Source organism: Eublepharis macularius, chromosome 12 (genome assembly GCF_028583425.1).
Source record: "Eublepharis macularius isolate TG4126 chromosome 12, MPM_Emac_v1.0, whole genome shotgun sequence".
In the NCBI taxonomy this organism is placed as follows: domain Eukaryota; kingdom Metazoa; phylum Chordata; class Lepidosauria; order Squamata; family Eublepharidae; genus Eublepharis; species Eublepharis macularius.
The window spans coordinates 72,716,482-72,787,791 of NC_072801.1; the positions used below are offsets into that span (position 1 = coordinate 72,716,482).

Genomic DNA, 71,310 nt, shown 5'->3' on the forward strand with positions numbered 1-71,310 from the left:
AAAAGCCACGAACAGCCCAATCTGCTGTTCGTGAACAAGCTGTTCATGAGGCCCAATTCTAAACAAACAGGTGATTGTTGCAAGCCTCCTTCATTGCTGTTCGTTGCTGTTTGTCAAGCCAGACAGTCTGGTACCTGCAATCAATTCCCTTGGCAACTTAGGCAGGTCTGTCTGAACTCCTGCTGTTGCCCTGGAAACCCCAATCTAAGCCCAATTTAGCTTGATAGGCAGGTCTTCCTTCCAAGTGTGGAGCTCCAAATTTGTTACAAGGGAGCAAAGGGGGGAGGGGGGCTCCTACCTCTGACTTTGCAGACAGTGGAGAGGGAGAGAGTTCCTGTTGGCATTTTGACAGAGAGAGTGCATTGGAGCTTGAATTTTCTTTGTGTGTGGTGGGATAGGGATCTACCCCTTCAAGTTTCAAGGCTGCTGCCAGGTTCTGGGCCAAGCTATTATTTATTATTGGTACCTTTCCTGATGCCTGCTCAGGTAAGGTTTCTGGGAGTGGTGCAGTAGGGATCTTAACCTGGATGATGGCTGGAGGAGAGCCTGCTGGCTCCCATGAACAGCCAACCACCAACATGTTCATGAACAGGGCCATGTTCGTGGTTGTTCATGAGTCCCTGTTCGTAGATGGCAACAAACATCGTCTTCGGGGTTTTTTCCTGTTCATGCCCATCTCTACTCTTGAGTACCCAGTACTTAAAGCTTGGTTATGAAGTCAAAGGGCTGTAACACTCTCTGGCAGGAATGTGACACATAGGAGGTGACAGTGACTTGAGGATGCTAAATGCAAGAATGTGACACTTCCTGGGAAACAAAGGAGAGACCCAAAGGGGGTGGGGGGCAGAAAGAGGTAATAAATCGATTAATCGATTAAATCGAGGTAATTATCGATTTTAACTGTTCACCGCCCAGAGCCCCTGGGATGGGCGGTATATAAATCGAATAAATAAATAAATAAATAAATAAAATTCCATTGAATTTTAAAATTCATTTTCTTCATTTATACCCCACCTTTCTCTCTAATGGGAGCCCAGGGTAGGTTACATTGTTCTCCTCTTCTGCATTTTATCCTCACACTAACCCTATGAAGTAGGTTAGGTTGAGAGTCACCCACCAAGCTTCAATGGCAGGGCATGGATTTGAACCCAGGTCTTAGTGTGATGCTCTAACCACTAGACTACACCACACATGAGAGGAATGAGGTTCATTTTAGTTGATTTCATCTGGAGACAACTTGCAGGAAGGAACTTTCATGCCTGGGTTCTATCTTGATTGCCACCATTACAGTGCTGAGCTAACCATGGGCTGGCAGCCCAAAAACTCAAAGTAATGGACAACTGATAGAATGCTGTAACTTTATGAGTAAACAGCCCCCTAGAATAACAACAGCCAAGTTATGTTTATAGAAGGGACAGGGTTTGGTGAGTATGCACTTCCATGCTGATGGATCCATTGCTGGGCAGAGTATGAGTGTGGACATTTTCTTTAACAGATTTCTTACTATTTTGAATGCTGAAGGTTTGTTCTCCATAACCACTTGAACACATTGATTCTCGCTGCACAAGACATCTTACATGGGGACGCTCAAGTGACTTAGGGCCAAGCTACACATGACGAATGACACTTGAACAGCAAGTGTATTTCTCCCTGTTCACTTGCCCTCCACTCAATCCACTTGCCGTTCAAGTGTCATTCGTCATGTGTAGCTTGGCCCTTACTTTCTGTATGGTCTTATATTCAAGTGCACTCTGTCTCTTTAGCAGTGCATGTGTATTCACAATGGGAGAACAAGTGTAAAATCTTCCACTTGAGCATCCCTGTGTAAAATGTCTTATGTAGAGAGACTCATTATTAAAAGGGCACCAGAGGAACAGAGGTAGTTGGGCAATAGATCATTGGATTCCCAGCATGCGCAAGTGCCATAAGCTGTCTCTGCTATTGCTAATTGGAGCAAGTGGGAGGCAAAGGCAGTAGGTGCAAACATAGTCTTGGAATGAGCACTAGGAGTGATGACTGCTTAGCAGGCAATACTCTCAATGGCCAGTTGGTGGCAGTGCAGGTACCCAGTATCCTTGAGAAAATGGAAGTTGGACAGCAATTCATCATTGATTTTGTGAGCTGCTCCAAACAATCGTGGAATGTCAGGGCCTATGTGATGGACTCAGCTTCAGATGCTGAGATTTCCAGAAGTGAAAGTATGATTGACATGTTTCCCCCCCCCCCCCCACACACACACACAAAATGTGGCTAGCCTGAAATGGCAGTTGGGGATGGAATGTTGGCGAAGCCCTCAGTTGGGCTTGGAGGGTAAACAAGAGAGTGAAAGGGAGTTGGAGCCTGGCTTTGGACCAGAGAGGGTCAGCCAGAGAATCCTGTGTGAGAGGAAATAATGTTTGTGAAACACTTTTAGTCCTAGGACTAAAGTGGGGGAAACCAGCACTAACTCCTACTTAGACTCAAGAGATCTGGGAATTATAGAGGGCCAAGGAAGTGGGTAGAGAGGAGTCTCCCCTTCAGTGCCAGGAACAGGGCTATAGCTTATAACTATAATGCCTGCCCAGTATCTAGGAAGGGTTTGTCTCAGTGGAGCACCCTTAAGTCTGGAGAAGAGGGAAAGTCGTGCTGTGTTTGTGTTTGAGTATATAAAGTGAAGCAGTGTCAACCTCTGAAAGAAGCCAGCAACCTCATGTTAAACCAAGTGTTTTGTGCCTCACACCAGTGAAATTAATGTATAAAAACCTTTCTGTTACTTAAGTTCAAATATCTGCCTACCTGCCTTTTGACATTAACCTACTGTAAATAAACCTTCTGTTACCTTTTGATCCTCCCCAAGCCTTGTGTGCCAGTCTCTGCTAAAGGGAAGCACAAACCCCTGTTCTGTCCCCTACTAAGACTTGGCTGGGTAACCATTTTTAATCATCCTTAAGGGTGGAACAAGAAGGAAAGTTGAAGCTTAACATCAACCATGCTACCAGAGGCTTCCCAGCCCAGTATACAGCTTCACAGGCTTAAAGAGGAGAAGTTTTACCTCAGGGTAGGGGAAGGTCAGCCTAAGCCTGAGTTGAATGTGGGTTTGTGGCAGCCTACATTATTTAAATTTACAATAAGTGGAGAATGGAATCTTTCTCCAAGTTGTGTTAACAGCTTTCTCTTATGGCCACACTAGGTGGGATACCTTCCTCAGTTTCACTCAGAGACATGACTCCAAATGAGTCAAGAAAAGACCGTTTAAGAGCACTGCAGGGCCAATTTTGGCCAGGACAGGTTTATTTTTCAGTCTTCCATTTTCCACTACCAGCTTCCATAATGCAGCTGGTAGCCATTAAACAGTAAGAGAGACAGGCAGCACTGCTTGGAAACACACGCTCTTAGGAACAACTTCTCTGTCCTTCTTCACAACCCAAAGCCAATCCATTCAAAGCTGACAAGGCTTGCTGTTAGCAGGAATAAACTCGTAATCGGGTCTTTCCATGTACATCATGCCTCCGCCTCCTGTCAGTTCCACACATTTATATCCTGACCTTTTGTCAAAGAACTCAGGACATCATATATGGTCCCCCATTCTATGCTTGCAACCACCTTGTGAGGTAAGTTATGCTGAGCTACTGACTGGCCTAAGGTCAGACTTTCAGAGGCCATTGAATGTTTTGCCATAGACAATCCATATCTCAGCCAGTGGACAGCCCTTGCTTGTATAGAACCCTTTGAATTGTTTCTTTCTTCCCCCTCACATCATCTTTGAAAATTAATATTAAGCACTCAGTCAGTGCAGTCCTTAGCATAATTATACCCTTGTAAGCCCGCTGCTGTCAATGGGCTTAGAAGAGTCTTGCTTTGTTTGTGATTATGCTGCAAAGTTCCATGTAAAGTAATGTTGCATATCACAATTGTGTCACACTTACAACATTTCTGTTCTGCTTTGTTGCAACAGCTTTGTACAGCAGTGACTTTATTAGACATATTTCAAAATGTGAAATATAATTCTCATCACCCTTTTTCTTCTCCCTAAGCTCATGTACACTGTTCCACCAGAAACTACATGCCTCTCATCAATCCTCTCTCCTTCTTCAGCCAACATGTGTAATCTTGACCATATAGATAAGACAAGGTCACAGCTGGTAGCTCATGTTGGCCCCGTTCTTCTCACAGGGCTAACTTCTTCTTCCTTATACAGTCTCTGAAGGCCTCTTTGACCTTCTCATTTCTCAGGGAATATATAAAAGGATTCAGTAATGGGGTCACCACAGCTGTGAGGACTGCTACCGCCTTCTGGACATCCCGAGAGCGTCCCTGGCTGGGCAAAGAGTACATAAAGATTGCACTGCCATAGAAGATGGAGGCTACAGTAAGGTGGGATGCACACGTGGAAAATGTTTTTAGCCGGCCTTTGGCAGAGCGCATACGCAAGATGGTAGCTACAATATAGAGGTAAGAGATACCAGTGACAGACATGGAGCTGAGTAGCACAATCGCGGACAGGATGGACTCCAAAGTCAGAGGTAAATGAACATCACTGCAAGAAAGCTTTACCATTGGGGCATAGTCACAGAAGAAATGGTCAATGACATTAGGGCCACAGAAAGATAGCCGAGTCAACAAAACCATGGGAACAAAGTTGTTAAGGAAACCACCCATCCAGCAGGCCAGGACCAAGGAGATGCAGACATGTCCATTCATGATGACAGGATAGCGAAGTGGGTGGCAGATGGCAACATAGCGGTCAAAGGCCATCACAGCTATGAGGATGATCTCACAGGTCCCAAGGAAGAAGTAGAAATAGCATTGGGCAGCACAACCAAAGAATGAGATTGAATTGTTCATGGAAACAAGGTTGCCCAACATCTTTGGAGTGACTGTCAAGACAAAGAGTATCTCTAGGAGGGAGAGATTGCAGAGGAAGAAATACATGGGGGTTTGGAGTTGCTGGGCAAGGCAGACCAGTGCGATGATGGTGATGTTCCCAGCTAGCGTTAGCAGGAAAACTACAAGAAGCACCACAAAGAGGAGGACCTCCATGGGCCAAGAAAGCTGGAAGCCTATTAAGATAAACTCTGTCACCTGCTCTGTGCTGCTCTGATTCCTCAGTTTCATGGTGACTCAGATTCTAGAACGATCACGCAAGCTGAAAACTATTCATTTTAGACATCATAATGTTCCTGCAAGGTCATCATTCCAGGTTTCCAAAGTTCAATGCACCGATTAAATATGCATGTGATGAAGAGAGCTGTGGTTCTTGAAAGCCTATGCTACAATAAAGTTGGTTAACCTTAAAGGTGCTACTGGCCAAGTTGGTGCTCCAGAGAGGCAATGGAGAGAGGATAGGCTACAGTCCTAAAAACACTATCTTGGAAGTAAGTCCTATTGAATATAATTGGACATCTCTAAGTAGATCTGCTTAGGATTGCTCTCCTAGAGGCCAAAATCCTCCCCTGGAGTTACTTTCTAGCCCTGGTATTCAAAGCTTTACTGCCTCTGTATATGGAGGTTTCCTTTAGTCATCTTGGTTAGTAGCTGATGAGGGCCTCCCTTCCATGAATCTGTCTAATTCCTTTTAAAGTCATCTATAATGGTGACCATCATGACATCCACAATTAAATTACTTATTCAGTAAAGGAGCACTCCTTGAATTTATGGCCATCAACTTCACTGGAGCATTATGGGACGGGAAGAAAAGGTTCTATTGGCTTTCTCCAATGAGTGCATTTTATAGTCCCTTTCTCAGAAAGACACAATAACCATTTAATCTACTACTCCCAAAATTCAGAGCACATTTTTTTTCCAAGTCGGCTTTGTTTCACAACATGTCTGTACAAGTGGGAGTAAAAAAAAAAAAGTGTATCAATACACAATTTCAAATTCTATGCTTGGAACTGTTTTTATACTACAAGAGCATCAAATCTGGTATAAACACTGTTTTTTAAAAAATAGGCTCTATTTTGGGAGGTTAAAAATTAATCATGTAACTAAACAGGTAACCATTTATTGTCAAGCATCTCCCTAAACATTTTCCTCCATTCTGTATCATCATATCAAGATGGTTTTATTTCAAAAAGTACTCCAAGACAGGCAACCAAATTCTATCTCTGGGTTTGGGGTTTTTTTTAAGCAATGGGTTTTCTCAGACATCTTGTTATGCTTTATGGTTGTTATGCCTTCTGTCCAGTCTTTCCTCGGCCGTTTCCACACATGTTGACTAATGCACTTTCAATGCATTTTTGTTATCCTTTAGAAGTGGATTTTGTGTTTCACACGTGAAAACCCAGAGTGATTCCGCACACGTTGGATAACGCACTTCCAATCCTCTTTATAGATCATTTGGAATGGATTTTTTCGTGTGTGGAACAAAAAATCCACCTCAAACGATTGGTAAAGTGCATTGAAAGTGCATTATCCAATGTGTGCGGAATCAGCCCCAGTTCCAAATGATCACTAAAGAGCATTGAAAGTGCATTATCCAATGTGTGTGGAAGCAGCCCTGGTCTTCTTGCTATTGCACAGAATATGCTTTCATTTTTGGTTTTGTTCGTAGATTGGAAGTCACTATATATTTTTTTTTAAAAAAACAGCAAACACATTACTATGCAGTATAAAGGCCTAGTCCACCTACACCTCATTAGCACTAGAGACAAAATTTAGAACAATGAGGAAGAATTTGTTTGAGTCCCTTTGTCTTACCATGGCCAGATATCTTGTCTTGATCCTCTCTAAATAATCAGGCATTGGCAAGGCAAGGTTTATATAAGTTCCTCCTTTAGATTAATGAACTGTCTCCTGCATACATATTGTCAAGGGACACAGTGTCTCAAACCAGGATGCTCCAGCCTCATTGGTAAATTCAAGCTGAATGAGCCCCCAAAAGCCAGCTTGACAAGGCAGATGACAGCGTGGACCAGTCTTCCGGCATTCAATGAAACAAGACTGAGGGTCAGTCACGGAAGACCTCTAAAATACAAGAGCTGTCCAATGAACCAAGACAAAAGATTGGCAACATTTGGAGAGGTCTTTAGCAGAGTGTTAACCCCCCAAAGCTGTACACTTATTAGGATTTCCAACCTCAAGGTGGGGTCTCGAGGTATATGAGAATTACAACTGATATCCAGAGTACAGAGATCAATATCCCTGGGAAAGATGGCTTCTTGGAGGGCTAATTTTACAGCTTGGCCCCAACACAGTGAAATTAGTCATGCAAATTGTGCAGCAGTGAGTTCTCTAGGCAAGTTTTATGCTAGCCATCACTAGCCTGCCAAGTTGTGCAAGTTGCACAGTAGCAATTCACCCAGAGAGTAATGCTGTGATAGCTGCCAAATCAAAGTGAGTTGTGTGGCAGTGAGTTGCTCAGTGGCTGCCACCAGGCCTGGCTTATTAGGAATTAGTTGTATTTTGGTTTTGGTAGCAGAATTACCTTCTTTAACTTCAATCCCCTTCAAAAATCTGGCCATCGTCTGGTTCCACCCACAAATCTCCAGGAATTTCCCAACTTGGAGTTGGCAACTCTAGCACTGATATGCTCTGTATGCTTAGTCTGGAACCCAAGTGGACCTGGACCAAGTTGGGGATGTGGCCAGCAGACACACTTCTATTTAAATTTGTTTTAAAACGTTTTTTAAAATTGGTGCATTTTATTATTGCAGTTTTTAACGTTTGCCAGACTTCACTGGCCATCTTGATGGCACAGAATAGAGGCATAAATGTGCTATTTTAATCAGTTCCAGTTTTGTTCCAAATTGAAGTAGCAAGAGGTGGCAAATTACAGATATGGAACATCTCTGGGTGGTTCTTTCATGGGTGTTGAAAAAACAGCAGGGGAGGATGGATTGGGAACATCTTTGGAGAGGAGAACTGTCTTCTTCATCTACCATAGCTAACTGCTGCTGGGTGGGGCATAGTGATCAGAAAAAAGGCATGATGGGAAATGTTAATCCCATTCCCTGCTTTATACTGCAGCCACCATCTAAATCCTTCTCCCATGGCTGCTTTCTAGGTTCAAAAAACAAGTTGAGGGAATCTAATCACAGATCATGGCACCATAGTGCAGTGATTGGTATGCTAGACTAGGATCTGGGAAACCCAGGTTGGATTCCTCACTCTACCATGGAAGCTCATTGGGTGGCCTTGGACCAACCCACTCTCCCTGCCGAAACTAATTCACAGGGTATATTTATTTATGTATTTATTTATTTAACTTATATACTGCCTCTCCGCCATATTTAGTACTTAAGGTGGTTTACAGCATAGAGGGTTGTTCTGGGAGGATAAAATGGAGAAGAGGAGAATGTAGATTACTTCAGGTCCCCATGGAGAGAAAAGTGGGGTATAGTAATCTAAATTAATAAATATCTCCAATGAAACATGGACTTTAGCCCTTCAGCACTAGGGAATCTGCCACGGCATCAAAGAAGTTGCTGCTTCTAATCTCAGATTTTCCATCCATTTCCATTAAACCCCAGCTGGAAATGTGGAAGTCCCACCAGATAATGCAAGAGTGCCTACATCAAACAAAGGAAGCTCTGTACACCCTTTGAAGGGAAATAATCATCTCCCAAGAAGCTGTGTGAGTCTGACTCCTGCAGGGGGCGATGGGGAACTGGTTGTGTTCTGGTTAGTGCAGAAAATGCCAAAAGGTATAATGTCACTGGCACCCTACAGTTTTCTTACTCTACCCTCCTGATGTCTCACTGAGCTGGAACGTACTTTAGGGAGTGTGTGTTCCCTTAGGGTAGGATGGGGGACAAGAGTGGTGGCCTTAGGCAGCATCCCATGTTGAGCCACTTCTGATGGCACCAAATTAGCTGCTCTGTTTGTAATGCTTGCAACAGACGGCTGAAGTGTTCCTGTAGCAGACAGGCCTTGAGACTCACAGAGTTGTCAGCTCTAGGTGGGAAATTTCTGGAAGATTTGGGGAAGCAATCTGAGGAGGATGGGCTTTGGATAGGATTGCCAGGTCCCCTTACCCTCCTAGTAGGAAGGGAGGACCCGACACTCATCTTTTTCTTTGTCTTTGCACATGTGCTGGAAGTGCAAGCTTGTTCCCAGGGTGGGGGGGTGCCTCGATGACATCACTTCCTGGACGTGATGTCATCCTGGTGTGAAGTGCGAGAGAGCACCCAGGAAGCCTATTTCCTCACCTTTCCCCCCCCTCTGGCCAGGTGAGCAGTGTGGGAGTGGGTGATTCCCCACCCCCACCAGGGGAACTGGCAGCCCTAGCTTTGGGGAGGAGGGCATCATCAGTGGGGTATAAAGCTATAGACTCTACCCTCCCAAGCAGCCATTTTCTACAGAGTAACTGGTCTCTGTTGCCTGAATATCAGTTGCAACACTAGAAGGTCTCCAGGTAACACCTAATAGTTGGCACCTCTAGACTCACATCTTTATGGTAGCAATAACAACGGACTCCTTGCACTGACCCCTGTTGCCTCTGTGATTGTTTGATCATCCTGGCCCACTTGGAGAGGCATGTCTTTTAAACATCAGGACTGTATGTAGTCATGGAAGTGCCACATGGTTAAATGACAGAATTTTAGAGGTAGGTAGGTTTAATTGTATGTTACTGTGACACTGAGAGATCCCTGTCTTTCGGTGCTACACCTCTGAAGATGCCAGTCACAGCTGCTGGCGAAACGTCAGGAACTACAATGCCAAGACCATGGCTATACCACAACAACCATCATTCTCCAGCCGTGAAAGCCTTCGACAAACTATCACAATGTCCCTCATGGGTGGGAAACTGCAGTGTGTGTGCAGACACTTTGCTCTCCCCTTGGGAACCCTCCAGAGAATGAACGAGGATGGCTGGTTTTGTCTTCACTATTTCCATAGTATTGTTTTAAACAGAAGCGTTAGTGGTTTTTTGGGATGGTGGATATTTCAGTATCCTGCAATACTTTTTTGCTCCTCTTTGCCAATGCTCCATGACTCCAACCCTTTCATCTCACTCCCCGCCCCAGCAGCACATACCCTCTATTATTCCATTCTGCGAATGATTGTAAAAAATACAAACTGGAAATTGATGTAAATAATCTTTCATATGTCTAATTCACGTGTCACTTAAGGCAATCAGGGCAATTGAGAGTGAGGAGATGTGATAATAAGCAAACTTAAGCGAATTAAGAGATAAAATAGTTGCCTTAAAATAAGATATTGTATTTGGACTCACTTTTAAAAATGAGTAGGTATGTTACAATCTACAAAATAAAATCAACATTGTCATTATCATCAACATCACTGAAAGATGACCACTTACAAAATACGTTCATTTCAAGTTAAAGTCTCTTTTAATCAACATTAAAATTGGAACACTTACAACTGTTAGCAATTTATTTCATTATAGTGTTTGCATAGAGAATATCGCAAGAAACTTTACCGAATAATTAACTTCAAACATTTAAAGTTACTGATTAGTTTCAAAGCTCCAGATCAATTCATTAACTTTCAAAATAAAATCTAAGTTGAGAGGTCTCCAAAGGCGAGAACTAGCATTGGATTAATTATCTACTTGGTAATTAATTTTCCAGGGAATAAAGTTAAAGCACAAACCTACTAAAGTTTTCCATTAGTTTTACTGATGCAATCTGACCTCTAGTAACCTTGCTTGACAGAAGGAGACTGGAAACTGGTCGAAGGATAAACTAAGATGAAGCCAAACTAATTCTAAAGTTCCTCTTTCTGTCAGACTGAGGGCCAAGCTACACATGACGAATGACACTTGAACGGCAAGTGGATTGAGTGGAGGGCAAGTGAACAGGGAGAAATACACTTGCTGTTCAAGTGTCATTCGTCATGTGTAGCTTGGCCCTCAATCCACTTGCCATTCAAGTGTCATTCGTCACTTGTAGCTTGGCCCTATGTCTGCCACTGCCCCAATTTCATATAGCATTCCGGTATATGGCAGCCGCATGCCAACACTACATTATATCAGTTTAATTCCAACCCTAAACTTAGCTGTGTTTGACAATTTGATTGGCTCGTATAGATGTATTATATGGACGTGCACATGTGCCTCAAAGGGCACGCTGAAGATGTAAAGATTAGTTATCAACTCCTTTGATTAAACCACATGGACATACGACCGCATGAAGTTTCCCTGAACTTAATGAGACCCTTGGTCCATCCAAGTCAGTATTGTCTTCTCAGACTAGCAGCTGCTCTCCAGGGTCTCAGGTAGAGCTCTTTCACATCACCTGATACCTGATCCTTTAAATTGGAGATATCGAGAATTGAACCTGAGAACTTCTGCATACTAAGCAGATGCTCAATCACCGAGCCACAATCTTTCCCAGTGACACTTTTAATCAGGGTAGCTAAAGAAAGGCACAAAGTTAAGATTTCCCACTGGTTTGATATCGGTATATGGGTAAGACGAGAGGCTGTGCAGATAGGTTGTGGTCAGGTTAGACTGGATCTGCATCAGATTAAAGCTACCACCAATCGGCATTGCCTTCTTTTCAGAGGGGTGCACATCTGGATAGACCATCTGCTCTAGTATGGGTGCCTATCCTTATCCAAGCAAATGTTACTTGTGAATTTGCACTGGTTCTGTTTAACATATTTCCAGAGGTTCAGTAAAATATTGAATGTGGACGGCAGGTAGGCATGCTGATGGTGGTCTTAGTAGGACTTTTTGTAAACTACCTTATTATTGGGGGTGTTTACCTCTGTTTGTCATGCTCTTGTATCTCCATTCACCCGTGCATCCACTTGCAAACTGATAATCAAATTGACTAGAATTCCATTTGCCTGTCTCTGAGCTTTTTCAGCAGTGGCTTCTGTGTAATGGAATAGCATTTCTGTGCAGGGCAGTAGAAGAATTATTAGCATTTCAACAGCTGGTAGAGGACAATCTATGACTAATTGGATCCAAAGTGAATTGGATAAATTTTAGATTAAACAAACTGAACTGGAAGTGAACTGGAACTGAACTGAACTGAACTGGAAATGTCTCCATTGGAACCAGCAAGCTGGTGCAGAACGCTGCAGCATGTTTACTTTCGGGAGCACGATGGAACGTACATCACTCCCATTCTATAATCACTCCATTGGCTTACCCTCAATTACCACGCTCCATTCAAAGTCATCATGACTATCACATTCAAAGCCCTTTATGGCCCCGTCCCCTTAATTAAGATCCTAGGAGTTATAATAGACCCAGCACTGCTGCTAGAGAACCAAGAAAAGGCAGCTGCAAAAAGGCCTTCCCAGAATTCAAACTAGCCTGGAAGATGGCCTCCTACCTTGACACAGCAGATCTGGCCACCTTGATTCATGCCACAATAATACTGAGATTAGACTATTGTTATGCACTCTACATAGGTCTCCCCTCTAAGTCAACTCGGAGACTCCACCTGGTGAAGAATGCTGCAGCTCATTTATTCTCAGGAACTAGATGGAGCATGCACATCACTCCCATTCTGCAGTCGCTCTGTTGACTTCCCATCAGTTCCTGGGCTCAATTCAGGGTCATGACTATCACATTCAAAGCTCTTCATGGCCTTGGCTGCTCATATCTGTGCAACTGCCCCCTCCCCCATGTTCTGACATGGTAGCTTCATTCAGTTGATAAGAGATTTCCATAGATACTGACTTGCAGCTGGGCAAAATCAACAGCTTCCTGCAGATGTGCTTTCTCTGTGGTGGCCCCCACCTTAAGGAATGGTTTGCCTGCAGAAAAGCTCCCACCATCATGGCTTTCTGTAAACTGGGCAAAACTGAATTATTCAGGAGGGCTTTCCACCCAGATTACAGGGCTACGTCACTGGAAGTAGCTTAGAGTGGTGCCTTGGTAGGGACAGGGACTATAGACTGGGCCATTGGGTACAGTCTGCTGATGTAGGTATGCTCCTACTAGAGCCTCTGCATTGATAAATATGCCATGTTAACTAAGTATGCTTTGATTCAGAAAAGTTTTATCTTTGTCCTTGGCTTCATGGTTGTTTCAATTTTTTTTGCTAACGTTTCCTCCTGTTTCTGCTCACTGAATGTCCTGTTGTTCCTTATTGTATTTTGCTCCTTGAATATTCTAGCTGCAGCTTATATTGCATTTCACTTGCACTGTGCAATCCTCTGTGAGTCTGAGTGGGAAAGGTGGACTACACACACACACACAAACACACAATTATAATAGAGGTGTGCCTGTACCCACTACTAGACAACCCTGTAGCTGTGTTTGTAATAATTAACAAAAGTTGAATAATTAACAATAGCTTTAATACTGGGGAAGGTTGAGGAGTTCTGCCCTTTGCCAAAAGAGTACAGCAACACCAGATACAGCAGCAGTCAGAGAGCAGGTCATCCTTTCTAGCCAGAATTAGGTATGTAACAAGTATCATATCCTGCCTTTCTCTCCAGGGAGGACACAAAGTAGCATACATTGTTCTTCTGTCCTCCGTTTTACCCCTGCAAATCACTATGAGGTAGGATATACTAAGAATGTATGAGTGGGCCAAGGTTATAGAAACATAGAGTCTGAAGGTGTCTTAAGGGTAATCTAGTCTACCTCCCTGCAAATCTCAGGAAATTCCAAGCTTCTCCTCACCAACATGCCTTCAATGACCTCTGCTCAATGCCCAGAAGATGGCAAAAAACCTCCAGGATCCCTGGCCAATCAGGCCGGGAGAAAACTTCCTTCCTGACCCCAAAGTGGCAGTCGGCATTACCCTGGGCATATAAGAAAGGTCCACGAGAGCCAAACACCAGCTCATCCCTTCATGCACTCCCTCTCTTGGTCTGTGTCCATTCATATTTAGTTAGAGAATCATCATAGCTGTCAGATGACCAGATAGACTCTTCTTAAAGACCTTCAAGGAAGGAGAGCCCTCAGCTCCAGCGAAGGACCAGCTCTATCTGAAGTTCTTCCTCATGTTTAGCTGAAAACTCTTTTGCTATAATTTTAACTCATTTTTAAGTCTGACCTCTCTAACAGATCTTTAGTATGTCACAGTCTCCCACTTCTATCTACCTGAAATCCTGATCTTCTGTTAAGGCCCCGCTCATCTTCAGAAGCGAAGGAGCTATCAGACAAAGTTACTTTCCAAAGTATCTTTAACTCTTATCTCTATATACGTCCTGTATCATTCCAAAGAGCTAGTGTGTTGCATAGTGGTGGACTAGGATGTGGGAGAACCAGGTTCAAATCCCCACATGGCCATCGAAGCTTGCTGAATAATGCTGGCCCAACCATATACTAGCAGCCTAACCTACTTCACAGGTTTATCACAAGATTAAAATTGAGGAGAGGAGAACGATGAAGCCTCTTTAGGTCTCCATCGGGAAAACAGGTGCAGTATAATTGAAGTAAATAAAAAAATACGTATCTTGTTTTTATCAATAACTTGCTGCTATTTTCACACAATAACATTGTTATATATGGAAACGCATATATGTTATATATGTTATATATGGAAATGTAGGGTATAAATCAGCAGGAGAAGTTGCTGGCAGGGGCTTTCCACCTCTTGTTCACCCCATGAGTCTCCCCTTCCACTGGCTGAGGACAGAAGCGCTGAACATGATTTTCAAAAGTTAAGCGGGGTGTGTGTGTGTGTGTTTAAATCTCGTGATCTCAGTCGCCTCAAGAGCATCTGGAAAACCTCACTGTGTCACATGACTTTCTTTTAGAGCACTGCGGAGGCCCAATTCTGTTGAGGACCACCATGAAGAGTGGAGAGATGGAGCTCTGGCCTTCCCCTCACATCATTTTTCCAACCTGAAAGGTCACTAGGGAGACATGTTGGCAAATAACCTGGTTTAGGTCAGAAAAGGTCAGAGGAAGGCAGAATCATTCCTAAATGGAATCATCCCCTCATGGCACTCTTAAACAATGTTCCTCAACTCTTCAAAATGTAGATGCATCCCCATGGTAAAACTGAAGATGGTGGGTCATCAAGTTTGGCCCTTAGAGCCCCCCTCCTCCTCCTCGCTCCCAGAGGGGAGCAGCGCCTCCCTCTCCCCTCCCTCCTCTCGCCCCCACTCAAGCCTGGAGCGGGGCGGGGGGAGTGGCGGGAGCCCCCCCCACCCACGGCGGGTTCCTTGGATGTCAGGATGGCAGCGTCGAACTTGGAGAATCAGCTGCACAGTGCCCAGAAGAATCTTCTTTTTCTCCCACAGGAGCATGCCAATACGCTCAAGGGGCTGCATGCTGAAATCCGACGGCTGCAGCAGCACTGCACAGATCTAACATACGAGTTGAACTCCCATTCTCTATCAAGTCTGAACTTTTGAGAGTCAAGGAGTGAAGAACTCAAGAGAAAGTGTGAAGAGCTTGAGGCTCAGCTCAGAGCAAAAGAGGCTGAAAATAATGAGTTGCTAAAAGAACTGGAGCAAAAGAATGCAATGATAATGGTGCTTGAGAACACCATCAAGGAGAGAGAGAAGAAGGATCTGGAAGAGTTAAAAATGAAAAGCCATAAGCTGAACATGCCGTCGAGTGAACTGGAGCAGTGAGCAAGCACCATCGCATACCTCACCTTGCAGCTGCACGCAACCAAGAAAATGCTTATGAGCTCAAGTGGGATTTCTGACAGTTCCCCCTCTGGAAGCCCAGTGCTGTCCAGCTATAAGCCAGCCCCTCCCAAAGATAAGCTCCCGGTGACTCCAAGGCACAGAATGAAGAAGAGTCTGTCCACTCCACTGAATCCTGAATTTGAAGAGGCCTACAGGTTAGGATTGGATAGCCGGAAGCTGCTGCTGCGGGAGCCTCTCGATGCTATGCCTGATCCCACACCCTTTCTGCTGGCCAGGGAAACTGCCAACATCCACCTGCTCAAAGAGGGGCCTTCAATCATCCCACCTATTCCTTCAGAGCGCCTGTGTGCAGAGCCCCACAGCCCGGCACGGGAGAAGCAGCACAAGGCTCATGTGGGCGTGGCTCACCGTATCCATCATGTCACGCCTCCCCAGGTTCCACCAGAGGTTGAGATGCTGGCAGTGGATCAGGTGAATGGGAGCAAAGTGGTCCGTAAGTATTCGGGGACCGACAGAACTGTTCAAGCAAACTGTTTGGAGGTGACTCTCCTAGGCGCTGTGATCACAAATAGGGTTAATTGCATCTGCGGTAAATTTTGTTTCTCCCTCTCGAATGCCCCCCTGCATGCCAAATTTTTTCCATCACTAGAATAACCTCCTTCAGCGGAACCCCACTATGACTGTGTCCCTATTGCACAGTCTCTGCTTAATGAAACGCTGTGGCCAAACTCAGGTGCCTGCCTGACTGCTTGCTTCTGATGCTCCTTCATTTATCCTAAGCGCACCTGTGGGCAAGTGCCCAGGCAACAGTCTGCATTATTAATCCATAGTAATGACAGAACCAGCCTCCTCCTGCTAGCCTTGCAGCGCTGTGCATTGGCTGCTGATGGTTCAAGCCTCTCCTGTGTGTATCTCTTTGTACGTGGTCATGACAAATCCTTTGCAGGGGAGGGAGCAGGGGAGGGGAGCAAGTGGACCACAATGCAGATGCTTGCGTGTGAAGAACAAGACCAGCTGAGCCAGCCCACCCCACATGCCTCACGCGGTCCTGATCACAGTGCTCATATTTTCTGTTATGTTTTTATCTAGAGCTGCTACATCCCAACAAACTCTATTTTATTAACCCTTGCCGATCTCATTTTGTGTCCTTTTGTTCACAACTGGCTCTTCCCTTGGAGGAAAGAGAGAGGGAACAGTTGATAAGAGGCCAGAAGGGGGGAATCTCTAAAACACAAAGTGGGCTTCTGTGGCTTCCATCGGACCCCAAATGTAGACTGATGTGCCTCAGTAATTTTGGAGAGTTCAAAATAACTCCTTCAGTCCAGGTTGATCTTGTCTCTCTGTTTGACTGATGGCAATCTTGTGAGATAGAGTGTAAATGGGGGAGAGGGAAATCTGCCCTTTTTAGGAGGGATGCTTCCGCTTTTGGTTGACTCCAGCCGGAAGTACAGGTAGCTGCGGTGCAGACGTACCACAAGAAGCTCATTTTTAAACCTGATTGTACCTTTTGATTGCCCAAGGAAGCCCTTCATTTTAAAATCTCTAAATTACATAGCTGTACTCTTTATAACCTGTGATGGTTAAAGGCCATGCAGCCCACAGTGGTTTTGCACTGTGACTTTTCATGAAGAGGTTCTTCTCCTCTGAGGCAGAGTTAAGGCAGAGAGCAGAACCCAAATACTGGCCATGTGAGTCGCTGACAAAGTACCCAAGTCACTTCAGTCTTTCTCAGATAAACGTAGAAATGACCCCATTGCCTGGTGGAGAAGGAAAGAAACTTCTGTCTTCATGCTCAGCTCATAACCTAGCCTACAAGAAAGAGCAGTGTGCTTTACTCTAGGACTTATTGCAGCAGGTGATGTGGTTAAATCCGGATAGTGTTTGGCTCAGTGGCTGTTTTTTGGGACATGGAGCCATTTCACAAAGCCAGTTTTTCCCCTCTCTTCTATTGGCACATCTTTAAATTGTCATGGATGTGTGCTAGAAAAGTACTAACAGCAAACGGAAGACACCATTCTTTGCAATGGGAATCCTGCTGGCAGCTGTATATATTTATTTTTTATTTATTTATATTTCAATTTATATACTGCCCATCCCCAGGGGCACTGGGCGGTGAACAGTTTAAAATCGATAAAAACAAGAAAACAACAATACTAAAATCAATATACAAAACAATAGTCTTGTTCAGTAAGTCTCCTGCCACAGCAGTGCAAAAAAGGGACCCATATTTTCACAGAAAGCTGCATGTGCACCTTGGAGTGGCAGACGTCCCTTTAAGTTTACTCCTAAGTAAACTACACGACTGAAAGCCTCCTAACATTGGCCAGCCCCATTTTCTGCACTATCTTTGTGCATTGGGGGGGGGGGGGGTTGCCATTCATTTGGTTTATGAATTTGTCCCTAAATGTTGGGATTTTTCTTCTTAAGTAAGCATTGACGTCTGTCTCAGAGACTGCTGAAGAGAAAGTTTTACATTTAACCAAACACTGTTTTTAAATGTATTGCATTAACCACCATTGGTTTTGATCACTTCTCTATATCTTCTATTTATTCCCATGTCCAGTGATGAAAAGTGACCTAAGATGCTGGGAGAACTGTATTGTAAAATTAAAAATGCTCTAAACCTTTCTTAAAAAAAAAGTTTGGCCCTTAGAGTTTGACTTTCTGTATATGTTTGGATGCCATGGAAATCTGGAACTCTCACTGCCTGCTTGTTATTCCACTAAAGAGCAGAAGAGACTTGTGTAGGCACGTTTCCTACCTATAGTTATTTCCCCCAGGGAATCATTCAAATCACTATCATTTGTTCACTGGAGGGAAAGCTCAATTGCTTTTTCATAAAAAAAAAAAAAAAAACTATCAACATCACTGAGCAAAGGTAGATAAAACCCTTCTCCTGACATTCAGAGCTGGAACTAGTCTGGCCTGTCCTTCCGATTCCCCAACCGTTTCTGCTTTACATTTGATAGTCCAGACTTAGATTATTTGAATATCATCCATCTCTGCTAGTAATCAAAGAATGAGTTTTGCTCGAAGGAAGTATATTGGCCAAGTCAGCCAAGAGAGCCTGAGACAGGGCAGGCTTGTAGACAGACATAGGTGAGGTGCATCAAGAGATAAACGTGGCCAGGATGCTGAACTTAGTCTTGTTGTGGGTGCTGCTTCTAACACTCAAAATAAGTACTACGAAGCATCCCCTAAACAAACTTGTCCCTGTTCCACACGAGTGGTACCAGCCTGGTGACATCCTCATTGGTGGCATTATTTCTCATATTTTTTATTACTTTCATGAGGTAACCTTTAAGGTGAATCCTTCTCAGCAATTTCTTGAGGTCCCAATGTAAGTAATTATTACCGTTCTTCAGGTATCAGGTGAGCATGGTCAGATAACAAAACTTAAGTAGGGGTCATATCAGTGGCGTAATTTAGAGGCCCAACCAGCATTTCCATTTCAGTCAGTTTCTGAAAATTGCATCTTAGTTTGTTCATGGTATATATGGACTTCCTTTTTTGTCCCACAATGAGAGTTCTTTTTCAGGATTTGAGATCAGACACAGCTCTGTGGGCTTTCCAAGCAATCTAAAATCATATATTTATTCACACAAAGCCTACAAGTATCTGGAGATCTGAGGTAGGCACCTGATCCTGTTATTCCTCCACATGTTCATTGTAACTAGTTTCACAGTACTGTTGTATTCCTGTATAGTGAAGCCTATTCTTTGACCAGATCCCTGGAATCCATCTTAAGTATGGAAAGCACCAGAATATTATTTTTCAGGCACAAAGCTGTGTCTCATCTGGAAATATTCCAAATGACATGTTCTCTGAACGAGGAAAGGACAAGTGATGTTTGTTTTGCTGATGTTTGCATTAGCATTTGTGGACTAAGACAAAATCAATAATTGGAATGAATTTGGTCAAAAATGTCACAAAACCTAGTAGAAGAAGGGGGGGCAGAGAATTATTTTTAAAACAGACAACTTTTTTTCCTTTTTCTGACTCTTAAGATTCAAGACGTTAAAACACAGTAATTTTCACATCTACTCTTATATCTTGAGAAGGAGAACATTGTACACACATTAGCAGTTATGAGAACACAATTAAAGAGAGGAAAATGAGTAAAATCCACAGCAAGAAAAATCCTTTTAAGACCCTCTGCTGTTTTCAAGAGAAACAATGACAGTCCATCTGCAGAAGCCAGTCCAGTACATTCAGAAATGCTAGTCCAAGTCACTTAGGAACACTGCCTTGACTATAACATCTCTCTGACACTAACCACATGATTGCTTTGCTGGAAACACACATACATGCATGCATATATCCATATATTCACAGCTCAATCAATCTCACTATAACTCTACATGAAATAACTCAGCAACTACTATGCATATATCAATCACATAGGCCTTAATCATAAGGAACTCAGGATATACTGAACCAAACAAAATGGAGTCAAAATGAACCTTTGGATGGATACATGGCAATAACAATGACTGGACTGGAATGAGTGATGAAAAACAGATCCTCCTATTGCCTCAAGATCCAGAAAGAAAATGCATTTATTAGAAATAATTCTTTTTTTGACTGCTTATGCATCTGGAAGTAGGGGTGTTGAGAGTGTTGTATGGGTACATTCAATGTAATTTAACTAATATTTTAATCTTGTAGCAAAAAAGGCATTTCAAAATGAATTTTAAGGCATGTTTTATTTGATATTTAAAGATCTATGTGATGTTTAATCACCCAAAATTATATTTTCAAGACATTTTTATATTAAAGAAATAAAGGTAACGGAATGAGCAGGCACAGCAAAACAAAACAAACGTAAAACTTATGGCACCTGAACAGCTTAACAAATGAGTATATCATGGGCTATTGCAGGCCAGCTTGTTAGCTACATGAATTGGTCGTGTACATCAGTTGTACTGAGATCTCATCCTCCCCTGCTAACACACACACACACACACACACACACACACACACACACACACACACACCCTGAATACATAGAACAGCAGTGGATATCTTAAAGCACAAATGTTGGTGTTCTCATGAATGATAAATGTTGGCTGAAGAGGGAGATCCACTGAGACATGTAAATCAGTTAGAGGCATAATAAGCTGGTATTGTGGTTTGTCATCTTACACATTATAGACATCCCTGGTGACAAAACTGTTTAATTCTATGTCCAGTGTAGTGACAAAGTTCTATCAGCACGTCCTGGCCTTGGTGTTTGCAGTAAATGAGATCAATGAGAATCCCAAGATCTTACCAAATGTCACTCTTGGGTTCCACATCTATGACAGCTACTATGATACAAGGATGACTTACCGTACCACCCTAGACCTGCTCTTCAAAGCACACAGATTTGTCCCTCTCTATAAATGTCATACCCAGAAAACTGTACTAGCCATCATTGGAGGACTGAGTTCTGAGATCTCCTTCCATATGGCAGATATCTTGAGTCTCTACAAGATTCCACAGGTAGGATATCAGCATAGAGAAAGGTTAGTTGTTGTTGTTGTTGTTGTTTTAAATCTTGAACCTTCTCTTATCATTCTTGGTGGTGATTTTGTGGTCCAGAAAGTAGAAGGAAAATGAATACTAGTATTGGTAGATGTTCAAAGGACCCAGTCAAATGGACAGTGGTGTGTCACATACAAGGGGATCAGAAAGTATGGGTTTATTCATTACTTTTATCAAATTCCTTCCTCAAGGCCAACTCACAGAAAAGAGGTTATGTAAACATCTTGTGAAAATTCAGCAACAAGAATCTTTGAGTCGAATTACTGGAAGATATTCTGCATTTGGTTTAGAAGAGGAGTGGAAAATGGACATGACATGACCCATTGATTTTAACTTTTACTATAATGAAGATACTTTAGGCGGGTAGCCATAAATCAGCAGGATTTGAGTCCAGTGGCACCACAAAGACCAACAAGATTTCAGCTTGCACTCTGAAAATCTTGTTGATTTCTCAGGTGCCACTGGATTCAAATCCTACTACAGTAAAATGAAAAAAATCTTTTTATTTACATTTCATACATAGTTATGAATAGAGATGGGCACAAACAGCAATACGAACAAAAAAAGCCATGAACAGCCCAATCTGCTATTCACGAACAAGCTGTTCCTGAGGCCCCATTCTCAATGAACAGGTGGTCATTGTAAGCCTCGTTCATTGCTGTTCGTTGCTGTTGGTCAAGCCAGACAGTCTGGCACCTGCAATCAGTTCCCATGGCAACTTAGGCAGGGATTGTCTGAACTCTGTCTGAACTCCTGCTGTTGCCCTGGAAACCCCAATCTAAGCCCAATTTAGCTTGATAGGCAGGCCTTCCTTTCAAGTGTGGAGATCCAAATTTGTTTCAAGGGAGGCTCTGGTTTTGAAGACAGTGCAGAGGGAGAGACAGTTGCTGTTGGCATTTTGATAGAGAGAGTGCATTGGAACTTGAATTTTCTTTGTGTGTGGTGGGACAGGGATCTACCCTTTCAAGTTCCAGGGCTGCTCCCAGGCTCTGGGGCCAAGCTATTATTTATTATTGGTACCTTTCCTGCTGCCTGCTCAGGCCAGGTTTCTGAGAGTGGTGCAGTAGGGATCTTGACTTAGATGATGGCTGGAGGAGAGCCTGCTGGCCCCCAACGAACAGCCAACCATGAACATATTCGTGAACAGGGCCATGTTTGTGGTTGTTCGTGAGTCCCTGTTCGTGGATAGCAACAAACACCGAACATCATGTTTGTTTGTTTTTTCTGTTCATGGCCCATCTCTGGTTATGAACATAAGAAATTCCTTCCAGCTCATCACTAAAATATCTGAATATTTCCTTTTAGCTCACATACGGGTCATTTGCCCTAAAAAGAAGTGATGCAACGTGGTTCCCATCTTTTTACCTATTGGCCCCAAATGAAGTTGACCAATACATGGGGATTATTCATTTACTTCAGCATTTTGGATGGACATGGGTTGGGCTTCTTGCAGTGGATGATGATAATGGAGAACGTTTCGTGCAGACCCTGCAGACATTCCTTTCCCAGAATCAAATGTGTTTAGCTTTCATAGGAAAAATTCAAAACCGAGCCCACTGGAATACTTTGCATGAAATTAATACCATGGCATCAAATATATATCTACCATTCAAAGATAGCAAAGCCAGTATATGTATTATCTATGGAGACTCTAGAACCATCATATATCTGAGCACTTTCATGCTCTTAGGAGATCCTGGATATAAGGAAAATATATCAATGAGAAAGGTGTGGATTATGATAGGTCAAGTGGATTTCACATTGACAGGCTTCCAAAGAGAATGGGATATACAAGGGTTCCACGGTGCCCTCTCCTTCACAGTTCACTCAAAGGAACTTCTAGGTTTCAAGAAATTTCTTCAAACCCTAAAACCTTCATGGACTGAAGAAAATGGTTTTCTCAGGGACTTCTGGGAACAGGCATTTGATTGTTCACTTCCAAATGCCAGGGTATCACGGGAGTTTGATGGACCTTGTACTGGAGAGGAAACACTGGAGAGCCTACCTGGGATTTTTTTTGAAATGCACACGAGTGGTGAGAGCTACAGTATTTATAATGCTGTCTATGCTGTGGCACATGCTTTGCATGATGTATACTCAACTAAACCTGATAACAGAGCAAGACTGGAAGGAAAATATGTTGAACTTCAGGATCTCCAGCCTTGGCAGGTAATGTTTCCATAGTCTTTATTAGCACGAGCAGCTCAGAGGAAAAGAAGGCAATATTCCACTTTCACAGACATGTACAACTGGTGAAATGGTTTGTACAATATTAAGGGTGCATAGATTCTTTCAGACTTTGACCTGTAAAATGATAAAGTATAAATTCCTCACTGCTCTATAACTGCAAATTATATGCATTTTCAACCTACAACTTTTTGTAACAGTGACCTAAAACCATCAGTCGTATCAGACAAAGTGATTGTAAATCTCAGCATGAACAGCTAGGAATTGGGATGTTTAAATGGCCCAGGAGCCCTACACTGAGTAACCCTCATGGGGTGGTGAGCCAGTTGCAGGGGGTCAGAACTCAGAGACCAGCAGGACAAATAGTAGGCATTGGCTTATTCACTGCCTGTAACTTCTAGAGATGAAACCAGTCACCTTTAATAGAGATGTGCAAGTTCAGTTTGAAATTAGACAAAAATACCTAATTTTACCTGATTCGGTATAATTCGGTATTACTGAACTTAAATATGTACTACTGCATAAATTCAGTAGGATTAGGTTTAGGTTTAGGTTTAGGTTTAGGGATAGGGATAGGGATAGGGATAGGGATAGGGATAGGGATAGGGGGGTATTTTATCCTGTTGTGGGTAATTTGATTGGAGTTTTTATTCTTCCTATTAATTTTATTAAATTCACTTGATCTTCTAGGGGCAGGCTATCTTTCATGGTTGCTGGGTTTTCTTTACAAACATTTGGTTGGTGTTTTTGATGGGTTCTGCTTTCTGTTGGTATAGAAGTTTGGTTTGGTCAGCTGTTCAATTGTTGTTGGTTGTTCTTCTTAGAAGGGGTATTTGTTGGGGAGCTTGGTTCAGTTTGTTAATCTAATCTAGTGGTGTTTAGGTATAATTTTGGGGCATCCTGAGAGAGTTGTGAAATGTGAACTTTTAAAAGAGTTTTTAAGATAGGCTAGTTGTAGTTTTTCCTCTTACGGAATAATGGAGAGTAGAGGTGGCTTCAGAGCACTTTCTATGGGTGGTTATAAAATGCCCCCATGGTACAATTTTCATGAAACATGAGGGGTCATTAGAGGAATGTAAGGAGTAGGTCTCCTGCAAGTTTGGTGGAGTTTGCTTGGAGAATGCCACCCCAAGACTCTTGGATAGTCCCCATAGTTTCCCATTTATAGAATATTGGGGATTGGAGGTGGCTGGGGCCACCTTATTTGAGGGGTATAAAATGGCCACCATGGTGCAATATTCATGAAAGTTGGTGAGCCATTAGAGAACAGTTAGAGTAGGTACCCTGAATGACCACCCCCGAGGCCATCAGATATTTCTGAATTGAGTTTCTCATAGGAAATAATGCCCCAATTTTACCCAATTTTCTCTGCTTTACCAAATCAGACTGGAGAATTAATTTGGTATTCCCTGAATTCCAACTTTTATTTCCAGTTCAGTATTTCCAAACCAAATCAACCAATTTTTTTCCCGTGCACACCCCTAATCATGCCTACAGAAGAGTTTGAGCTAGGCAGTGGCAACAGTGTAGGCAGAGCTGCTGGTGATGGGTTCTGCTTGCTTCTGACTACAAGAGACTCCTTGGGATAATGCCCCATCAGGGAAAAATCCTACAAGTTAAATACTTACAGATTCTAGGATACTGTTTATTTCTTTTAGTTCTCTTTCAACTAGCTCCACCCACTGCTTCAAAATACTTTATTTAACAACTCAGCTGGAGAAAAGATTACCTTTAATCAAAACTGGGAAACTGGAGCTGGATTTGATATAACAAACCTGATCACATTCTCAAACAAGTCCTTCCTTAAAGTTAAAGTTGGACAAGTGGATCCTCATGCTCGTAGAGGAGAAGAATTCATTATCAATGAGGATATGATTGTATGGCAAAGAAGTTTTAATCAGGTATGGATTCCAGAGTCTTCTTAGGGACCACTCCATTCTCCAAACATGTGACTCAGAGCCAAGCTACAAGTGATGCCTGACACAGGTTGGAAATTTGTCAGCTTCCCTCAAGTTTTGATGGGAAATGTAGGCATCCTGGTCTTGCAGCTGTAATGGAGAGCCAAGCTGTAAAACCAGGACGCCTACATTTCCCTTCAAAACTTGAGGGAAGCTGACAAGTGTCCAACCCGTGTAAGGTGTCACTTGTAGCTTGGCTCTCAGAGAGAAGAGAGATTGTTTTGTTGCACTATTTGACCTTGCTATGGGTTACATGGCATGATCATTCTAACCATGTAATTGTCAGAATGATGGACTAGGATTTGTGCAACCCAGATTTGAACCCCTGCTCTGCCATAGAAGCTTACTGGGTGACTTTGGGTCAGTCACCCTCTTTCAGCCTAATCCATCTCACAGGGTTGTTTTGAGGATAAAATGGAGGAGAGGAGAATTATGTAAGCTGCTTTGGGGCCCCATTGGGGATAAAGGCAAAGTACAGATGACGTAAATAAATAAGTGCAACCTTTACATACAAAATAAGATGTGACATCTGAAAACCTTTTGTGTTCTCTGTATATGTTACTCACTTGAAATATATTCCATGATTCCATTAATACTGAGTTGATTTATGAATAAACCAGAGATCATGTCTTTGTGGACCTTGACAGACACCAATTTCTGGTTCTGTAGGACATGGCACTGGTTTAATTTCTTTTACCTGGTCTTGAAATCTTCCTTTGCAAAGGAAAAGTCTCTAAATAATATCTGACTTGGTCAGGAAAAAGCTAATAGATTGTTGCTTGCAAACTGTGCTATTCCATACATCAACAGATGAATAATATTTTTTTAAAAAATTAGAAACAGCTGATGATTTTTTTTCTTTTCTAAATTTCTTCTGTGGTTTTGGATAGGTGTTGCCTCTTTCTATATGTAATGACCACTGCCACCCTGGCTTTCAGAAGAAAAAGAAGGAAGGGGAGACATTTTGCTGTTATGATTGTTCTCCTTGCCCTCATGGAGAAATCTCAAACCAGAAAGGTAAGGCTGTGATCCTGAAAACACTTACAAGTAATAGAACTAGCAGATAACACAGATACAGAAGGCAAATCAAGTCACACTAGCAATAATGAAGTATACTGAAATTGAACTCAGACAGGATGGAAGGGATGCTTGTTGGGAAGGCAGAGATCTTGCAAGACATTTTGCTCCCCACTTTCAATGGAGTTCATCTGACCCTTGCAGACTGTTATGACCCTAGCAATTATAGTGGATCCAGCCCTACTGCTAGAAAAGCAAGTAGGACAGCTGCAAAAAATGCTTTTTAGAACCTCACTGTAGCCTGGAGATGGCGTCCTACCTTGACGTAGCTGATCTGGCAACCTGAATACGTGCTATGATAATATCAAGGCTTGACTTTTGCAATGCACTACTTAGCTATCCCATGGAACTTAACTACAAGAATTCAATTGATGCAGAAAGCTGAAGCTCGGCTGTTATCGGGAGCAAGCAGGAACATGCACTTTACTTCCATTCTGCAGTCTATCTTTTGACTACTTATCAGTTACTGGAATCAAATCAAGATATTGGCTACCACACATAAGGCTCTTCATAGCCTTAGGGCCAAGCTACAAGTGACAAATGACACTTGAATGGCAAGTGTATTTCTCCCTGTTCACTTGCCCTCTACTAAATCCACTTGCCAGGCAAGTGTCTTTCGTCATGTGTAGCTTGGCCCTTAGTCCACCATACCTACGAGGTGGCCTCTCTCCCTATGTCCCTCCATGGGAGTTTCGCTCCTCTGAACGGGGGCTTCTGCTGGTTCCATTCTGAACATGGGGAAAATCAACAGCTGTCCATCCACATGGATTCTCTGTGGAGCCCCCCCGCCCCACCATGGAATGGCTTGCCTGACCGATGCAAACCGATGCAAAACTGAAGTATTCAAGAGGTCTTTTTATTCAGATAGGAGGGATGTAACTGTAGGGTGGTGGTCTCAAAGGGATGGTTCACTAAAGCAACTATCTGTTGTTTTAAATATGATCCTACTGGACAGTTCTATGTGTCAGGCCTGCTAACCAAAGTACTGCCATATTGTTTTAACTGCTGTATTTCCCAGTCTTGTTTGTCTTCAGGTTCACAGAGACAGCTGTGTTCCCAGGACGGCCTTATCTAGCACGGCTAGCCACAGACCTTGGAGGAGTCTTACTTTCGCATTCCCAAACCTCTGCTTCCTCTAGACTATGGGGGAGAATTAGAAAGGAGGGTTTTGATATATTGCAACATGTAACTAACACGCCATTCTCAACAAAGCTTTGTGATCAGCCAGAAGCTTTCTTGCCTTTGGATTTATTATGGACACCTGTACTTTGAATATAATCTTTCAATAAAGACCCTTTGGATTCAAGAGACCTTGGAGTTCTTGCAGCAAGGGGTGGGAGATGAAATCAGAGTAACTTGAATTCCATAGACTGACACTATGTTGTTAAATGTGCATCCTAGAATTACTTATGCTGTTTCAGCATTTCTTCAACTATATTGGATTCTTGCTGTTATGTCTTATAACTTTGCATTTACATACCCTGTGGCATTTTTATTGAAATGTCCTTGATACTGACTGTACTAATCTCTCCAACCTCACCCCCTTCACTTTTCTTTGGGATCTGCTGTCCCTAAGCTTCAGCCCTGGAGCAGGGTTGGGCTGGAGGCCAGCAATATAAGCTCTCCTAATGGAAATCATTTCCATCATTGGACATATTCTATCGAATTCATGCCATTATAAGCAGCAGTAGTGAGAAGATCCCCTGACCTGGATAGTCAGGTGTGCTTGATCTCATCAGATCTCAGAAGCTAAGCAGGGTCAGCCTTAGTAATTGGATGGGAGACCACCAACGGAGACCAGGGTTGCAGAGGAAGTCAACGGCCAACCACCTCTGTTAGTCTCTTGCCATGAAAACCCACCAGGCATCACCATAAGTCAGCTATGACTTGAGGGCACTCTCCACCTCCGGTGAGAGGATATTAAAATGCTAGTTCAGACAACTATTTTCTTGGCTCCGAGCCATTACATCATGAATAACATTGTTGTTTGGCTCATTAGAATGGATCAAATGATAAATATAAAGCTAAGATGATGCTTCTTCCTTTTTTCCAGACATGGATGACTGCATCAAATGCCCCAAAGATCAGTATCCAAGCAAGGACCACGACCAATGCATTCTCAAGGCTATAAGTTTTCTCTCTTACGAAGATCTTCTAGGCATCATTTTAACTGCCATTGTAATTTCTTGTTCTCTGACCACACTCATAGTTCTTGGCATTTTTATCAAGCACAGAGATACTCCTATTGTCAAAGCCAACAACCGGGATATCACCTACGTTCTCCTAATCTCCCTCCATCTCTGCTTCCTATGTTCTTTGTTATTCCTTGGAAAACCAAAGAAGCTGACCTGCTTTCTTCGCCAAACTGCTTTTGGTATCATCTTTTCCGTGGCTGTTTCTTGTGTGTTGGCCAAAACCATCACTGTGGTTGTAGCTTTCATGGCCACCAGACCTGGGTCCAGCATGAGGAAGTGGGTGGGGAAAAGGATGACTAACTCCATTGTCCTTTCCTGCTCCCTCATTCAAGCAGGCATTTGTGTGGTGTGGCTGGCAACCTCACCGCCCTTCCCACATTTTAACTTTTTGTCAGTTATTGAGGAGATCATAGCAGAATGTAATGAAGGGTCTGTTACCATGTTCTACATTGTCCTGGGTTATATGGGACTTCTATCAATTGTCACCTTGACTGTGGCTTTTCTAGCCAGAAAGTTGCCTGATAGTTTTAATGAAGCCAGGTTCATCACCTTCAGCATGCTGATCTTCTGCAGTGTTTGGTTGTCTTTTGTTCCAACCTACCTGAGCACCAAAGGGAAATACATGGTAGCCGTGGAGATCTTTTCTATCTTGGCTTCCAGTGCCGGATTACTGGGCTGTATCTTTTCCCCCAAATGCTATATTATTTTAGTGAGGCCAGAGATGAACACAAGAGAGCAAATTACAAGAAAAACAAATCGATCTAAGATCTTTTTATAGACGGTCATCTCATGTAGCACTGAAATTTTATCTATCATTGAAGTCAGGCTGGTGAGGCAAATAATTCAATCCAACCCATTCTTTTGTCTGTGGTAAATATAAGTGTAAAATTTTGTCAGATCTTCTCACCTATAGTTATGTGAGTGGCTCATGTCAATTCCAAGAAGTCTTCACCATATACTTTGTGCTAGAACTGGAGAAAATAGCAGTTTTTTGAATTCATTGGAACACTTCACTGGGCTGGATGTTTAGTAGGGCAGATGTTTCAGAGCATGATATGAAGTCTACTCTTTGGAATAGTTTAAAATCGAATTCAGATGTTGCAAATAATTTGCAAAGAGGGTATTTTTTTTGTGCTCATTGCTGCAGCTTGTGATACTAGCATTAGTGATAAGATTGTGGAGGATAATGAAGACAGGTTGTTGCTTCTTTTTTTCCTACCGTGGCTGGACATCTTGCTTTCTTTCTGTCTACAAATTTCAGGTAAAGCTTTATATAAAGGTACCTGGGAACAATCCTCATTAAGCTTTGAAAAGCTCAATCTTCGTATATTATTAGGGGAACCGCTGACCTCAAGAGAGTATAGTTTAGTGTGTCATTTAGTAATTGGGGCATTGGAAGGCCTTTTCCGGACTCTGCTGGATGGGTACATTATAAGGCTGACTTTCTTAAGAGACCTTTAGTATGACATATTCTCCCACATGTACCTACCTACCTGAGATCCTCTACCCTCCTGATGCCTCACTGAGCAATCATACATAGGTCTCCCCTCAAAGTTTACTTGGAGTCTCCATCTGGTGCATAATGCTGCAGCTTATTTACTCTCAGGAGCTAGATGGAGCATGCACATCACTCCCATTCTACAGCCACTCCATTGGCTGTCTGTCAGTTACCGGCCTCAATTCAAGGTCACGAGAATCAGATTCAAGCCCTGCATGGTCTCATAACTGTCCCCTCATAACTGTGCAAAGTTCTCTCCCCTTTTTGTTCCACCACAGCATCTTTGTTCATCCAGACAGGGCCTCCTGCAGATACTGTCCTACAGTTGGGAAAACTAACAGCTGCCCACAAGAGATGCTTTCTCTGTCCTGGCCCCCACCTTAAGGAAAAGTTTGTCTGAGTAGGTCAGGAAAGCTCTCATCTTCCAGGCTTTCTGCAAACTATGCAAAATTATATTATTCGGGGGGATTTCTACCCAAATTACACGGCTGCGTCATCAGAAGTAGTTTAGAGCGGTGCCTTGCTGCAGACAAGTTTTATAGTCTAGGCTGCTAGGTACTATCTGTTGCTGTAAATATGCTCCTACTAGAGTCTCTGCATTGATAAACATGCCATGTTAACTAAGTATGCTTTGATTCAGAAAAGTATTATCTTTGTCCTTGGCTTCATGGTTGTTTCAATGTTTTTTGCTAACATTTCCTTGTGTTTCTGCTCACTGAATGTCCTGTTGTTCATTATTGTATTTTGCTCCTTGAATATTCAAGCTCCGGCTTATATTGTATTTCACTTGCATTCTGCAATCCTCTGTGAGTCTGAGTGAGGAAGGTGGACTACACACACACACACACATACACATAAACACACAAATATAATAGAGGTGTGCCTGTACCTGCTACTTGACACCAGCTCATCCCTTCATGCGCTCCCTTTCTTGGTCTGTGTTCATTCATATTTAGTTAGAGAATCATCACAGCTGTCAGATGACCATCTAGCCTCTTCTTAAAGACCTCCAAGGAAGGAGAGTCCTCAGCTCCAGCTAAGGAATGGCTCTATCAGAAGTTCTTCCTAATATATTGTCGAAGGCTTTCACGGCCGGAGAACAATGGGTGTGAATTTTCCAGCCTGTATAGCCGTGGTCTTGGAAGACCACGGCTATACAGCCCGGAAAATCCACAACAACCATAGTTCTTCCTAATGTTTAGCTGAAAACTCTTTTGCTATAATTTTAACTAATTGTTTCTGGTCCAACCCACTGGGGAAACAGAAAACAACTCTGCTCCATCCTCTATGTGACGGCCCTTCAAATACTTGAAGAGGGCTATCATATCACCTCTCAGTGTCCTCCTCTCCAGGCTAAACATACCCAGCTCCTTCAACCTTTCTTCATAAGAACTGGTCTCCAGACTCCTCACCATCTTCATTGCCCTCCCTTTGGACATGTCCCAGCTTGTCAACATCCTTCTTACTCTGTGGTGCCTAAAACTGTAGACAGTACTCCAAAGCAGAGGAAAGCAAAACCATTACTTTGCGTGATCTGGACTCTATACTCCTGTTGATACATCCTAAAATCACATTTGCCTTTTTAGTCAGAGCACCACATTGCTGACTCATATTCAGTGTATGACTTACTAAGGGCCAAGCTACACATGATGAAAGACGCTTGCCTGGCAAGTGGATTGAGTGGAGGGCAAGTGAACAGGGAGAAATACACTTGCCATTCAAGTGTCATTTGTCACTTGTAGCTTGGCCCTAAGCCCTATAGAGGGGTTTCACTTGCAAGCTTCCATGGCAAATGTTAACTAGCCAGCTTCCATGGTGAAGGAGCTTCCAGGGCAAAGGTAAGATTAAAATCTGGGCCTCCTAATTTTGTTAGTCTTATAGGTGCTACTGGACTCTTGTTCTTTTCTACAGCTACAGACAGACTAACATGGCTATATATCTTGATCTATCCCTTTGGTGTGGTTACTGAGGGGATATTTTCAACCATACTGGCCTTACTTACTGCCTTACTGGTTATTCTTGTAGCCAGTCTACTACTACACACTAATGTGCACAACTGATGGTCAATTTACTGCACTCATGGGTTATTTTGATTATTTATGTTCACATCACTCTATACACCATCACATATGTGGGAAAATAGCCAGGGGGGAGGGGAGCCTGTTGGATAAATTTAGTTGTTGCAGAGTAAAGAATTTTCACAGCAGATAAGGAATCACAGACGTGTGTTCAGTATCTAAAGTAAGTGTTTACTACATACAGGAAAAATAATAAAGGTAACATTGGAGATAAAATAAAGAAGACCTAACTTAGGGCCAAGCTACACATGACGAATGACACTTGAATGGCAAGTGTATTTCTCCCTGTTCACTTGCCCTCCACTGAGGGCCAAGCTACACATGACGAATGACACTTGAACAGCAAGTGGATCAAGTGGAGGGCAAGTGAACAGGGAGAAATACACTTGCTGTTCAAGTGTCATTCGTCATGTGTAGCTTGGCCCTCAATCCACTTGCCAGGCAAGTGTCTTTCGTCATGTGTAGCTTGGCCCCATGATGCAACTCATCTTTACCCTGGCGGAAAGAATAACTTGACATATAACTGACATTATGCTAACTAGGTGTTTCTAACTAAACACAAACAGATTAACTTTTTCATGACTGAAGAGAATGACAGTTGTAAAATCCCAACAGAGCCAATATATACCTGTGAATAGAGTACAAAGTACATGGCTGAAGGGTACAAATGCCACTCTGTTAACAACAACATAATAGTTCATATAAATAACTTGTTATGAAATAAAAAACAATATACATATATTGTCGAAGGCTTTCACGGCCGGAGAACGATGGTTGTTGGGGGTTTTCCGGGCTGTATTGCCGTGGTCTTGGCATTGTAGTTCCTACAATGCCAAGACCACGGCAATACAGCCCGGAAAACCCCCAACAACCATCAATATACATATATTTTAAACCGTCAAAATAGAAAGATTCTCCTCAAGAACAGCATATCAAGTATGGAAATGTCACATATTTCTTTCAGTGGGAGAGAATGTTAAGGCAGTAAGAATTTCAGTTCAAAACTCTTCTTTCAGCAACAACTATTCAGTATACAACTCTTCTTACAACAAGTCTTCCAGCATGATGGGTTCATGATGTGCAGCTAGCGCCGTTCCTGTTTCAAGCTGATTTTCATCAGAGAGCCAAGCTACAAGCGACGAATGACATTTGCCTGGCAAGTGAACAGACTCAGGGCCAAGCTACACATGACGAATGACACTTGAATGGCAAGTGTATTTCTCCCTGTTCACTTGCCCTCCACTCAATCCACTTGCTGTTCAAGTTTCATTCATCATGTGTAGCTTAGGGCCAAGCTACACATGACGAAAGACACTTGCCTGGCAAGTGGATTGAGTGGAGGGCAAGTGAACAGGGAGAAATACACTTGCCATTCAAGTGTCATTCGTCATGTGTAGCTTGGCCCTTAGCCCTCACATGTATTCCTCCCTGTTCACTTGCCCTCCACTTGATCAAGTGAAGGGCAAGTGAATGTCAACTGAACAGGGAGGAATACACACAAGTCTGTTCACTTGCCAGGCAAGTGTCATTCGTCACTTGTAGCTTGGCTCAGAGTTTCTCTTTTCTTCAAACAAAATATGCTGCCAAAAACAATCCCACAACTTTGGACCTTTAAAAAAAATCCATTTGACAGTATCTTAACAAGTGATTAATTACCAATAATTTCCACCAGGAAATGTGGCATCAATTCTGAATACACCAATATCTGTTGTATAGCTTTCTATGACAATCTTTCCCCCCGTCCCCAATATTTTTGTGTCAGACTTGAACATTTCTAACTCAGAAGTCAGTTCCAATGTGAACACAAAACTATAGCTTCAGCTGTTATGTACATTCTGGTTTTTTCTAACTCTCATTTTGAAATTATATGTAGGTGATACTGATATTTAAAAAGCTTCAAAGTGTCATAGATAAAGATGTTCCCCACACATTTCTCTCAAGCTCCCATAAGAAAAAAAATCTATACTCTAAATACAAGACTACCAGCATTCAGCCGTCACACTTCCACTATCAAACTGGACAGTCCTGACCAGGAAAAGGGGATGTCCAAGATGCTTATAATTTCAATGTTGACCTCTTCAGACAGTCTCTCAAGGCCTCCTTCACCTTCTCATTTCTCAGAGTATATATAAAAGGGTTGAGCAAAGGGGTCACCACAGCTGTGAGTATGGCTACCGCCTTCTGGGCATCCCGAGAACGTCCCTGGCTGGGCAAAGAGTACATGAAGATTGCACTGCCATAGAAGATGGAGGCTACAGTAAGGTGGGATGCGCAGGTAGAAAATGCCTTTAGACGGCTTTTGGCAGTCTGCATACGCACAATGGTGGTGATAATGTACAGATAAGAGACACCAGTGACAGACAATGAACTGAGAAGCACTACTGAAGATAGGATAGACTCCAAGGCTAGAATAAAATGTACGTCATTGCAAGATAGTTTTATTAATGGGGCGTAGTCACAGAAGAAATGGTCAATGACATTAGAGCCACAGAATGACAACTGGAAGAGCAGGACAATGGGGCCAATGGTCGAAAGGAAAGCACCTATCCAGCAACCTAGGACCAACCAGGTACAGACATGACCATTCACAATGACAGCATAGCGAAGTGGGTGGCAGATGGCGACATAACGGTCAAATGACATCACAGAGATGAGGATGAACTCGGCAGTGCCAAGGAAGAAGTAGAAATAGCATTGAGCAGCGCAGCCAAGGAAAGAGATGGTTTTGTTCAAGGAAACCAGATTCACCAACATCTTGGGGGTGAGTGTCAAGACATAGAGGATCTCCAAGAGGGAGAGATTGCAGAGGAAGAAGTACATGGCTGTTTGGAGTTGCTGGGCAAGGCAGACCAGTGTGATAATGGTGATGTTCCCAGCTAGTGTTAACAGGAAGACTGCAAGAAGTACCACGAAGAGGAGGTTTGCCACTGACTTGGGGACTTGGAAGCCGATTAAAATGAATTCTGTCACCTGCTCTGTGCCGCTCTGATTCCTTAGTGCCATTTCCAGTATGAGCTAGAAGACAAATAAAAGCATGTATTAAGTTTGATTCAAGGCAACCCCCTTTCTTCTCTTCCAAGCTAATTTAAAACTGAGCGTGTAGAATGATTCTCACTTGAAAACAGATCAGTTTACCCATATTATTTCAAGAGCAATTAAACAATTTATGTATACCATTAACTGCCATATATACCCACATACCATGTAATTTTAGCAGTAGTGATAATATTGTGGAGGAAAATAAAGAAACAGACAAAAGAAAAGAGGTGGGGAATATTTTCAACCCAGCAAAAACAAGGTAACCAGGAATGTTACAAAAAGAAGAAAACTTGTATACAGTAATCTCAAGATCTGGATCCAAATATTTATACTAAATGAAGGTACTTATATATGTATCCAAAACTGATTGATTTAATTAAAGATTTCATCTTTAGGCAGCAGACCTTGAGATTACCACCCAAAGTTTCTTCTTTTTCTTTTCTTTTTTAATTTTTTAATTTATTTCAAATAATAAACTCAAACATAAACACATATAACATGAATTACATCATATAATTATCTAATTCATATCTCTACAGTCATCCACTTTTTGAGTCATCAATAATCTTCTATATGAATCTAAACACAACATCTAACCCATCCAGTAAAAAAAAATAAAATAAATAAACTTATGTCGTTTAAATCATATTGTCATCAATTATATAACATATAATATAAAACTTGCTTATATGTATATTATTTTTCACTTCTATTTAAATATTTTCCCATTTATCTCCATATCTGATAATAATTGTTCTTAATTATTCTTAATCTTCAACTATATAATCAAATTGGCCTGTTATGTATGTAAGATGTCAATTTTGCCATTGATGCATATTCATATAGCTTATTCTTCTATTCCATCAAACCTGGACATCGTTCTACCTTCCATTTTGCTGCATATATTTTCCTGCTGCAGTCACTACATATTTGAATAGTTCACTATGTAATTTTGTAGAAGCTTGGGGGGTGGGAAAGAAGACAGTTTCTTCTTTTTCAAGCTCTTTGCTTATCTGGAAAATGAAGGCAGTTCATGGAATCTTTTCATCTTACCATGGCTAGGCATCTTGCTTTCATCTTCTTTGCAAAATGTGAACTCAAGCTTCGTTTAAAGATACTGGGCGGGGGGGATCTTCATTAAACTTTGCAAAGCTCCCTCTGCATATATTGTCAGGGAAGCCTCTGCCCTTGGGTGAGTATCTGGCTCAGTGTGCAATTTAGTAACTGTGGCACTGTACACGTTTCTTCCGGATCTTCCTGGAAGGGCACTTTTTAAGACTGTCCACTCTAACAGTTCTTTAGTATGGCCCAATCTCCCACTTCTATCTACCTGAGAGCCTGATCTTCTGTTAAGGCCCTGTTCATTCACGTAGGGCCCTTACATTCATGCTCATTGGCATGAATGTAAGATGTTAATTTTGCCATTGATGCAATTCAAACAGCTTATTCTTCCTTCCATTAAATCTGGACATCGTTCTGCCTTCCATTTTCATGCATGTACTGTTCTTGACGCAGTCACCGTATAGTTGAATAGTTCACTGTGTAATTTTGTATAAGCTTAAAAAAAAGAAGAAAGTTTCTTCTTTTTGAAGCTTCTTGCTTACCTGGAAAATGAAGGCCGTTCATGGAATCCTTTCATCTTAGTGTGGCTAGGCATCTTGCTTTCGTTCTCTCTGCAAAATATGAACTCAGACTTTATTTAAAGATACAAAGGTTTGTGAGTGATCTTCATTAAGCTTTGCAAAGCTCCCTCTGCATGTATTGTCAGGGGAACCTCTGCCCTTGGGTGAGTATCTGGCTCAGTGTGCAATTTAGTAACTGTATAATAGTAAAGAGTCCAGTAGCACCTTTAAGACTAACTATCTTTATTGTAGCATAAGCTTTTGAGAGACACAGCTCTCTTGGTCAGATGAGTAACTGTGGCACTGTGCATCCTCTTCAGGTTCTTCCTGGAAGGGCACTTTTGAAGACTGTCCACTCTAACAGTTCTTTCATATGTCACATTCTCCCACTTCTATCTACTTGAGAGCTCTGATTTTCTGTTAAGGCCCTGCTCATATTCAGAAGTCGAGAGAGCTATCAGACAAAGTTACTTCCCTTGGTATCTTTAACACTTATCCAAATATATACCATGTATCATTCTAAAAACCAGTGTTGCATCGTGTTTAGAGTACTGGACTAGGATCTGGAAACCCAGGTTCAAATCCCCCCTCTGCTGTGAAAGTTTGCTGAGTAACCTTGGGCTACCCACTTATTATCAGCCTAACCTACTTCATAGGTTTGTTACAAGGATAAAATTGAAGAGAGAAGAATGATGAAGCCGTCTTCAGGTCTCCATTGGGAAGAGAAGTTTGGTATAATTGAAGTAAATAGGTAAATACATATCTAATTATGAACTTGATCCACTTGATTCTGATTTTTTTTAAAAAAAACATACTAGGGCAAGGCACAGACTGGAAGGATGCTTGTCTACACCCAGGAAAGCCTCCAGGTTTGCACAAAATTCCCAAAAGAGAAAAAGAAAAAGTTGATGGGAATTCTGAAAATGATTTCAATAAGTTGTGTTAAGATAGGGGTTGAGATCTTGTGATGCCATATTATGAAATCTCAGTCGTGTCTTTGAGGTTTGCCTTGAACCCCTTTAAATAACCAAAGCTATGAGGAGCAGCTGGAGAACCTCAGTGTGTCACATATCTTTCTTTCAGTTACCAGAGTTTTTAAAAAACATAACTGACCTTTGGACTGATTTTTCATCTGTTCCCTTACCCTCATCAGCGGTGCCAGGGTTTTTGGTGCCGGCAGGCGGGCGCCCACACGTGCGCACATGCACCGGCCTGCATGATGACATCACATGTGACGTCATCATGGGCGTGAGCGCACCACCAGTCCAATTGCTGTGGCGGGTGGCTGGGAAGCCATGCGGGTGGCCTCCGAGCTCTCCTGCTTGATTTCCCTGCGCCGCCGCAGACGCCTGCCCATGGCTACTGAGCCCGGCCGGGGGTGTGTGCTGGTGGCGGCGGCGGCTCGGGGTGGGAGGGCTAGGAGGCTGCAGGTCGGTGGGGCGTGCTCCTGCCCCCCTGCACCCTGAGGCCACTGCCTACCTGGCCTCAATGGGCACGCCAGCCCTGCTTACCCTCCCCCTCCCAGTTCCCTAAAGTAGAACCTAACTCTGTTTTATTAGTTTTCAATGCAGCGGAGTTTTCTCATGCTGTGTATTCTTTCTAGGTATTGTGATTTTATTATTTTGGAGAAATGTTCTTCGCATAGGGCTATGCCACCTTATTAGGAGTGTGAGGGTGCAAAAGCACCACAATAATTGCCCCCCCCTCAAACGGCTTTTATTTTATACCGTCATTACATCATGCTGCAAAGAAGAACTCCAGTCCAGAACAGAGATGGGCACGAACAGCAAAATGAACTAAAAAAAGCCACGGACAGCCAAATCTGCTGTTTGCAAACAAGCTGTTCGTGAGGCCCCATTCTAAATGAACAGGTGGTCGTTGCAAGCCTAGTTCGTTGCTGTTCGTCAAGCCAGACAGACTGGCACCTGCAATCAATTCCCTTGGCAACTGGAGGCGGGGACTGCCTGAACTCTGTCTGAACTGCTGTTGCCCTGGAAACCCCAATCTAAGCCCAATTTAGCTTGATAAGCAGGTATTCCTTTCAAGTGTGGAGCTCCAAATTTGTTACAAGGGAACAAAGACCAGGGGGGAGGGGGGCTCCCAGCTCTGTTTTTGCAGACAGTGAGGGAGAGACAGTTGCTGCTGGCATTTTGAGAGAGACAGGGAGAGTGCATTGGAGCTTGAGTGTGGTGGGATCGGGATCTACCTCTTCAAGTTCCAGGGCTGCTGCCAGGCTCTGGGCTAGCTAAGCTATTATTTATTACTGGTACCTTTCCTGCTGCCTGCTCAGGTAAGGTTTCTGGAAGTGGTGCAGAAGGGATCTACCCCTTTAGGTTCCAAGGCTGCTGCCAGGGTCTGGGGACAAGCTATTATTTACTATTGGTACATTTCCTGCTGCCTGCTCAGGTAGGGTTTCTGGGAGTGGTGTGGTAGAGATCTTGATGACTGGAGGAGAGCCTGCTGGCCCCCACAAACAATGAACAACGAACATGTTCGTGAACAGGTCATGTTCATCAATGTTCATTGTTCGTTGTTCTTGGATGGCAATGAACAATGAACACCATGTTCATTTTTTTTCTGTTCGTGCCCATGTCTAGTTCAGAACAGTACAGATCAGGAGCACCAGCCTTTATAGATCACAGCTACTAGGCTTCAAGATGGAACCTCCTGAAGATAGGCAAGGAGTCTTCTACCGGAAACATCAAACAACAAGTATTGTCTGGAAGTCAGCTTCCCAAGCTCCACCCTTCCATGCTCTGTTCTGCAGCTTCAGTAGCACTGTAGAGATGTCTACTTGGACCTCGTCCTCATCATTCTCCTTTTGCGCTTCAGCCTGAGCATACACTTCTTCCACCATTAGCTCTCATGTCAGGGTGGCTCTTCCTGGCTTAGTCCCCCAGAATCGGGAGCAGAGCTCCAGTCAGATGACTGCAAATGAACGCACCACAACAGACACCCTTCGCAAAAAGTGGTGGTGGTGGCAACAGCAGAAAAAGCAGCACCACATTAATTCTAAGAAGTTTCTCTGTTGGTAAAAAGAGTTAATTGCTTTCAAGCATCCCCCATCCCATCAAGGGCTCTCTCAAGTTGTCACTGCTTAACACTTAATTATGCAAACACTTCAAGGAACAGAGAACAGTCAAAGGGCCATCACACTCACTGGCATGAATGGGAAGTCTAGAGGAGACAGTATCTTGGAGGTGCAAAATGCTAGACCCGGGATGGCTGCTCAGTGTCTCAATCACACAGAGAACTGGAAGTGGAACAGCAATCTCCTTGTCAGTGAAACTATGGCTGAGGAGTGGAGTAGAAATTCTTTCAGCACATAAATGCTGAATTAGATAGCCATCTCCAACCTTCAACAGCAGTCTCATATTCTGAGCATTGCTTAGGGATAAATCAAAGGCCACTTCATCTAATATCCAGAGGAGTTAGCCATGTTAGTCTGTAGTAGCAATGCATCTGACGAAGAGAACTGTGGTTCATGAAAGCTTATGCTACAGTAAAGTTGGTTAGTTTTAAAGGTGCTACTGGACTCTACTATTTTTCATCTAATATGGTTCCTTATAATTAACTGTTCTAAGATACAATAATTTATCAAAGCAAAAAGATTTTCATCCCATTTCCCTGAGAAAATGGGAGCTGGACAATGGCTATCCTTTCAGCACTGATGTTGCACGTTGCCCAAACAATTGTGGAAAGTCAGCATCTAAATAGTTTAAATATGCAAATAAGTGGAAAATAAATTGCTAAAAAATTTCATTAGGGCCAAATTAGATGAGAGACTGTCCACAGGCTCATCCTGGGGACGTCTCCACATTATAGAGTTGGATGGAGAACACTGTTTAGGAGCATGGGGGAGGGGCAGATTCAGTCAAGGACCACCATGATGTCTGGAAATGTAGGGCTCTGCCCTTCCCCTCACATCATGTTTCCAATCAGGGAGGCATGTTGAGAAATAAATTGTTTTGGGCCAGAAAAATAGCATGGGGGAGGAAGGCAGGAGCCCCTCCTGCTCCCATGATATGGTGGCCCCAACTGGAATTAGGCCTGCATGACATTCTTAAACAGTGTTCCCCAACTCTACAAAATGTCGGTACATCCACAGAGTAAATCTGAGGAAGCAAAGTCCCGCTCTCGGTAAGTCAATCTCGGCTACTTTGAAGGGGGAGTCGCTCGAAGAGTTGGTGCGCAGGGCGGTGGTGGAAGCCATAAAACCCTTTGTTGACAAGCTGAACGAAACTGATCAAAGGGTGGGCTTAATTGAAAGCGAGGTGAAAACCATTAAGGCAGCAGCGGGGGGGGCAGAAAAGTCTGCTCTGGAAAGTGAGTCACTTGTGAAGGCTACAAAAAAGGAGCTGAAGTTGGTGGAGAACCAGCTGATCGGGCTACAGGTGGAACGAACGCAGACAATTTTGCGTCTCCAAAACGTGAAAGAGGAGGAAAATGAGGATCTGTGGGATTTGGTCTCGGAACTACTGGCGACACCCGCGAGGACGACTAAAGAAGAGGTTAAAAGCGCCATTTTGGAGGTCCGTTGGGCTTCTTCAAAATATGCAACAAAGCGACAGTTGCCTCGTGAGATCATTATTGACTTTTCATCTAAAAAGATTCGGGACACCATCCTATATAACTCATACAATGCGGATTTGGACTTTATGGGTTTGAAAGTCAAGATTTTGAAGGACGTTCCATTTCTAGTCCGGAAACGGCGTTTTAAATATAAAAAGTTTGCAGCTCTTCTGAGGGACCATGGAATAAAGTACAAATGGTTATTCCCGGAAGGAATATGGTTCAGATATAAAGATCAGGCCTATAAGATATTATCAGAAGATCAACTAAAGGATTTTGAGAATAAAAACCCAGAACTCTGCTGCACCAAGAACGAAGAAAAGGAGGAGCCGGAGGGGGGGGAGGAGGAGGAGAGCATCGCAACAGCAGTTGCACAGAGAGAACTGCGTCCGGGACCTAGAAGGGGGAGGAAAGTTTAATCAGAATTTGAAATGTTTATTCTCTGTATGATTAACCACTCCATCATTACTCTATGGAGCTATTTTTGTATTATGACAGTATGAAGGGAAACATTGAAGTGTAGTGTTTAGTGTTTGTAGTTCATTCCCCCCCCTTTTCTTTCTCCACCCCCCTTTGTCCCTTCCCTCTCCCCTTTCCTTGTGATAGTCTGGTGTAGTGTCTTGTAGTTATGAAAATAAAAAAATTTATAAAAAAAAAACACAGAGTAAATCTGAGGATGCTGTGTCATTTCATTTGGCCCTTAGAGTCTGACTTTCTGTCGATGTTTGTATTCCATGGAAACCTGGAATTCCCAGCCCGCTTGTTGTTCCACTCTCTGCTCAGATCTGGGAAAAAATATTTCCTTCCTACAGTTATTTCTCCTGGGAATCATTTGAATCACTATCATTATTTCACTGGAGGGAAAGCTCAATGGCTTTTTCATTAAAAAAGTTATCGGCATCACTGAGAAAGCTAGACGGTAGATAAAACCCTTCTTCTGACATTCAGAGTTGGAACTTACCTGGCCTGTCCTTCCGATTCCCCAACCATTTCTGCTTTACATTTGATAGTCCAGACTTGAATGTTTGGAATGTCATCCATCTCTGCTGGTAATCAAAGAATGAGTTCTGCTCGAAGGAAGTATATTGACCAAGTGAGCCAAGACGGCCTGAAACAGGGCAGGCTTGTAGTCTGATATAGGTGAGGTCCATCAAGAGGTAAGCGTGGCCAGGATGCTGAAATTAGTCTTGTTGGTGCTGCTTCTAACACTCAAAATAAGTGCTACGAAGCGTCCCCTAAACAAACCCATCCCTGTTCCTCACGAGTGGTACCAGTCCGGGGACATCCTCATTGGTGGCATTACTTCTAATATTTTTTATTATTTTCATGAGGTAACCTTCAAGAGGAATCCTTCTCACGAATTTTTTGAGGTCCCAATGTAAGTAATTATTATTGTTTTCCTTCAGGTATCGAATGAGCATGGTCAGATAACAAAACTTAACTAGGAGTTATATCAGTGGTATAAATTAGAGGCCCGACCAGCACATTTACTTCTGTCACTTTCTGAAAATTGCCTCCTAGTTTGTTCATTATACTAAGATGTCATCCTCCCCTGCTGAAACATATACACGTTTCAGGCATCCCCACACCTCTGGAGTGCATAGAAAAGCAGGGGATATCTTAAAGCACAAATGTTGGTGTTCTCACGAATAATAAATGTTGGCTGAAGAGGGAGATCCACTGAGACAAGAAAATCAGTTAGAAGCATGATAAGCTAGTATTGTGGTTTGTCATCTTACACATTATAGACATCCCCTGTGACAAAACTGTTTAATTCTATGTCCAGTGTAGTGACAAAGTTCTATCAACACGTCCTGTCCTTGGTGTATGCAGTAAATGAGATCAATGAGAATCCCAAGATCTTACCCAATGTCACTCTTGGGTTCCACATCTATGACAGCTACTATGATACAAGGATGACTTACCGTACCACCCTAGACCTGCTCTTCAAAGCACACAGATTTGTCCCTCTCTATAAATGTCATACCCAGAAAACTGTACTAGCCATCATCGGAGGACTGAGTTCTGAGATCTCCTTCCATATGACAGATATCTTGAGTCTCTACAAGATTCCACAGGTAGGATATCTTGCATAGGGAAAGGGGATTTTTTTAAAAAAAAGCTTGAACCTTGTCTTAATCATTCTTGGGAGTGATTTTGTGGTCCAGAAAGCAGAAGAATAATGACTGTTAGTATTGGTAGATGTTCATAGAATACAGCTAAATGCACAGCTGTGTGTCACATACAAGGGGATCAGAAAGTACAAGATTATTAATTACTTTTATCAAATTGCTTTCCCATGGCCAACTCACAGAAAAGAGATCATGAAAACATCTTGAGAAAATTCAGCGACAAACTGCTGGAAGATGGTTCCACATTTGGTTTTGAAGAGGAGTGGAAGTTGGACATGACCCACTGATTTTAACTTTCACTAAAATGAAGATACTTTATGTGGTTAGCCATAGAGTAGCAGGATTTGAGTCCAGTGGCACCTTAGAGACCATCAAGGTTTTCAAAGTGTAAGCTTTCAAGTCAAAGCTTATTCTCTGCAAATCTTGTTGGTCTCTCAGGTGCCACTGGATTCAAATCCTGCTTCATCAAAATGAAAAATTCCTTTTCTTTACATTTTATACATAGAAATGAATACAAGAAATTCCTTCCAGCTAATCACTAAAATATTTGACTATTTCCTTTTAGCTCACATATGGGTCATTTGCCCTAAAAAGAAGTGATGCAATGAGGTCTCCATCCTTTTACTTCCTGGCCCCAAATGAAGTTGACCAATACACGGGAATTATCCATCTACTTCAGCATTTTGGATGGACGTGGGTTGGGCTTCTTGCAGTGGATGATGAGAATGGAGAACATTTTGTACAGACCCTACAGGCATTCCTTTCCCAGAATCAAATGTGTTTAGCTTTCACAGGAGAAATTCGAAATCGAGCCCACTGGAATACTGTCCATGAAATTAATACCATGGCATCAAATATATATCTACCATTCAAAGATAGCAAAGCCAATACATGTATTATCTACGGAGAGTCTAGGACCATCATGTCTCTGATCACATTCATACTTTTAGGAGAACCTGGATATAAGGAAAATATATCAATTAGAAAGGTCTGGATTATGGTAGGTCAAGTGGATTTCACACTGACAGGCCTCCAGAGGGAATGGGATATACAAGGGTTCCATGGTGCCCTCGCCTTCACCATTCACTCAAAGGAACTTCTAGGTTTCAAAAAATTTCTTCAGACCCTAAAACCTTCATGGACTGAAGAAAATGGTTTTCTCAGGGACTTCTGGGAGCAGGCATTTGATTGTTCACTTCCAAATGCCAGGATATCACAGGAGCTTGATGGAACATCATGTACTGGAGAGGAGACACTGGAGAGCCTTCCTGGGATTTTTTTTGAAATGCACACGAGTGGTGAGAGCTACAGTATTTATAATGCTGTCTATGCTGTGGCACATGCTTTGCATGCTGTATATTCAGCTAAACCTGATAACAGAGCAAGACTGGAAGGAAAATATGTTGAACTTCAGGATCTCCAGCCTTGGCAGGTAATGTCTCCACAGTCACTTGGCTTTATTAGCACGATCAGCTCAGAGGAAAAGAAGGAAGTATTCCACTTTCCCAGACATGTACAACTGGTTAAATGGTATGTACCGAGTGCCAGTTTGGAGTAGTGGTTAAGAGTGTGGGATTCTAATCTGGAGAGCAGGGTTTGATTCTCCACTCCTCCACTTGAAGCCAGCTGGGTGACCTTGGGTCAGTCACAGCTTCTAGGAGCTCTCTCAGCCCCACCCACCTCACAGGGTGTTTTATTGTGGGGATAATAATGACATACTTTGTAAACTGCTCTGAGTGCACATTAAGTTGTCCTGAAGGGTGGTATATACATTGAATGTTATTATTAAGGGTGCACATATCTTTGCAAACTTTGACCTGTAAAATGATCAAGTGTAAATTTCTCACTGCTCTTTAACTGCAAATTATATGCATTTTCAACCTACAACTTTTTGTAACAGTGACCTAAAACCATCAGTCGTATCAGACAAAGTGATTGTAAATCTCAGCATGAACAGCTAAGAATTGGGATTTTTAAATGGCCCAGGAGCCCTACACTGAGTAACCCTCATGGCATTGTGAGCTAGTTGCAAGGGGTCAGAACTCAGAGGCCAGCAGGATGAAGAGTAGGCATTGGCTTATCTACTGCCTGTAACTGCTGGAGATGAAACCAGTCATCATTAATAGGGATGTGCAACTTGGGTTGGAAATTTGACAAAAATACCTAATTTTACCTGATTCGGTATAATTCGTTATTACTGAACTTAAATACGTACTACCGAATAAATTCAGTAGGATTAGGTTCAGGGTTAGGGTTAGAGTTAGTGTTAGGGATATGGGGATATATTATCTTGTTGTGGGTAATTTGCTTGCAGTTTTATTCTTCATATTAATTTTATTAAATTCACTTGTTCTTCTAGGGGGAGGCTATCTTCCCCTGTTGCTGGGTTTTCTTTACAGACATTTGGTTGGGGTTTTTGGATATGTTCTGTTTTCCGTTGGTATAGAGGTTTAGTTTGGTCAGCTGTTCAATTGTTGTTGGTTGTTCTTCTTCTCAGAAGGGGTGTTTGGTTCAGTTTGTTATCCTAACCTAGTGGTGTTTAGGTGTAGTTTTGGGGTATCCTGTGTGAGTTGTGAAGTGTGAACTTTTAAAAGAATGTTTAGGTTGGGCTAGTTGTAGGCTTTCCCCTTAGGGAATAATGGAGATTGGAGGTAGCTTGGGGGCACTTTCTATGGGTGGTTATAAAATGCCCCCATGGTACAATTTTCATGAAATTTGAGGGGTCATTAGAGGACAGTTAGGAGTAGGTCTCCTGAAATTTGGTGAAATTTGGTCTAAAATGACCGCCCCTGTGGCCACCAGATATTCCCGAATTGAGTTTCCCGTATGATACAATGGCCACATTTTATCCAATTTGTTCTGTATTCTCGAATCAAACTGGAGAATTAATTCAGTATTCCCTCAATTCCAACTCCCCCCCCCCCGTTTGGTATTACCAAACTAAAGCAACCAATTTTCCCGCCTGTGCACACCCCTAATCATGATGACTGAAGAGTATGAGCTGAGCAGCCGCAGCAATGTAGTCAGAGCTACTGGTGATGGACTCTGCTTGCTCCTGAGAAACTCTTTAGGATAATGTCCCATCAGAAAAAATCCTAAAAGTTAAATAATTGCAGATTCCAGGAGATTTTTTATTTCTTTTTATTCTCTTTCAACGAGCTCCACCTACTGCTTCAAAATACTTTAAAAACTCAACTGGAGAAAAGATTACCTTTAATCAAAATGAGCTAGATAGCCATAGCGGTATACACAGAGCTGGGCTCTGCTTGCTCCTTACTGTAAGTGGCTCTTTACAATAATGTCCCTCCAGGTAATTTCCTAGTTAGTTAAATAGCCAATCCTTCTCTGAACACGCACATTCCAGGATGTTGTTCAGGTTTTTTTGTTCTCTTTCAACAAGCTCCACCCACTGCTTCAAAATACTTTATTTAACAACTCAGCTGGAGAAAAGATTACCTTTAATCAAAACTGGGAAACTGGAGCTGGATTTGATATAACAAACCTGATCATGTTCTCAAACAAGTCCTTCCTTAAAGTTAAAGTTGGACGAGTGGATCCTCATGCTCGTAGAGGAGAAGAATTCATTATCAATGAGGATATGATTGTATGGCAAAGAAGTTTTAATCAGGTATGGATTCCAGAGTCTTCTTAGGGACCACTCCATTCTCCAAACATGTGACTCAGAGCCAAGCTACAAGTGATGCCTGACACAGGTTGGAAATTTGTCAGCTTCCCTCAAGTTTTGATGGGAAATGTAGGCATCCTGGTCTTGCAGCTGTAATGGAGAGCCAAGCTGTAAAACCAGGACGCCTACATTTCCCTTCAGAACTTGAGGGAAGCTGACAAGTGTCCAACCCGTGTAAGGTGTCACTTGTAGCTTGGCTCTCAGAGAGAAGAGAGATTGTTTTGTTGCACTATTTGACCTTGCTATGGGTTACATGGCATGATCATTCTAACCATGTAATTGTCAGAATGGTGGACTACGATCTGCGCAACCCAGGTTTGAACCCCTGCTCTGCCAAGGAAGCTTACTGGGTGACTTTGGGCCAGTCACACTCTCACAGCCCAATCCATCTTGCAGGGCTGTTTTGAGGATAAAATGGAGGAGAGGAGAATTATGTAAGCTGCTTTGGGTCCAGTTGGGAATAAAGACAAGGTATAAATAACATAAATAAATAAGTGCAACCTTTACAAACAAAACAAGATGTGACTTCTAAAAACCTTTTGTGTTCTCTATATATGTTAGTTACCTGAAATATATTATATGATTCCATTAATACTGAGTTGATTTATGAGTAAGCCAGAGATAATGTCTTTGTGGACCTCAACAGATAACAATTTCTGGTTCTGTGGGACGTGACACTGGTTGAATTTCTTTGATGTGGTCCTGAAATCTTCCTCTGCCAAGGAAAAGACTCTAAATAATATCTGACTTGGTCAGGAAAATCCTAAGCGATTGTTGCTTGCAAACTGTGCTATTCCATACATCAACTGATGAATATTTTTTTTCAAAACAGCCTCTGATTTTTTCTTTTCTAAATCTGTTCTGTGGTTTTGGATAGGTGCCGCCTCTTTCAATATGTAATGACCACTGCCACCCTGGCTTTCAGAAGAAAAAGAAGGAAGGGGAGAAATTTTGCTGTTATGATTGTTCTCCATGCCCTCATGGAGAAATCTCAAACCAGAAAGGTAAGGCTGTGATCCTGAAAACACTTACAAGTAATAGAACTAGCAGATAACCCAGATACAGAAGGCAAATCAAGTCACACTAGCAATAATGAAGTATACTGAAATTGAACCCAGACAGGATGGAAGGGATGCTTGTTGGGAAGGCAGAGATCTTGCAAGACATTTTACTCCCCACTTTCAATGGAGTTCATCTGACCCTTGCAGACTGTTATGACCCTAGCAATTATAGTGGATCCAGCCCTACTGCTAGAAAAGCAAGTAGGACAGCTGCAAAAAATGCTTTTTAGAACCTCACTGTAGCCTGGAGATGGCGTCCTACCATGTCAAAGCTGATCTGGCAACCTGAATATGTGCTATGGTAATATCACGACTTGAGTATTGTAATGCACTATACTTAGCTATCCCTTCTAAGTCAACTAGAAGACCTCAGTTGATGCAGAATGTTGCAGCTTGGCTGTAACTGGGTTGGATTTCCCACTTTTGCAGTTCTATTGGTACTGGGGTGAGCCTATCGGATGTGGCTGTAACTAGGAGCAAGCAGGAACATGCATCTTACTTCCATTCTGCAGTCTATCTATTGACTACTTATCAGTTACTAGAATCAAATCAAGGTATTGACTATCACATACAAGGTTCTTCATAGCCTTGGTCTGCCATACATAGGGGATCGCCTCTCTCCCTATGTCCTTCCATGGGAGTTTTGCTCACCTGAACAAGGGCTTCTGCAGGTGCCATTCTTCACATGGGCAAAATCAACAGCTGCCCATACACGTGGATTCTCTGTGGAGCCCCTCCCTCCTCATGGAATGGCTGGCCTGAGGAAATCAGGTGAGCCCCCACTCGCCTCTCTTTCTGCAAACAAAGCAAAACTGAAGTATTCAAGAGGGCTTTTTATTCAGATAGGAGGGATGTAACTGTAGGGTGGTGGTCTCAAAGGGATGGTTCACTAAAGCAACTATCTGTTGCTGTAAATATGTTCCCACTGGATAGTTCTATGTTGTTAAAGGTAAGTCCTAGAATTACTTCTTCTCTGTTTCAGCATTTCTTCAACTACATTGGATTCTTGCTGCTCTTATGTCTTGTGACTTTGCATTTACATACCCTATGGCATTTTATTGAAATGTCCTTAATATTGACTGTAATAATCTCTTCAATCCCCCCCTTCACTTTTCTTAGGGATCCACTGTCCCTAAGCTGCAGCCCTGGAGCAGGGTTGGGCTGGAGACAAGGGCTGGAGGCCAGCAATATAAGCTCTCCTAATGGAAATCATTTCCATCATTGGACATATTCCATTGAATTCATGCCATTATAAGCAGCAGTAGTGCGAGGATCCCCTGACCTGGATAGTCAGGTGTGCTTGATCTCATCAGATCTCAGAAGCTAAGCAGGGTCAGCCTTAGTTAGTAATTGGATGGGAGACCTCCAACGGAGACCAGGGTTGCAGAGGAAGTCAACGGCAAACCACCTCTGTTAGTCTCTTGCCATGAAAACCCCACCAGGCATCACCATAAGTCAGCTATGACTTGAGGGCACTCTCCACCTCCAGCGAGGGGATATTAAAATGCTAGTTCAGACAACTATTTTCTTGGCTCCAAGTCATTACATCATGAATAACATTGCTGTTTGGCTCATTAGAATGGATCAAATGACAAATGTAAAGCTAAGATGATGCTTCTTCCTTTTTTCCAGACATAGATGACTGCATCAAATGCCCCAAAGATCAGTATCCAAGCAAGGACCACGACCAATGCATTCTCAAGGCTATAAGTTTTCTCTCTTATGAAGATCTTCTAGGCATCATTTTAACTTCCATTGTAATTTCTTGTTCTCTGATCACACTCATAGTTCTTGGCATTTTTATCAAGCACAGAGATACTCCTATTGTCAAAGCCAACAACCGGGATATCACCTATGTTCTCCTAATCTCCCTCCATCTCTGCTTCCTATGTTCTTTGTTATTCCTTGGAAAACCAAAGAAGCTGACCTGCTTTCTTCGCCAATCTGCTTTCGGTATCATCTTCTCAGTGGCTGTTTCTTGTGTGTTGGCCAAAACCATCACTGTGGTTGTAGCTTTCATGGCCACCAGACCAGGGTCCAGCATGAGAAAGTGGGTGGGGAAAAGGATGACTAACTCCATTGTCCTTTCCTGTTCCCTCATTCAAGCAGGCATTTGTGTGGTGTGGCTGGCAACCTCACCGCCCTTCCCACATTTTAACTTTTTGTCAGTTATTGAGGAGATCATAGCAGAATGTAATGAAGGGTCTGTTACCATGTTCTACATTGTCCTGGGTTATATGGGACTTCTATCAATTGTCACCTTGACTGTGGCTTTTCTAGCCAGGAAGTTGCCTGATAGTTTCAATGAAGCCAAGTTCATCACCTTCAGCATGCTGATCTTCTGCAGTGTTTGGTTGTCTTTTGTTCCAACGTACCTGAGCACCAAAGGGAAATACATGGTAGCCGTGGAGATCTTTTCTATCTTGGCTTCCAGTGCCGGATTACTGGGCTGTATCTTTTCCCCCAAATGCTACATTATTTTAGTGAGGCCAGAGATGAACACAAGAGAGCAAATTACAAGAAAAACAAATCGATCTAAGTTCTTTTTATAGACGGTCATCTCATGTAGCGCTGAAATTTTATCTATTATTGAAGTCAGGCCGGTGAGGCAAATATTTCAATCCAACCCATTCTTTTGTCTGTGGTAAATATAAATTTAAAATTTTGTCAGATCTTCTCACCTATAGTTATGTGAGTGGCTCATGTCAATTCCAAGAAGTCTTCACCGTATACTTTGTGCTAGAACCGAACAAAATAGCAGTTTTTTGAATTCATTGGAACACTTCACTGGGCTGGATGTTTAGTAGGGCAGATGTTGCCCCCCCAGTCCGGAATAAAGAGGCAGACACAAAGCATTTTGGATATTAACGGGCCACTTTATTTTAACTTTAACAAACTATAAATACGGCAAGGGATCTAACTGCGCGTGAAGCCGACTGCCGGGCAGAGGGAGCGGAGCTGCCTAGCAAGGCTTGGCTCCGCCCCCCTTGAAAGCACACGTTTTCCCCTCCCTAAGCAGCCGCTTTCTCCATCCGGGGCTGCAAATGCGGCCCCCATCCTACGCAGCTTTGAGCTGCCGGCTGGGAGGGCCGTATTTCAGAGCATGATATGAAGTCTACTCTTTGGAATAGTTTAAAATCAAATTCAGATGTTGCAAATAATTTGCAAAGAGGGTGTTTTTTTTGTGCTCATTGCTGCAGCTGGGGATACTAGCTTTAGTGATAAGATTGTGGAGGATAATGAAGACAGGTTGTTGCTTCTTTTTTCCTACCGTGGCTGGACATCTTGCTTTCTTTCTGTCTACAAATTTCAGGTAAAGCTTTATATAAAGCTCCTGGGGACGATCTGCATTAAACTTTGCAAAGCTCAATCTGCATAGATCATCAGGGCAACCTCTGACCTCAAAAGAGTATAGTTTAGTGTGTCATTTAGTAATTGGGGCATTGGAAGGCCTTTTCCGGACTCTGCTGGATGGGTACATTATAAGGCTGACTTTCTTAAGAGACCTTTAGTATGACATATTCTCCCACATGTACCTACCTACCAGAGATCCTCTACCCTCCTGATGCCTCACTGAGCAATCAAACATAGGTCTCCCCTCAAAGTTTACTTGGAGTCTCCATCTGGTGCATAATGCTGCAGCTTATTTACTCTCAGGAGCTAGATGGAGCATGCACATCACTCCCATTCTACAGCCACTCCATTGGCTGTCCGTCAGTTACCGGCCTCAATTCAAGGTCACGAGAATCAGATTCAAGCCCTTCGTGGTCTCATAACTGTCCCCTCATAACTGTGCAAAGTTCTCTCCCCCTTTTGTCCAGCAGAGCATCTTTGTTCATCTGAACAGGGCCTCCTGCAGATACCATCCTATAGTTGGGGAAAACCAACAGCTGTCTGCAGATGTGCTTTCTCTGCGGTGGCCCCCACCTTAAGGAATGGTTTGTCTGAGTAGGTCAGGAAAGCTCTCATCTTCCAGGCTTTCTGCAAACTATGCAAAATTATATTATTCCGGGGGGATTTCTACCCAAATTACACGGCTGCGTCATCAGAAGTAGTTTAGAGCGGTGCCTTGCTATGGACAAGTTTTATAGTCTAGGCTGCTAGGTACTATCTGTTACTGTAGATATGCTCCTACTATTGTCTACAGCCAAGCCTTACGTTACAACCGTATCTGCTCCAATGCTCTCGACCGAGACTCACACTTAAGAGATTTACAACAAGCATTTTTGGGACTACAGTACCCACCAAATGAAGTGAAGAAACAAATTAACAGGGCCAGACTAGTACCCAGAAACAGTCTGCTCCAGGACAAACCTAAAGGAACTAACAACAGAACACCACTGGTTGTCACCTATAGCTCCCAGCTCAAACCCATCCAACGTATCATCAGTGAGCTACAACCCATCCTGGAAAATGATACCTCTCTCTCAGAAGCCCTGGGTGGAAGACCTTTCCTTGCCTACAGACAGCCCCCCAATCTTAAACGACTTCTCACTTACAATCATGAATCGGCCAGCAGAGTCACCAGCACAGGTACCAAGCCCTGCAACAGACCCAGATGCCAGCTCTGCCCCTATATCTACCCAGGGAATACAATTACAGGACCCAATGGCATCAACTACACTGTCTCTGGCTCTTACAGCTGCTCATCCTCCAATCTGATATATGCCCTCATGTGCCAACAATGTCCCTCTGCTCTGTACATTGGACAAACCAGCCAACCTCTACGCAAAAGAATAAATGGACACAAATCTGACATTAGAAATGGAAACGTCCAAAAACCAGTGGGAGAACACTTCAATCTACCAGGACATTCCACCAAAGACTTAAAGGTCGCTGTGGTTCAACAGAAACCTTTCAAAAATAAAATCCAACGGGAGGCTGCTGAATTGGAATTCATATGCAAATTTGACTCTGTCAAGCAGGGACTGAATAGAGACTATGAATGGTTATCACATTACCACAGGTAACAGATTCTCTTTACAGAGGCGTGATCTGGGGGAGCCCAGTGACGCCTGGTGTGAGCTTTCAGGGACCACAGTTCTCTTTGTCAGATGCAACTGGCAGGGATAGCTGTGGTTACCGAAGGCTTATACTACATATTGTATTTTGTTCCTTGAATGTTCTAGCTGTGGCTTATATTGTATTTCACTTGCAGTGTGTAATCCTCTGTGAGTCTCAGTGAGAAAGGTGGACTTCACTCACACACACACACGCACACACACACACACACACATACACACACACAGAGTTTATCTGCACATCCTATTTGCCAACCCTGTAGCTGCGTTTGTGATCATTAACAATCGTTTCAATAATTAACGAGAGCTTTAATACTGTGGAAGGTTGAGTAGTTCAGCCTTTTGCCGAAAGAATTCAGCAACACCAGATGAAGCAGCAATCAGAGTGATCCCCCTTTTTAGCTAAAATTAGGTTCATAACAAATGTCATATCCTGTCTTTCTTCTCAAGAAGGACTCAAAGTGGCATACGTTGTTCTCCTGTCCTCCATTTTACCCTTGCAAATCACTGTGAGGTAGGTTATGCTGAGAACGTATCAGTGGCACAAGGTCATAGAAATATAAAACAGATCCACAAGGGTAATCTAGTCCACCTCCCTGCATATTGCAGGAGATTCCAAGCTACCCCCTACCCCCACGCCCCCATTGACCCATGCTCAATGCCCAGAAGATGGCAAAAAAGAGTCAGGATTCCTGGCCAATCTGGCCGGGAGGAAACTTTCTTCCTGGCCCCAAAGTGGCAATTGATATTACCCTGGGCATGTAAGAAAGGGACACGAGCGCCAAGCACTGTCACATCCCTTCATGCACTCCCTCTCTTGATTTGTGGCATTCATATTAAGTTAGAGAGTCATCATAGCTGTCAGATGACCATCTAGATGCTTTTTAAAGACCTCCAAGGAAGGAGAGCCACCACCTTCCTAGGTAGCCTCTTCCACTGAGTAACAACAACAACATTCGATTTATATACCACCCTTCAGGACAACTTAATGCCCACTCAGAGCAGTTTACAAAGTATGCCATTATTATCCCCACAATAAAACACCCTGTGAAGTGGGTGGGGCTGAGAGAGCTCCAGAGAACTGTGACTAGCCCAAAACTGGCTCTCAACACAAAACTGGCTCTCACCAAAACGCTTTAATTGTCAGGAAGATTTTCCTAATTTTTAGCTGAGAATTCTTTTTCTTTAATTGAACCAGATGCTTCTGGTTCAGCCAGTTTGGTGTAGTGGTTAAGAGTGTGGGACTCTGATCTGGAGAGCCGGGTTTGATTTCTCACTCCTCCACTTGAAGCCAGCTGGGTGACCTTGGGCTTGTCATGGCTCTCTCAGAGCTCTCTCAGCCCCCACCCACCTCACAGGGTGTTTTGTTGTGGGGAAAATAATGACATATTTTGTAAACTGCTCTGAGTGGTCATTAAGTTGTCCTGAAGGACGGTATATAAACTGAATGTTGTTGTTGTTGTTGTTGTTGTTGTTAACTCTCTGGGGCAACAGAAAACAACTCTGCTCCATCCTTTATGTGACAGCCCTTCAAATACTTGAAGATGGCTATCATATCACTTCTCAGTCACCTCCTCTCCAGGCTAAACATACCAAGCTCCTTCAACCTTTCCTCATAAGAATTGGTCTCCAGACCCCTCACCATCTTCATTGCCCTCCCTTCGGACATGTTCCAGTTTGTCAACATCCTTCTTACTCTGTGGCGCCCAAAAGTGTACACAGTAATCAATATGAGGTGTAACCAGAACAGAGTAAAAGAATACCTTCACCTCACATGGATGAGACAGTATACTTTTGTTGATATAGCTTAAAATCACATTTGGCTTTTTAGCTACAGTATCACATTTATGGCTTATGTTCAGCATATGATCTACTAAGACCTCTAGATAATTTTCAAAATGTGGCAGCATCCCTGAGTACACCATTGTATGTCATATAGATTTCTATCCTAATCTTTCTCCTCCTCTCCACAATATTTTCATGTCAGAATTGAACATTTCTAACTTGAAATCTACTTTGAACATGAACAGAAAGTCAGCATCAGCTTTGATGTACATTCAGTTTTTTTCCTGGCTCCCATTTCTAAAGTATCCATAGGTGACAAATATGTTTTAGAGTGTCATGGATAAAAATGTTCCCCACTCATTTCTCTCAAGCTCCCCCAGAAAAGAAATCTATACTCTAAATACAAGACTACCAGCATTCAGCCGTCACACTTCCACTATCAATCTGGACAGTCCTGACCAGGAAAAGGGGATTGGAGCCAAGATGGCTCCATTCTGCTTACAATTTTAACGTTGACCTCTTCAGACAGTCTCTCAAGGCCTCCTTCACCTTCTCATTTCTCAGAGTATATATAAAAGGGTTGAATAAAGGAGTCACAACAGCTGTGAGTACAGCTACTGCCTTCTGGACATCCTGGGAGTGTCCTTGAGCAGGCAAACAGTACAAGAAAATAGAACAGCCGTAGAAGGTGGAGGCTACAGTAAGGTGGGATGTGCAGGTGGAAAATGCTTTTAGACGGCCTTTGGTAGACTGCATACGTACAATGGTGGTGATAATGTAGGCATAAGAGACACCAGTGACAGACAATGAACTGAGCAGTACGATTGTAGACAGGATTGACTCCAAGGCTAGGATGAAATGTACATCATTGCAAGATAGCTTTATTATTGGTGCATAGTCACAGAAGAAATGGTTGATGACATTAGAGGCACAGAAGTTTAATTGGAAGAGCAGGACAATGGGGCCAATGGTCGAGAGGAAAGCACCCATCCAACAACCTAGGACCAACCAAGTGCAGACACGACTGTTCATAATGATGGCATAGTGAAGTGGGTGGCAGATGGCAACATAACGGTCAAATGACATCACAGAGATGAGGATGAACTCGGCAGTGCCAAGGAGGAAGTAGAAATAGCATTGAGCAGCACAGCCAAGGAAAGAGATGGTTTTGTTCAAGGAAACCAGATCCACCAACATCTTAGGGGTGAGTGTCAGGACATAGAGGATCTCCAAGAGGGAGAAATTGCCAAGGAAGAAGTACATGGCTGTTTGGAGTTGCTGGGCAAGGCAGATGAGGGTGATGATGATTATGTTCCCAGCTAGTGTTAACAGGAACACTGCAAGAAGCACCACAAAGAGGAGGTTTGCCTCTGACTTGGGGACTTGGAAGCCAATTAAAATGAATTCCGTCATTTGCTCTATGCTGCTCTGATTCCTTAGTGTCATTTCCAGTCTCAGCTAGAAGACAAGTAAATGCACATATTAATTTTGTGTGATTCAAGGCAACCCCTATTCCTCTCTTACAAGTTAATTTGAAACTGCATTTGTAGAATGATTCTCTCTTGAAACCAGATTTGTTTACGTATTTCATGTGCAATTAAACATTTCGTGTTTACCATTAACTGCCATATACTAAATATCATGTATACCCACAAACCATGTAATATTAGCAGTAGTGATAAGATTGTGGAGAAAAATAAAGACAGAGACAAAACAAAACAAAGACGGAGGGGATATTTTCAACCCAGCAAACACCAAGTAACCAAAAATGTTTTAAAAAAGAAAACTTTTATGAGATAATCTGAAGTTCGGTATCCAAGTATTTATACTAGGGGAAGATACTTCTATGTATCCAAAATTGATGGATTTTTATTATATGTTTTTCTTTTTTAAAAAAAGTTACTTATTTATTTCAGATAATAAACTCAAACATATGAACTACATCATATAATCATCTAATTCATTTTTCTATAGTCATCCACTACTCCACTCATCAATAATCCTCTAGGTCAAGAATGATCCCAGAAACAACATCAAAATCCTATAAAAAAATAAAGTGACTAAACTTCTGTCATTTAATTCATATTGTCATAAGTTAAATAATGTATCTCTATAAAACATGCTTATATGAATTCTTAGTTTTTGACTTCTATTTATATATCTTTCAATCTATCTTAATATTTAATAATAATTGTTTGGAAAATTATTCTTAATTTTGAGCTACATATTCAAAAAATACTTCCCTTCCCATTTTTCTTGGAATTCTGAAATTGACATGAATGTAGGATATTAATTTTGCCATTTACGCATATTCATACAGCTTATTCTTCCTTCCCTTAAGTCTAGACCTCATTCTGCCTTCCATTTGGCTTCATATACTACTTTTTATGCAGTCAGTAGGGTTGTGCAACCCCAAAAGATTTGGGTTTCCTGCTTCTGGTTTACCTAGAGAAGGAAAAAAAATTGGGTAAACCCCAAACCTGAAGCAGCAAGCCGCTTCAGGTTCGTGTATTTAAGCCGATTCAGGATTATTAGGGAAGTTTTGGCCATTGTTTTCAATGGGAAACGCTGCTGGGAGGGGGTCATTTTCTTCCTTAATAACACCAAATTTGCAGGGGACCCTTACTCAACCCTCCTCTCACTGCCACCCAGGTTTCAATGAGATTGGACTTCGAAGGGCCATGTTATGGCTCCCCAAAAAAGGTCCCCCCAGCCGCCACCTATCTCCATTGTTTCCTATGGGGAAAATCGGAGGAAAGGTTCCCAGGAAGCTGAGGGTGGCATTTTGCAAATAAAATGTTCCAAACATGCAGGAGATCCTCTCCATACTCTCCACCTATGGTCACCCAAGTTTCAGGTGAAACCATATGAAGCAAGTGAGTGAGCAACTAGAAGTGAACTAATGATCAACCTCCTTCAGTGCAGCCAAACTGATGAAAGGGGATCAACTTCACTCCAGAGAATCATCCACTGAATTCAACCCAAACCAAACTGAACCAAGTGTTGAAAACTAGTGGGCTGTTCTAGGAGGCTGGGGGTGTCATTTTGCAAGCAAAATGCACGAAAATTGCAGGGGCCATTTCTGGAATCACAGATCAACCTGAATCGGGGTCGATTCGGTTTTGCTTCGGGTTTCTGAAACCCAAAGCACACATCCCTAGCAGTCACCATACGGTTGATTAGTTCACTGTGTAATTTTGTAGAAGTTTGAAAAAAAGAAGAAATTTCTTCTTTTTCAAGCTTCTTGCTTACATGAAAAATGAAGGAAGTTCATGAAATCTTTTCATCTTACCAAGGCTAGGCATCTTGCTTTCATCCTCTCTGCAAAATATGAACTCAAGTTTTATTTAAAGATACAAGGGTTTGTGTGTGATCTTCATTAAGCTCTGCAAAGCTCCCTCTGCATGTATTGTCAGGGGAACTTCTGCCCTTGGGTGAGTTTCTGGCTCAGTTTGCAATTTAGTAACTGTATAATAGTAAAGAGTCCAGTAGCACCTTTAAAACTAAACAATTTTATTGTAGCATAACCTTTCGAGAGCCACAGATCTCTTCGTCAAATGAGTAACTGTGGCACTGTACCCCCTCTTTGGGATCTTCATAGAAGGGCACTTATTAAGACCATCCACAGGTCTTTAGTATGCCACATTCACTGAATAATCTTGGGCCACTCACATACTTTACAGATTTGTTACAAGGATAAAATGGAGGAGACAAGAATGCTGAAGCCTCTTTTAGTCTCCATTGGGATGATAGTTGAGGTATAATTGAAGTAAATAGGTAAATACATATCTAATTATGAACTTGATCCACTGGATTCTGATTTTTTTTTAAAAAAAAACATACTGGGGCCAGGCACAACCTGGTAGGATGCTTGTATAAACCCGGGGAAACCTCCAGGTTTGCATAAAATCTCCAAAATGGAAAAGAAAAAGTTGATGGGAATTCTGAAAACTATTTTAATAAGTTAAGGGGGGGGAGGTCTTGTGATGCCAAGTTATGAGATTTCAGTTACCTCATTTGCTTGGGAACCCCTAATTTGCTTGGGAAGGTTTGCTTGGGAACCCCTTAAACAACCAAAGCTAGCAGGAGCAGCTAGAAAACCTCAGTGCTTCACATTTCTTTCTTTCAGTTACTGGGATTTTTCATAAAATGAAACTGGCTATTTGTCTGATTTTTCCATCTGTCCCCTTCCAATTCCCTAAAATAGAAACTTACTCTGTTTTATTGGTTTTAAATGCAGAGAAGTTTTGGCATGCTGTATGTACTTTCTAGGTACTATGATTTTATGATTGTGGAGGAATGCCCTCCACATAGAACTACATCGCCTGTTAGGAGTTGAGGCTGCAAAATCACATTAATTCTAAGCATTTTCTCTGTTGATAAAAGAAGTTTATTGCTCTCAAGCACTTCCCATCCCATCAATGGCTCTGTCAATCATCTGGCATTAAAGGCTTAATTATGCAAATGTTTCTAGCCACAGAGAACAATCAAAGGGCCAGCACACTCCCTAGAACTAATGGGAAGCCTAGGAGGTGACAGTACCTTGGACGAACCAAATATTAGATTGTATTGCTTCCTGGGACAGGAGAGGAGAGGAGAGGAGAGGAGAGGAGAGGACAGGACAGGACAGGACAGGACAGGACAGGACAGGAAAGGAAAGGAAAGGAATGGAAAGGAAAGGAAAGGAAAGGAAAGGAAAGGAAAGGAAAGGAAAGGAAAGGAAAGGAGTGACCCAAGGATGGTGGGATGAGCACAGAGAGGCAATACATTCCTTCGACATAAGGGGAATGAAGTTCATTTTCACTGATTCCATCTGAAGACAAATTACAAGAAGAAGCTCTTACACATAGGTTCTATCTTGATGGCCACCATTACTCCATGAAGCTAACAAAAGGTATGCCACTTTGACCAAGTAATGGGTGACTGATAGAACACTGTACCTTTAAGAATAAAAAGCCTACCTTAGAATCACAAAAAACAGGATATGTTTAGAGAAGGACTGTATGTATGCACCTTTACTTTGTACCCTTGCTCAATACATTGCCATGGAGAGTATGTGTGGGGGCATTTTCTTTTTAATACTCTTGTTATTATTTGGAATGCTGGAAATTTCATCTCTGTAACCACATTCAGATCTATTTGAATGATTCACTAAAGAGAATGGGGGCATTTGGTCAATAGACTAATAGATTCCCCAGACTGGGCAAGTGTAGCAAGTTGTTGCTAACTGGAGCAACCAGGAGACATGGTCACTAGACAGAGCTGGTAAACTGTGACTTGGATGGACTGCAGGGAGTGCTGACCTTCTCAGCAGGCAATGTTTTGAATGACCAGCTGTTGGCAGCGTAGATTCTGAGAGAAAACTGAGGAGCCCTCTGGGAGTTGGGTGGGCTTGGAAAAGTAGTGCACCATCAGGTGGAGACCTGGGAGGCTTCCCAGTGTCTCAGCTACATGGAGGCTGGGAAGTGGAACAGCAATCACCTTATCAGTGAAACTACAGCATAGGAGAGGTGTAGAAATTCTTTCAGCAATTAAATTATGAATTGGACAGCCGTCAGTGACTTTCAACATCAGTCCCATATTCTGAGCATTGCATAGATTTAAATCAAAGGTCACTTCATCTAATATGATTCCTTATAATTAACTGTTCTAAGATACAATAATTTATCAAAGCAAAAAGATTTGTATTCCACCTCCTTGAGAAAATGGGAACTGGATAGCGGTTTTCCTTTCAGCACCGATGTTGCGAGTTGCCCAAAACAATTGTGGAAAGTCAGTATCTAAATAGTTTAAATATGTAAATAAGTGGAAAATATATTATTTCTCCGAGCCATGTTAAGGGATTTCAGTAGGGGCAAATTAGATGTGAGACTGTCCATAGGCTCATCCTGGGGACATGTCTCCACATGGTAGAGTTGGATGGAGAACATTGTTTAAGAGCACTGTAGGGGCCTGATTCTGTCCAGGACCACCTTGATATCTGGAGAGGTGGGGCTCTGCCCTTCCACTCACATTATTTTTCCAGCTTTAAGTGGAACCAAGGAGGCATGTTGGCAAATAACTTCTTTTGGGTCAAAAAAATGGGATGGGGGAGGAAGGCAGGAGCACCACCTCCTCCCATGATGTGGTGGCCCCAACTGGAATCAGGCCCCCATGGCATTCTTAAACAGTGTTCCCCAACTCTACAAAATGTTGGTGCATCCGCAGAGTAAATCTGAGGATGCTGTGTTATTTAGTTTGGCCCTTAGAGTCTGACTTTTTGTTAATGTTTGTATTCCATGGAAACCTGGAACTCTCTGCCTGCTTGTTACTCCATGAAGGAGCAGAAGAGACTTGTCTAATCAGGTCTGGGGGAAAATATGTTTCCTACCTACAGTTATTTCTCCCAGGAATCATTCAAATCATTATCATTAGTTAACTGGAGGGAAAGCTCAATGGCTTTTTCAACATCACTGAGCGACCTGGAAGGTAGATAAAACCCTGCTCCTGATATTCAGAGCTGGAACTTGTGTGGCCTGTCCTTCCGATTCCCCAACCATTTCTGCTTTACATTTGATAGTCCAGACTTGAATGTTTGGAATGTCATCCGTCTCTGCTAGTAATCAAAGAACGAGTTTTGCTAGAAGGAAGTATATTGGCCAAGTGAGCCAAGAGCGCCTGAGACAGGGCAGGCTTGTAGACTGACATAGGTGAGGTCCATCAAGAGATAAGTGTGTCTAGGATGCTGAAGTTAGTCTTGTTGGTGCTGCTTCTAACTCTCAAAATAAGTGCAATGAAGCATCCCCTAAACAAACCTGTCCCTGTTCCACACGAGTGGTACCAGTCCGGGGACATCCTCATTGGTGGCATTACTTCTCATATTTTTTATTATTTTCACGAGATAACCTTCAAGGTGAATCCTTCTCAAGAGTTTCTTGAGGTCCCAATGTAAGTAATTATTATTGTTCTCCTTCAGGGATCAGGTAAGCTTGGTCAGATAACTTGGGGTTATATACATAATTTAGATGCTCAACCAGAACTTTAATTTCAGCCACTTTCTGTAAACCGCATCCTACTTTCTTCATAGTTCATACGGACTTCCTTTTTTATCCCACAAAGAGGGTTCTCTTTCAGAATTTGAGACCGAGGAGAGGCCTGTGGGCTCTCCAGGCAGTCTAAAATTATGTATTCATTCCTACAAAGCCTACAACTATCTGGAGATCTGAAGTAGGGACTATGAATCTAATCCTGTTATTCCTCCATATGTTCATTGTAACTGGTTTCACAGTATGTGAGAAGGGCTCAGAAGGATTCAAGGTTTTGTGAATTTTTTTTGCCACGTTTTAATATAATGTCCTCAGAACTTCGTTATTCAAAAGGACTTCTGTTGACTAGACTGAAAATCAGATTCTCCTATTGCTTCAAGGAATTCTTTGTTTGGCCACTTATGCATCTGAAATCAAGGGTGTTGAGAGTGTTGTCTGGGGACATTTAACCTAATTTAACTAATCTTTTATTCTTATAGCTTGAAAGGGTATTTCAAAATGAATTTTAAGGCATTGCTTCATTTGATTTTTGAAGGTCTATGCAATATTTAGTGAGTAGGTGGCAGAACTTTTCAATTTTTATGGCTTTTTGTTGGGAGTTAGAAAGAATTAATATTTGTTTATAGTTTGCCTTTCTCACTGAGGGCCAAGCTACACATGACGAATGACACTTGAACAGCAAGTGTATTTCTCCCTGTTCACTTGCCCTCCACTCAATCCACTTGCCGTTCAAGTGTCATTCGTCATGTGTAGCTTGGCCCTGAGATCCTAGACGTATTGCATAATGCAAGTGAACACAATATACTCAACAGCTAGGACATTCACAGCAAAAAACCTCCAATATGATCAACAGTTGGGACAGTTAATGAAAACAGATATGATAGGGTATGGTAGCCACAAATTTGAAGACTAGCATAAAGCTGAACACATAATTGAAACCTTTCTGAATTAAAGTGTCAGTAATTAACATGGTATCTTTAACAACTAACCAATAGAAAAATATCTATATCAACAAACATTAACCAATAGCCTAGTCTATACTCCCTGTCCCTTACCAAGGTATCTCTTTAAGCAATTTCTTATGATGCAGGCCTGAGTAGAAAGCTAAGATAGAAAGCTAAGTAAGAAGCATTGTATATAAATTAATGTAGGGATAACCCTGGTTGTTGGTGGCAGAGGAAAGAGCTAACCCTAGCCTAACTTCCTTGCAGATTCTCATAATTCTATTATTGCTGTAAAAACTTGATTGAAGTGAATAATATAGCTACTATAGAAAGCAGCTGGTTAATAAATGAATTCTTCCACCATCATCGGTCCATCGTCTGACTAACCTGAAAAAGATCCCTACAAATGGGACTACAGCTGGATTCTCATCAGTAGTCACAGATGGACTGGGGCTTCCTCATGTGATTCTGGGACCCCCAGGATTATTTCTCAGTAAGCAGGGTTTTATCAAATGTTCTTTGATACTTAGCACACTGGGGCTAGCACCTTAAATGAAGTAAAGTTTCCTGAGGCTTGTGTTTCTGTGCTATTTAGCAGCAACTTTTTGTACCAGTCTATTTTCTACTATAAATGAGATTTGTGGATTTCTGAATTGTTTTTGGAACTATTGTATAAAACCAGACATTTTTAAAAATCATATATATTTATTCCTTCAAACAATTCACCAAAAATACATATATTAATTTAAGTTTTCTTGACAGTTCTGTTAACTATTAGTCTTTGTTAACTAATTTGTTAACTGTAGTCTTTGTTCTGTGATACTCTGTTGTTTTATGAACTTTTGCAAGCTAGCTTGTTTGCCACGTGAAATGATCATGTACATAAGCTGTATTGAGATCTTATCCTCCCTTGCTAACACACACACACACGTTTTGGGCACCCCAAACCTCTTGAATACATAGAACGGCAGTGGATATGTTATAGCACAAATGTTGGTGTTTTCACAAAGGATAAACATTAGCTGAAAAGGGACATCCACTGAGACATGTAAATCAGTTAGAGGCAGAATAAGCTGGTATTGTGTTTCGTCATATTGAGCATTATAGAAGTCCCCTGTGACAAAACTGTTTAATTCTATGTCCAGTGTAGTGACAAAGTTCTATCAGCACGTCCTGGCCTTGGTGTATGCAGTAAATGAGATCAATGAGAATCCCAAGATCTTACCCAATGTCACTCTTGGGTTCCACATCTATGACAGCTACTATGATGCAAGAATGACTTACCGTACCACCCTAGACCTGCTCTTCAAAGCACAGAAATTTGTCCCTCTCTATAAATGTCATACTCAGAAAAATGTACTAGCTGTCATCGGAGGACTGAGTTCTGAGATCTCCTTCCATATGACAGATATCTTGAGTCTCTACAAGATTCCACAGGTAGGATATCTTCATAGGTTTTTTTTTTTGAAAGCTTGAGCCTTCTCTTATCGTTCTTGGAGGTTATTTTGTGGTCCAGAAAGCAGAAGAATAATGAAGACTTGTACTGGTGGATGTTCAAAGAACCCAGCAGATGGACAGCTGCTTGTCACATATAAGGGGATCAGAAAGTACGGAATTATTCATTACTTTTATCAAATTCCTTTCCCGAGGCCAACTCACAGGAAAGAGATCATATAAACATCTTGTGAAAAATCAGCAAGACGAATCCTTGAAATCAACTGTTGGAAGATGGTTCAGCATTTTGTTTAGGAGAGGGATGGAAGTTGGACATAACCCATGGATTTTATCTTTCACTAAAATAAAGATAGCGACATGGGTAGCCAAGTTGGTAGCCATTTTGGTCTGCAGTAGAACAGCAAGATTTGAGTGCAGAGGCACCTTAGAGACCAACAATATTTTCAGAGCATAAGCTTTCGAGAGTCAAATCTTACATTCTGAAAATCTTGTTGTTCTCTTAAATGACACTGGATTCAAATCCTGCTTCATTAAAATGAAAAAAAATCCTTCTACTTACATTTTATACAAAGGTGTGAATGCAATCTCAACTCTAAAATATCAAAATATTTTCTTTTAGCTCACATATGGGTCATTTGCCCTAAAAAGAAGTGATGCAGCGTGGTCCCCATCCTTTTACCTCATGGCCCCAAGTGAAGTTGACCAATACATGGGAATTATCCATTTACTTCAGCATTTTGGATGGACATGGGTTGGGCTTCTTGCAGTGGATGATGAGAACGGAGAACATTTTGTACAGACCCTACAGGCATTCCTTTCCCAGAATCAAATGTGTTTAGCTTTCACAGGAGAAATTCGAAATCAAGCCCACTGGAATACCTTGCATGAAATTAATACCATGGCATCAAATATATATCTACCATTCAAAGATAGCAAAGCCAATACATGTATTATCTACGGAGAGTCTAGGACCATCATTTCTTTGAGCACGCTCATGCTTTTAGGAGATCCTGGATATAAGGAAAATATATCAATGAGAAAGGTCTGGATTATGATAGGTCAAGTGGATTTCACATTGACAGGCTTCCAGAGGGAATGGGATTTGCAAAGTTTCCATGGTGCCCTTGCCTTCACCATTCACTCAAAGGAACTTCTAGGTTTCAAGAAATTTCTTCAGACCCTAAAACCTTCATGGACTGAAGAAAATGGTTTTCTTGGGGACTTCTGGGAACAGGCATTTGATTGTTCACTTCCAAATGCCAGGGTATCACAGGAGCTTGATGGAACATCATGTACTGGAGAGGAGACACTGGAGAGCCTTCCTGGGATTTTTTTTGAAATACACACGAGTGGTGAGAGCTACAGTATTTATAATGCTGTCTATGCTGTGGCACATGCTTTGCATGATGTATACTCAACTAAACCCAATAACAGAGCAAGACTGGAAGGAAAACATGTTGAACTTCAGGATCTCCAGCCTTGGCAGGTAATGTCCCCACATGAGCAGATCAGAAGGAATGAAGGCAATATTTCACTTTCCCAGACATGTGTAACTGGTGAAATGGTTTGTACAATACTAAGGCTGCACATATCTTTTTATATCTTTATTCCCGTAAAATAATAAAGTACAAATTTCTTACTGCTCCACCACAGCAAATTATCTGCATTTTCAAGCTACAGCTTTGTTTGCTACAGTGACCTAAAACCAGTATCAGAAATAGAGATGGACATGAAATGTGGAAAAAATCCGAATCCTGAGTGTTGTGGTTTGTCACGTTCCACGAAACACAAAATACGAACTTTCATGAAATTATTCCGGTTTGAGAAACGATTCATTAGGTTCATGATTCTTCAGATTGCGGGACCCTACAATGGCTCCCTTCATACTCAGAGATGCCAAACTTGTAGGAAGACTTTAGCAGGCTCTCCTCCAGTACCTCTCTTTAGGTTTTCTTCGCTGACTTTTCCCTCCCATCTTCCTGCCGATTTCTGCCACTGCTGGAAGAATAGTCAAGCAGAGCAGATCTGCTTGGGTTTTCCTTCTTCAGGTTTTCTTTGCTGACTTTTCCTTCCCATCCTCCCATCCTCCTGCTGCTCTGACCTGCCCTCCCCCCCTCCAAGTTCTTGAAGGATAAGCCGAGCAGAGTGGATCTGCTCCAGAGAGCTTGGGGGTGGGTGGTGGGTGGGAAGGCATGTGAGAGCAGCAGGAGGACAGGAGGTAGAGAGTCAGAGAAGGGTTCCTGAAGCTGTCAAACAGCGAGCAGCAGCAGAAGAAGCTGCTGAGGCTGCTGCCGCTGCTACTCCACCACCCTGTTCTTAAAAATTAAGAAGTGAAACAGAGAGGGGAAGGAATCTGCGAATACATTTCCTAGGTAAACTTGTGCAGACCCGCATTGGTCAGCTCTCAGATTGGCAGGGAGAGTTACCTATCAAAGTTATATGGGATAAGATTGGGGTTTCCATGGCAACAAAAAGTCTGCAGAATTCCAGGCCTATATTGCCTAGGGAATCAATGAATTGTAGCAAACCTCTCTGGCATTAAGAAGCATTCCTGAATCAAACGAATCGGCCCCAAAAGTCATGGATTTCATGAAAAAAGTAGCCCTACGAAACGCATTTTCGTAATACATGAATCGGAAGTTAAAATGGCGCAGGAGCTAAGATTGTGAGCCAGTCTTGCAGGGGGTCTGAACTCAGACATGGTCAACCAGATCAAGATTGGGCATTGGCTCATCCATTGCCTCCAACTGCTGGAGATGAAACCGGACTTCATTAGCCCTGAAGAGTATGAGCTATACAGCCACAGCAGTATACACAGAGCTGGGCTCTGCTTGCTCCTTACTATAAGTGGCTCTTTATGATAATGTCCCTCCAGGAAATTTCCTAGTTAGTTAAATAGCCAATCCTTCCCTGAACATGCACATTCCAGGATACTGTTTATTTCTTTTTGTTCTCTTTCAACTAGCTCCACCCACTGCTTCAAAATACTTTATTTAACAACTCCGCTGGAGAAAAGATTACCTTTAATCAAAACTGGGAAACTGGAGCTGGATTCGATATAACAAATCTGATCACATTCTCAAACAAGTCCTTCCTTAAAGTCAAAGTTGGACAAGTGGATCCTCATGCTCGTCGAGGAGAAGAATTCATTATCAATGAGGATATGATTGTATGGCAAAGAAGTTTTAATCAGGTATGGATTACAGGGTCTTCTTAGGGACCACTCTATTCTCCAAATATGTGACTCAGAGGGAAAAGAGATGCTTTGTTGCACTATTTGACCTTGCTATGGGTTACATGACATGACCAGCTTGGTGTAATGGTTAGAATGATGGACTAGGATTTGCCCAACCCTGGTTTGAACTTCCGCTCTGCCAAGGAAGTTTACTGGGTGACTTTGGGTCAGTCACAATCTCTCAAACTAATCCATCTCACAGGGTTGTTTTGAGGATAAAATGGAGGAGAGGAGAATTATGTAAGCTGCTTTGGGTCCCCATTGAGGATAAAGGCAAGGTATAAATGACATAAATAAGTAAGTGCAACCTTTACATACAAAATGAGATGTGAAATCTAAAAACCTTTTGTGTTCTCTGTATATGTTAGTCACTTGAAATGTATTTCATGATTCTATTAATACTGAGTTGATTTATGAATAAGACAGAGATAATGTCTTTGTGGGCCTCAACAGACAACAATTTTTGGTTCTGTGGGACATGGCACAGGTTGAATTTCTTTTACCTGGTCCTGAAATCGTCCTTTGCCAAGGAAAAGACTCCAAATAATATCTGACTTGATCAGGAAAAGCTTAAGAGATTGTTGCTTGCAAACTGTGCTATTCCATTCATCAACTGATAAATAATATATATATATGGCATACAATTTTTAATCAGGTATGGATTACAGGGTCTTTTTAGGCATCACTCCATTATTCGAACATGTGATTCAGAGGGAAGAGAGGTGGTTTTTTTCTTTTTCTTTTTTTCTTCTTTTCTTTTTTGCATTACTTTACCTTGGAATGGGTGACATGACATGACATGACCAACTTGGTGTAGTGGTTTGAATGTCGGACTAGGATCTTTGCAACCCTTGTTTGAATCCCTGCTCTTCTATGGAAGCTTATTGGTTGGCTTTGGTATACTCTCTAAGCCTAATCTATCTCATATATGTTAAGTCACTTGAAAAATATTCCATGATTCCCTTTAAACTGGGTAGGTTCATGAATGAGTCAAAGATAATTTCTTTGGGAGTTCAACAGACAACAATTTCTGGTTTTCCAGAATATGACACTGGTTGAATTTCTTTTATCTTGTTTTGAAATCTTCCTTTACAAGGAAGAGACTCTAAATAATATCTGGCTTGATTAGGAAAGACTTTGAAGATTGCTGCTTGCAAGCTGTGCTCTATTCAAGACATCAACTGACGAAAATATTTTTTTAAAAAACAGCCTCTGATTTTTCCTTTTCTAAATTTCTTCTGTGGTTTTGGATAGGTGCCACCTCTTTCAATATGTAATGACTATTGCCACCCTGGTTTTCAAAAAAAAAGGAAGGAAGGGGAGAAATTTTGCTGTTATGATTGTTCTCCATGCCCTCATGGAGAAATCTCAAACCAGAAAGGTAAGGCAGGAAAAGTGATGCTTGTTGGGAAGTCAGAGATCTTAAAAGACATTGTATTCCACACTTTCGATGGAGGTCGTCTGAACCTTGCAAACTCTGTTAAAAGCCTAGGGGTTATACTGGATCCAACTCTACTGCAAGAAATGCAACTTAATGCACAAAATGCTTTCTACAACCTTAGTCTAGCTTGGAAACAGGCTGACTAGGCCAAAGCCTAGGGGCCCCACAAGGACTAGGAGCCCATCATTTTATTTTATTTTTGCTAAGGCGCACCCCCACATAAATGACAATTAATTGATTCTCTTATATAACCTCTATTAATAAGATAATTAACTGCTTCCTTATTGAAGTGAAATAGTCTCTTGTATTAAAACAATTATCCATAAATTATATATATATTAATGAATAATAACGTTATTCGCTTCAAAATATTACAGTTTTGAACAATTATACCCCCAAATGTGCTTTCCTGAAGAGTACTATTTGTGCAATAAAAATATTTTTAAAATAGTGAATAGAATTCTTCAAGAAACCCTCAAAATGTATATAGGGCTATGTACTGTGGTCTAGTACCTTACCATACTAGAGTCAGGCTGTCAGCTGTAGTGGGGTGAAAGACTGAAGTGCCCCAGAGGGGGCTCAAAATACCTGAAAGCCTAGGGGCCCAGGGCCAAGCTACACATGACGAATGACACTTGAATGGCAAGTGTATTTCTCCCTGTTCACTTGCCCTCCACTCAATCCACTTGCCGTTCAAGTGTCATTCATCATGTGTAGCTTGGCCCCCAGTCATGGGTTAATACGGCTCTGCTTGAAAGAGGATTTCTACCTTGACACGGCCAATTTGGCCACTTGAATTCGTGCTATGGCAACAGCAAGACTTGATTATTTACACAGGTATTTCACCTAAGGGCCAAGCTACAAGTGACGAACGACACTTGAACGGCAAGTGTATTTCTCTCTGTTCACTTGCCCTCCACTCAATCCACTTGCCGTTCAAGTGTCATTCATCACTTGTAGCTTGGCCCTAAGTCAACTAAGAGATTCCAGTTGGTGCAGAATGCTGCAGCTCTGCTATTAGCCAGAGAAAGCAGGAGCATGGATATAACTCCCATTCTGCAGTCTCTCCACTAGTTAACCAATACCTTGAAATGTCCTTGATAGTGACTGTACTAATCTCTCACGATGTAACCTGACTTGAGTCTCAGTGAACAAGGTGGACTACAAACAAACAAACAAACAAACAAACAAACAAACAAACAAACAAACAAACAAACAAACAAACAAACAAACAAACAAACAAACAAACAAACAAACAAACAAACAAACAAACAAACAAACAAACGTGTAGTGAACATTTCTGGTTATGGAAGAGAGGTGATTTTTACCAGTTCTTTCCTCTTGCTGAAAAACTTCAATTCCTCCCACCCTTCACTTTTCCTTGGGAGGAGCTACCCTGAGGCAGCGTTGAGTGACAGTGGGGGGGGGGGGTTGCAGGCAAGCAAATTAAGCGCTGCTGATGGCAATCTCTTCCATCACTGGATATATTCTATTGGATTCATGCTATTAAAAGCAGCAGTAATGAGAGGCCATTAAAACGTTATTTTAGGCAATTACTTCCTTGGCAACAAGCCATTACATCATGAATAACATTGCTGTTTGGCTCACTAGATTCGACCAAATATCACACAAACTTAAGATGATACTTTTTCCTTTTTTCCAGACCTGGACGACTGCATTAAATGTCCTGAAGATCAGTATCCAAGCAAGGACCATGATCAATGCATTCCCAAGGCGATAAGCTTTCTGCATTACAAAGAACTTCTAGGAACTATTCTAACTTCCATTGTAGTTTCTTGTTCTCTGATCACACTTATGGTTCTAGGAACTTTCATTAAGCACAGAGATACTCCTATTGTCAAAGCCAACAACAGGGATATAACTTACACTCTTCTCATCTCTCTCCTTCTCTGCTTCCTCTGTCCTTTGCTATTTCTTGGAGAACCAAGAAAGGTGACCTGCTTCCTCCAGCAATCTGCTTTTGGCATCATCTTCACAGTGGCTGTTTCTTGTGTGTTGGCCAAAACCATCACTGTGTTTGTCGCTTTCATGGCCACCAAACCAGGGTCCAGCATGAGGAAGTGGATAGGGAAACGACTGACCATTTCTATTGTCCTTTCTTGCTCCCTCATTCAAGCTGCAATTTGCATGGCTTGGCTAGAAACCTCTCCCCCATTCCCAGATTTTGACATGCAGTCAATGACTACAGAGATAGTGGCCAAATGTAACGAAGGGTCTCACATCATGTTTTATGCTGTCCTGAGTTATATGGGTCTTCTGTCCCTCATCAGCTTAACTGTGGCTTTCCTAGCCAG

The 71,310-nt window shown here is 42.2% G+C and overlaps 6 protein-coding genes and 1 pseudogene across 6 annotated transcripts in view; 4 read left to right on the plus strand and 3 right to left on the minus strand.

The window, feature by feature from the left end:
* Positions 1–4,146: 4,146 nt before the first annotated feature.
* Positions 4,147–5,094, minus strand: LOC129339830 (olfactory receptor 6M1-like). The gene has a single exon (XM_054994408.1). It carries the CDS (start codon positions 5,092–5,094, stop codon positions 4,147–4,149), a length of 948 nt encoding a protein of 315 aa, XP_054850383.1.
* Positions 5,095–15,027: 9,933 nt separating this feature from the next.
* On the plus strand, positions 15,028–16,113 carry LOC129339831 (coiled-coil domain-containing protein 92-like; annotated as a pseudogene).
* Positions 16,114–20,643: 4,530 nt separating this feature from the next.
* LOC129339833 (vomeronasal type-2 receptor 26-like) lies at positions 20,644–29,180 on the plus strand. The gene is made up of 5 exons (XM_054994409.1): positions 20,644–20,943; positions 22,291–23,154; positions 24,846–25,073; positions 26,021–26,147; positions 28,261–29,180. Exons 1-5 carry the CDS (start codon positions 20,644–20,646, stop codon positions 29,178–29,180), a joined length of 2,439 nt encoding a protein of 812 aa, XP_054850384.1.
* Positions 29,181–34,033: 4,853 nt separating this feature from the next.
* On the minus strand, positions 34,034–34,981 carry LOC129339834 (olfactory receptor 6M1-like). Its single transcript, XM_054994410.1, has one exon. The coding sequence runs from the start codon at positions 34,979–34,981 to the stop codon at positions 34,034–34,036; it is 948 nt and encodes a 315-aa protein (XP_054850385.1).
* A 5,748-nt stretch (positions 34,982–40,729) lies between these two features.
* Positions 40,730–50,641, plus strand: LOC129339835 (vomeronasal type-2 receptor 26-like). Its single transcript, XM_054994411.1, has 6 exons — positions 40,730–40,779; positions 42,998–43,289; positions 43,909–44,775; positions 46,744–46,971; positions 47,906–48,032; positions 49,722–50,641. Exons 1-6 carry the CDS (start codon positions 40,730–40,732, stop codon positions 50,639–50,641), a joined length of 2,484 nt encoding a protein of 827 aa, XP_054850386.1.
* A 4,752-nt stretch (positions 50,642–55,393) lies between these two features.
* On the minus strand, positions 55,394–56,308 carry LOC129339836 (olfactory receptor 6M1-like). The gene has a single exon (XM_054994412.1). The coding sequence runs from the start codon at positions 56,306–56,308 to the stop codon at positions 55,394–55,396; it is 915 nt and encodes a 304-aa protein (XP_054850387.1).
* A 5,359-nt stretch (positions 56,309–61,667) lies between these two features.
* Positions 61,668–71,310, plus strand: part of LOC129339837 (vomeronasal type-2 receptor 26-like) — a 9,911-nt gene continuing 268 nt past the window's right edge. The window contains exons 1-6 of the mRNA XM_054994413.1: positions 61,668–61,822; positions 64,010–64,301; positions 64,939–65,805; positions 67,285–67,507; positions 68,816–68,935; positions 70,659–71,310. The exon at positions 70,659–71,310 is cut by the window's right edge and continues 268 nt beyond it. Coding sequence (XP_054850388.1) covers positions 61,668–61,822; positions 64,010–64,301; positions 64,939–65,805; positions 67,285–67,507; positions 68,816–68,935; positions 70,659–71,310 — 2,309 coding nt within the window. The remainder of the gene's footprint in view (positions 61,823–64,009; positions 64,302–64,938; positions 65,806–67,284; positions 67,508–68,815; positions 68,936–70,658) is intronic.

Bases quoted from the DNA above. Each gene is read 5' to 3' on its own strand.
- LOC129339830 (XM_054994408.1), bottom strand. From the start codon at position 5,094: ATGAAACTGAGGAATCAGAGCAGCACAGAGCAGGTGACAGAGTTTATC.
- LOC129339833 (XM_054994409.1), top strand. From the start codon at position 20,644: ATGTCCAGTGTAGTGACAAAGTTCTATCAGCACGTCCTGGCCTTGGTG. The intron at 23,155-24,845 runs GTAATGTTTCCA...TCTTTCAACTAG, and splicing joins AGGATCTCCAGCCTTGGCAG to CTCCACCCACTGCTTCAAAA. The intron at 26,148-28,260 runs GTAAGGCTGTGA...CCTTTTTTCCAG, and splicing joins AGAAATCTCAAACCAGAAAG to ACATGGATGACTGCATCAAA.
- LOC129339834 (XM_054994410.1), bottom strand. From the start codon at position 34,981: ATGGCACTAAGGAATCAGAGCGGCACAGAGCAGGTGACAGAATTCATT.
- LOC129339835 (XM_054994411.1), top strand. From the start codon at position 40,730: ATGTCGGTACATCCACAGAGTAAATCTGAGGAAGCAAAGTCCCGCTCT. The intron at 40,780-42,997 runs GTAAGTCAATCT...TTCTATGTCCAG, and splicing joins GAAGCAAAGTCCCGCTCTCG to TGTAGTGACAAAGTTCTATC. The intron at 46,972-47,905 runs GTATGGATTCCA...GGTTTTGGATAG, and splicing joins GGCAAAGAAGTTTTAATCAG to GTGCCGCCTCTTTCAATATG.
- LOC129339836 (XM_054994412.1), bottom strand. From the start codon at position 56,308: ATGACGGAATTCATTTTAATTGGCTTCCAAGTCCCCAAGTCAGAGGCA.